Here is a 65,356-nt window from a genome sequence, read left to right as displayed (position 1 = left end):
GTTTGAGATTTTTTTTTTAAAAAAAAAAGTGTTGTTATGGTCCCCTATATGTGAGGAACCTCCCCTTAAAATTTCATGCAAAACGGTGAGTGTTTTGGGAGGAAGATGAATACCCTAGTATTTGGAGATTGTGTGTGGCTTTTTTCCTCGAAACCTGAAGAGTAATAAAGTTTAAAAAAAAAATGATCACTTGCTCACCATAGAACGAAGAATTTCTCGCTTAACTAAACACCCAGCAATTAATTTCAATTATTGGAACTGTTCATATTTTAGAGCATCATTCAAAGATCACCTTTATAAAAAATCAGTCAAATCGAAAAATTGTTTAGTTAGTATATTATTGTCAACACCATTTACCCTTTTATCTGACGAACTATATTTATTATTTTATTTGCACAGTTTGGATGACCAAACAAGTACGGATTTGGCTGATTTTTTATATGGACGACCCTTAAGAAGGGACCTATGAAATGGATGTCCCGATCATTGAATTCTCCACTCTGTAGTTGCTGGGTGGTTAGGTGAGCGTGGAATTCTCCGCTCACCTAATCACCCAGCAATAAATTTCAATGATCGAAACCTTCAATAATTTAGGGCATCATTCAAAGATCACCTTTGCAAAAAATCAGCTAAATCAGAAATTGTTTAGCCAGTGTATTACTATCAACATTATTTCAACCTTATTGACGAACTGTATTTGTCTGCAAAGTTTGGAGGACCAAATAATTATCGATTTGGCTGATTTTTTACAGGGACGACCCTTAAGGATGGACTTAAAAAATGGACGGTCCCGATCATTGAATTCCCCGCTCTGTGGTGAGCGGGTGGTTAGGTGAGCGGGAAATTCTCTGCTTTATGGTGAATGAGTGATCATTACTGTGTGTGTGTATATATATATATATATATATATATATATATTGATAAAGATTCAGGCTAACAAAGTAAGATAACATATGGCCAGTCTTAAGCAGAAAAGACCATACAGACACCATAAAACATTAGGTATGTTCGTTTCATTGGGATGACCTTGGAATGAAACATGCATTTTTGATAGAATGACCATTTTATTGTTTTGTTCACGTATAGGGCATGTTTACTAAATTGGAGTAAGAATGAGTATAAATCAAGATTTAACATTCTCATGAAAGTGTTTACTAACTACAAGAATTGAAATGAAAATAAAACTAATTCCAATATAATGTTTACTAGGGTCCTTCTCTCTTGTGGAAGGTTTTAATATGGAATGGATGCGGAATTTGATGGACAGCTGTTGGATCTTAATTAATGATATCTGACGATTGGTACAAATTTGAGCTTTAAAACCCATTTCACCTCCAAACCCGATAGAAGTTAGGAATGGGTCAGCTTTTCTCTTGCGGAAGGTTTGATGCAAAATTGAAATTGAAATTGAAGCTAGAAACCAAAATTGAAAGTGAAAATAAGACCATCAAAAAATTGCTAATGGTGTAGAGAAGGATCAAAAGAATCATAACTGAATCGAAAGAGGGAAGAATGGGTGAGGAAGCTGACCCGTTTCTAGCTTCTATTGGGTTTGGAGGTGAAACGGGTTTTAAAGTTGAAATCCATACTAACCGTTAGATTTCATTAATTAAGATTCAACGGCTGTCTATGAAATCTCGTATCCATTTCGTATTAAAACCTTCTGCAAGAGACAAGATCCCATGTTTACTAACTAGCCTCTCCGCACTGGCTCCCACGAGTGCGAAATGACTATTTTTATTGCGCAGACACTGATACTTTGGCAAACATAATCAGTTTAATAGATCACGAAAAGTAAATTTGGAAAAATTAATTAAGGAGAGAGAGGCTGTCACACCTCAAACCCCAGGTATGTGACAGAGGCACATTCCCTCAGTATTCCAAAAGATTAATACCAAACCACCGGCATTAATCCCCTAAGACGCTCGGGAAAGGTTGAACCTTTTGTGATTGAAATGGATTAGAGTACTCATTACACAACAAGATCTTTAAGAAAATAACAAGATCAAAATAAATAAGTAATCAAAACAAAGATTAACTAACCCGCTAGAGTGAAATAGTTAAATCAACACTCCAAAAGGGAATTACCAAAATAAGTAAAACCCACACAAGTTTACAAAATGAGTAAATCAAAATAAAATTGTTCCAAAATGGGTTCCCAATGGGAAAGCAAGAACCACTACAATATCAAAATACATGACAACAGAGACCTTGAGACATTCGACAAAAGAATCCAAGCTGCGCACCCCGTCAGTCAAGATCTCTTCCAAGAGGCAAATATGCATAAATAATAAAGTAGAAACAAAACAAACAGAAGTATGGGGTAAGCATCTCATACGATCATAGCTTCCTTCAGGAGACCTTGTTAGGTTTGAAACCCTTAAAAACATTTTCCAGTGAAAAATTGATTTCCAAAATCCTAAAACATTTATACAAGATCGATTTAACACCTCAGCTGCAACAGTATATGGTAAACATGCATAAAATCCCATAAATAATAACAACTCAAATGGTTGATACACATTTGGTACAACTATGGCCAGCTATAATCAAAGAAAATAGCATCCATAGAGAGAGTGCCCTGATAAACAGAAATAGAAACTGGCAATTGAGAAACCGTATCACTGTCACCTGATCAATCATAGGTCTGCGCTTCGCACAAGTACACGTAGACACGTGTTAGCCTGGCTAGACTCCATATAATATACAGCTCAATTCTTCTAGAAGATTTAGAGATTTGAACACAAGGCCACGTACTACGCTACCTAAACTCTCAGATAAAAAACAATAATCATAATAACATGTTATCACAGTTTAAAAAGTACACATACACACACAAAGTCTATAGTTAGGAATGTATGATAAATCCTCCTACCTGGAATTCAATGCTCTTCAAGTATTCTCTCCACAAGCTTTCCACGTTCACGTACGGTCCTATCTTTGCAAATCCATTGTAACTAGACAAATACAACAACCTTAACCACTTAAAAACTCGGCAAATAGGTAATCGGGTAATCCGATAGAAATAGAAACGACAAAAGAAAATAAAGTCTAAGTTAGGGATGATTAACAATAAGGGAAGATGATATGATCTTTCCTTCAGTCACACGTCGCTCGTTTCTAATCCTAAGTGGAATAAACTCTTCTCTTTAGAGTTTACTTAAGGGTTCACAAATTTTAACTTTTATTTTAAAATCAAACCAATTGACTAGTCGCTTTAGCTCAAAGAAAATCCTCGAATTAAATTAGATTAATCTAATTTAATCTCTACAATTGAAACTTGCTAATCTTAGCATACTAATTACTCTAAATAAACAAATAAGTCTCCAAAAATAAGTTTAGACATGCTTAATTAATAAATAAATGCTACTTAATTAATCTAAGCATGCTTCCTAAAATTAAAGCCTAAAAATAAAAAAATGAAGTAGAAATAATAATTTACTTACCCGATTGTAGACCTCTAAAGCTAGACTCCACTCCTAGAACTCCTCATTGCACTCACAAAACTTTAAATTATGGAAAGTTATTCACTTTTGGTATGTCTCTTCTTAGATAGACTACCAAATAACCAATGAGTGAGTAATTCTAACTTCATTTGGTGGTGCAAGTGATAATAAGGGACAAAATTCTCTATTTATAGGCACTACAAGGTTGGAAGAAGTTGTAAATCTCTAATGTGGGAGAAAATGCACTAGAAATGCTCAAAAGAGGACTGAAAATCGAACTGGGTTGTGGAAACCCATCAAAAAAATCCACTTACACTCATAAAAAGGATCTGCTGGCCAAACCATTAGCCAACACACGGGCCAGGCGCGACCCGGTTTGACTGATCGAGCTTTAGGCCTAATCAACAGTCAAGATCACGCATATTTAATGAGGCTCAATGTGCGAGATTAAATCGCGGGATCTCCTTACGTGTGGCGCGGCACACGGTGCCTTCCGTTCGCCTGTCTTTGTCAGTGCACAGTCAGACGTGCTAGCCAATTTGCGCGTGACACGTCGTGGATGCGTCAGCCTAGTCAGCTCTTTTTCTTTTGTTTTTCCTATTTTCTATTTTCTCTAAACTTCGTTAAATCACAAAAAATAGCTCGGGACTCCAAATAATTCCACGAAAAATCTTACGAACTCGTAATGATTAATTATAATTTCCTGTAACCTCAAAAAAATAAATTGATCTCCAGAAAATTTACGAAAATTCAACTCCAATGAATTTAATTCTCAAAAATTTATTTCAAATTGATAATCACCAAAATCACACTCAAGGGTACTAGAGCTCAATTCTAAACCTCTAATGGTACAAGTTAGTTACTCAAAAACATAGAAAACTTCATTTCCTTTAAACAATCTTAAGTTTCTAAGTACAAAAGAAATTCAAAAACACATGTCAAAACACGATAGGATTGAAAAGATCCAAGGTGTTACAGAGGTGGCAAACCAATTCTAATGGGCGAAAAAGTAAATTTGGAAAATAGATAACCGACCATTGAATTTAAGCCAAAATGATCTAAGTCATTCGGACTCAGAGATAATTCAAAAAACGTTTTGTTTTATTATATATATTGACAGAAATTTGAACAATGCCAATTTGATTATTAAAATTCCCATATAAATGGTTATCAAAAATACCAATCACTAATTTTCACATGGAAAAAATTATTTTACTAATAATAAAGCCTACCTCAATATTTTGCAACAAATTGTTTTTTATACTTTTAAATATAAACTTGGGCCCGACCCGGCCCGAAAGTCTCTTAGGTTGGGCTTGGGCCATCCCCTTGAAGCCCATGGGCCGCCCGAAGCTTGGCCCGTTTAGGCCCGCCCAAAGCCCAATTTGGGAATCATAACATATTTAATAGGTTTTTCGTTTGTTTACTCTAATAAATTATTAATATGCTTATTAAGTTATTATATAATACTATAATGTTAGTAAATAGTAAAGTGTAAACTTTGTAATACCATAAATAATAAAGTAATAAACTTTTAAAATTATATACAACATTACAACTATAATAAAACATAAATGTATATGTGTATATACAACTTTTATAATACAACTATAATTAAAGTTATTAAACTACGATCGTCAATTCATTATTCAACAATTTAAACCGTTCATTTTCTATTTTCATAGTTAAAGATCATCCTTACAAAAAATCGGCTAAATCGGAATTCATCTACCCATTCGATTATCATTAGAAAAACCACGATCGTTCATTAATTCAATCACCGTTACGTCACTTTTACATCTCCGATTAAGCTAATTTTTTGCAAGAATTCTCTTTGAGTAAAGAACTAAAACTTGAACGGTTCAGATCGTTGAAAACACGATTGATATGTGAGCTTCGACATATAAATACACTTGAAGAGTATAATTATAATAACGTTCTCGTTGAAACCTTGTTGTTTCCATAATTATGAAGACCACAACGTGATTTCAACAATCTGACCCGTTCATTTTCTATGTTCATAGTTAAAGATCATCCGTACAAAAAATCGGCTAAATTGAAATTCATCTACCCATTCGATCATCATTAGAAAAACCACGATCGTTCATTAATTTGACCACCGTTATGTCATTTTTACATCTCCGATTGAGCTAATTTTTTGCACGAATTATCTTTGAGTGAGGAACTAAAATTGAACGATTCGGATCGTTGACAACACAATTGCATCGTTTGTTTATAAAAATATGTAATAAAATATATAAGAAAACATATGTACATTTATGTTTTATTATAGTTGTAATGTTGTATATAATTTTAAAAGTTTATTATTTATGGTATTACACTATTACTAACATAATAGTATTTAGGGGTGGGCATATTAACCGCACCGTAAAAAAACCGCAAAAAATCGCGTTGACCAAAAAAAGTCAACACCGCCAAAAAAACCGAACCGCACCGCTTCTCTCCGGTTCCGGTTCCGGTTCTACACCTTCTTTAACCGCACCGAACCGAACCGCACCGCATATTTGCAAAAAAATATTTTTTAATATTTTTATACACATATTGTCATATACACCATTTTATATATTTTTTTATATATATTTATATCATTTTTATATACTTTTTATACACTTTTTGTACACATTTTTGTATATTTTTATATACTTTTTAATTAGGATGGGTTTGCATCATTAAATAATTGGGCTTAGGCTTAAAAAAACAAGTGTGAGGCCTCATTAGGCCCAGAACCGTGGTGAGAACCGCACCGCATTCAAGATGGTTTGGTTTGGTTTGGTTTTTTTATTTTTTTCACGGTTTTAAGCATCGAACCGCACCGTCTATTCATGTCTGGCGCGGTGCACGGTTCCGAGGGAAAAGTGAGTCGAACCGCACCGCGCCCACCCCTAATAGTATTATATAATAACTTAATAAGCATATTAATAATTTATTGAGGTAAACAAACGAAAGAGCTATTAAATATGTTATGATTCACAAACTTGACAAATAAACTAGTCAGCTCAGTTGGTTGAGAATTGAAGCTTGTTATGTGAGGTCTTATGTTCAAATCACAACATAGCCAAAATCTTATATTTTTTTTTTTTGAAGATATATATGTCTAAACAGGCTTTGGGCCTATTTTGGGCCTAGCCCTACCCGACCCTCCAAGCCCGCAAGCCAAAGCCCGATGGGCGGGCCTTGGGCTTGTGTATTAAAGCCCAAGCCCGGCCCGGCCCGGCCCGAAAGCCCTATTGGGCTTCTATAATTCAAGCCCGAGCCCGGCCCGAACCCAAAAAATTTGGGCCGGGCCGGGCCTTGCCGACCCCTACTTAATTCTATCTATATTATTATTTTGAAAAATAATTAAACTAATGCTAGTAAGAAGTCTCGTATAAGATGCTATTTTTGGTTTTACATGTTAAGGGAACTTTTGGATCCCATTTCTGATTCCTTGTGGGTCACAGTCACTGTTCTCATTGCCTTAGTAAACATATGAATAAGAATGAATCTCACTCTTCCTATTTTTGATTTATAAACATGAATAAGAATGAATTTCACTCCTCCCATTCTTGATTGGAAAAATTTTAGCTAAAGAATTTTAACTATACCTCATATCTCTATTCAGGATATGACTTTCACTGTGTGTCAATTGAGGACTAAAATTTTTATTTTGTGTTAAATAAGGACACTATTTTTTTCAGTTTCTTTCTTAACTTTGGTCTAACATTGGACCCATCAAACCTCCACCAAATTCAGAAAACATATACTGGATTTAAAGGTATGCATATCATCTTTACAACCATATAAAGATAACTCATATCGGACATCTACAACTCCAGATAATTAGCCCCAAAGTAGGGTACCCAAAACTATTCAATCGAACCTAAGAAAATATCTGAAAAATTAGACAGTTTCAGCTAACCTAGTTTGTGGCCGATTATCTAGAGTTGTAGAGATTCGATTTGGGTGATCTTTATATGATTGTAAAGAGGAGATGCATATCTTTGAACCTAGTGTAATTTTTCTGAATTTGGTGGAGGTTTGTTTAATTGATCCAACGTCGGGCCAAAATTGAGATAAAAACTGAAAAAAAAAAAAAATAGTCCTTAATTGACATAAAATAAAAATTTCAGTTCTCAGTTGACATAAAGTGAAATTCATGTTCTGAATAGAGACATAGGGTAGTTTGAGTCCTTTAGCTAAAATTTTCCATTCTTGATTAGCCAAAGTGTTGAGCCCTCAGTGATTTTCCGTTGGGTTTTTTTTTTTCGATTTGCTATATAGCTGTGATTGTTAAACAGTCACAGTTGTGATTGTATGAAATTCATAAAAATTAAAAGTTTATAAGGGTTAAATGTTTTTTATTTAGACTTGGGGGATGAAGTGTCTTACAAGCTAGAGACTAAATATTAAAGCTTAAGCCTCACAAACACTAAAAAATACAACAAATCAATAAAAAAGTTTTGTTGTACAGTCGCAATTGAGTTTTTGAAACAAAAACAAAAAAATTTCGAGCACTCGGTGAATAGTGCCAAACTCGGTAAAACAACTTTTTTAAAATTAGTACTTAAACTAAAATTTAATATTTAAACTGAGATGACATAAAAGCTTTAATAATTAAAGTTTAGCCCTAGTTGAATCTTTTTCTCTAAACAATCCTTATGGTTCGACTACATTTTGTGTCATCGATCTATTCTCTAAGATTCGTACAGTACTTGCGAGTAAATAAAATATAAACAACAGTATTTCAAGTTCTTTACAATTTATTGCTTTCCCAATATTAAAATAAAAAATTAATTGCTTTCCCATGTGCTGTTACCAAATTTAACTTCATAATAAATTTTCATGGTTTGTTTTTATTTTTATTTTAAACTCCATAGCACAGGTGTAAGGCAGTGATATGCTAGGAGAAATTATTGTAAAAGTAAAGTGCCTTAAATAAGCTAAGATTGTAAGACAACATTTAGGTAAAGTGTGCGATCGATAAAGACTTAGGTAAAGTGTGCGTAAATACAGCATTAGAAATAAATGTCCGTTTGGATGTAATAAAAAACTGTCATATTTTCTTTTATTAGGAGTCCACAATTAATGCTGCACCTCATGTTTGGTTGTCCACTACAAATCACAGCGTGCCACTTTATGATGGAGAGGCAACATTCATTATGCTCCTTCATTAAAAAAAAAAAAAAAGGATTTATGAATGAATTGTACATTTTTTTAATAGTAAACTATTTAAAACCCCCAAGTTTGAGCTAGGTTATTTATAAACCTCCACCCTTAATAAAACTATTTCATAACCCCCTGTTAGTCACTTAATCTCTCCCAAAACCCCCTAGTCAACTAATACCCAACCAGGTTTGACCCTCAATTTTTCTAATATTCTAATTATATCCCCAGACAATTAATACCCAGCCATATTTCTCTCTCTCTCTCTCTCACATTCGATCTTTATTTCTCCTCAGCGTTCTCTCTCTCCTCGCGCGGCTGTGCCGACGCGTTCTTCGTCGTCCGGTGACGGTTGCCGGTGAGACCAGTCTGAGAATAACCGCCATTCCTCCTTCTTCCTCCTCCTGCCCTCCACATGCCGTGAAACCAAACTTCTACGCCGGATTGGGTCTAAGCAGACCTGAGCCATCGTCGGCGATCCGCCGATTCCGGCAAGGACGAGCTGTCGAACTGCTAGAGATGGCTTCCTCTCGTCGTCCTGAGTGCGCTGGTGCCATCAGAACTCCAACCCAACCCGTATTGCCTCCGTTTCTAAGGAGAGAAGCCAGCGACAACCTCGCCGGAGATCTCTGTGTTCAGGCAACCATTTCCGTCGTGTCAGGTATCCATCTTTTTCTCCTCGTTGTGCTCTTCACTTATGTGTGTTTGGATTGGTCCAATTGTTGATGAATCAAAAAACCCCATTTTATTGCTTAGGATAAAATGAGCTATTTGCAGACGGTTTGGTTTGTTTGAATTTTTTTGTTTCCTTTGAATTGGTGAGCTATTTGCAGACGGTTTGGTTCAAAAGCCCTAATTTGAAAACCCTAATTTGAAATTGATTTGTGAATCTGTTTGTGAAATGTATAATTTGTGAATCTGTTTTAATTGAATTTGTTGTTAATCGGATAGAAATGTGGGTTTTTTAATTGATAAGTATATAAAAATTTACTTTATTTATTGATAAAACAGTTTCAGTTCGTGAAACATGAGTTTTAAATGAATTTTGAATAAAATTATGGTTCTGAAATATGATGAATCAAATTTGCAGGTAGAAACAGATCGAGGCAGTGGCAACTGTCGTGTATTTGTCGCGCATGAGGTGATCGGACGATGTTGTCTAGGGTTTCAGTTTCACTAAATTCAATTTCACTGAATTCAGTTTCAGTGCATTCAGTGAACTAAATTTGAATTTAAAGAATGCAATGAAACTGAATACACTGAAATTGAATTCAAACTGAAACTGAATTTAGTCTATAGTTGTTTGATAGGCTCATATCGATGGCTTGCTGTGTTGGCTACTCCTCTCATCTCGATGGCTTGTTGTATTGTTGTTTTTTTTTTGATAAGGTTGCTGTATTCTTTTTAGTGAAACAGAATTCAGTAAAGGTGTAACTGTTTTAGTGAAGTGTAATTGTTTTAGTGAAGGTGTAATTGTTTTTAAATTAAGGTGTAATTGCATTTTAGTCAATGTGTAATTGTTTCATTACTTAATTCAGTTTCAGTAAGTGAATTCATAACTGAATTCTTCAATTTAGTGTAACTGAATTTCTGAAATTCAGTTTCAGTGTAATTGAATTCTTGAAATTCAGTTTTAGTGTAATGAAATTCAATTTCAGTGTTTGATTTTAGTTTTAGCGAAATATTGAGTTTTAGCAAAAACTTCAATTCCAGAAAAAAAAAAAAAAATAACGGTTTCACCAAAATTCAGTTACAGTGATGTCAGCGTGCGTCAGCACGTATCAGCATGTGTCAGCGCGCGTCAGCGCACGTCAGAAGGGTAGGGGTTGGGCTTCCAGCTGTCTTGTGGACTTGCTTGGATGCGGTAATGGCTGGGTTCTAATGGCATACATGTAAATTAATGTAATTAATAAGCCTAAATTATTAGTAGGCTTATTATTGGGTGCTGCTGGTGTGTTTGATTAAAAGTGGGTGCGGCAACAAAGTTTTCTCTATAAATGGGTGCTACAAATTACGGACTATTTTTTTAATTATTTTTTTACTTGACAATTAATGGGTTTACGTATTAAATTTATTTATTGAATTTTGTTACATGATAGTATTTTACTTATTTCAATTCGGATCCACTTTAAATATTTTATTTTCTAACAAATAAGATACAACATATTAGTGTTTTAACTTTTTGGATTTTTATTTCTCAAGAGATCGGTACCCATTTATCGCTTAGTTTTTAGATTTCAACTCTCAAATATTGGTTATCACCCATAATTCGAGAATTAAAACTTAAAATATAATTCAAAATCTTAGAGTTAAACCTAAAATCTTAACTTTAAGGGTGACTCTATACTCTAAATTAATATTAAACCATGTCGAGAATGAGATCAAAAATAGGGAAAAAAAGATGCTGATCAAAGCAATCATGTTTTTGGCAGTGTAAATTCTATGGTGTCAATCGATCGATACTGAGTCCGAAAGTTATTAACTTTCGGACATCAGACCTGAGAATAATTAATATCAATAATATTAGAAAGCACCAACTAATATTTGAACTTTTTAAATCTCAACCAATGTGGAATTAATTTGTTGATAATTAGGCCACTTTGGAGTGCATTTATTTATATGAAAATACTATATACCTAAATTTCTTTTCTCAACTTATGTGGGCACATTGTATATACGCACACCAAATCTTTGCACTAAAAAGACAACCATATGGTAGAACCCAATGTGAGGATGTCATGTGAGTTAGAAATAAACTTGAAAATAATAAGAAACTGCGCAATGTTATGTGCTAGGTGGTGCATATCCACCCAAATCATAATATGTGTATAATTATCAATGCTGATACATTATACATTAAACTATGAATCCTAAACTTAGTACAATATATCAATAATAGTAAATTACAAAAAAGTCAATAAAATTTTTTAATATTACAAATAGGTCAATACAAAATTTTCTATTCCATATTAATCAATGATATATTTTGAGAAATTACATTTTATTCAATGACCCGGCTCATTTTAATCACTAAGTCCAATCCACTTGATGTCATGTATTTTGGTGTATTGAAAAATACCAATTTGCCCATCTTTTTTCATTACTTATTGGCGTAAAATTATGACATTGTCCTTAATTTAGTTTAAGGTATAGAAATGGAGTGCATAATATATAAATGAGGTTTAGGGTTTAGAAATGGGGTTAAGGTTTAGAATTAGAGTTCCGGATGCCCAAAACCCAAGAACTAAACCTTAAACTGTTTTGCTGCGTAGCAATCAAATACAAACCTAATACAATTCAAAGTATGAATAATAATGTATGTTTATTAATTTATTGTAATTTATATTTTTTCATTTTGATCAATAGTGACTAAAATGAAATTATGAAAAAGTGCATTGATTAAAATGTAATTGTGAAAAGTTTATTGACTTATTTGTAATTAGCCATTATTAATGTTATTATTTATTGTTGATTATTTAATTTTGATTAATTATTGTGAATTAAACTGAAGGGGACCACAAGATGAAGATGGCGTTTTGTGATTGGGTGCTAGTATCTGTAAAGGCAGGCAGAGGCATGAGAGTCAAAGCCTTTTATAATATGTCCCTGTGAAAGATCTTAGCTTTTTTCCCAATTAATTTGCATGGTAGATAGGCTTGGTAGCCAGACATGAGAATTGAGATGAGATCACAGCTTCTCACACCGAAAGGTAAATATGGTCACATGTTTAAAGCTCTCAAAAGAGGAAGAGGGGTTTGCAGACAACCATTTAACCTCATTACCTCATTTGGATGCAAGACTTTCGTGACGCAATCCCATTTACTTATATATGCATGGCTATCATATATTGTTCTTCTTATTCCTTTTGTTAATTACCATATATATATATATTTCTAAGTTTTCTCTAGTTTTAGTGGCTTCAAGTGGATGTCAAAAATATATATACACACACACTCACATAATTAAATCAAAATGAATAACCAACTTTTAATCTCTCTCTCTCTCTCTCGCTGTAGTTGCTTCAAGTCATTAAAAAAAATAAATACTTACACACACTCGATCCATAATTAGATCAAAATGAATGACCAAACTTTTACTCCTCGATCTGATCTCTGTGTTAACTACTGAAGTATAGTACAACTGTACAAGTGGTTACCATGGAGAAATTACTTGTAACCTTGAATAAAAACACTATTTATGCTAGCTACCTACATGTCAATATATTAATTTCCTCCCGTATAAGTAATTACCTTTATCCACATATGTACTTAGGCACGAAGAAGTCCCAACACCAAGGGGCCAACAATAAATGAATTATCTTCATTTTTTTTAATTTCCATTTTAATATGATTTTTTTTTTTTTTTGGTAAAAAAAACTCTTGTTATTGGAATTCACAAATTTAAAACTGAATTTAAACCCTACTGTTAATTAAAAGATGAATTTCATCGATCTCATAGCTAGCTAGTGAAAGAAAGTATTTGTATGACATACTTACGAATTCTTACGTACTATTTTTTTTTGTTTTTATGATGCTGGATTGATGAATCCAACCCAGGCCACATCCAATTAATTCAGTTGATATGGTATGTATCAATTCATTGGAATGATTAGTATTATTTTGACTCAAATATACTTTCGCACGTACACCAACAAAAGAGAAATAATGATGATGAGCTTGAAATCATTCATTCAGGACAAGGTTACAATCAGCAAAGAGAGATTCCAACTTCTTGAAAACCCCTAGACAAGATTAATTAAACCCTAAAGAGATCAAACACCCAATTTTAAGTTTTTTTTTGGGTTTTGTTCAAGCACATGCAGTTATGGGTTTTCTTTTGAGGCACAACAACAGCAAGCTCAAACCAAAGACATTGGAGACAATTCCATCATCTCCTCTACTTGTCCAGCAGTTTCATCCAACAGCCACTTCTCAAGAAATGATAATGGAGGAGTGCAGCTGCTTTCAAATGATCTAATTTGCTTATTCTTCTCTGCAGCAGGCTGCAGAAGATGATGAATTATTTCCTGATCATGATCATGATTTGCAACTCTAGTACTTAGACACACCTTGTCACAAGTAGAATCACAATTAGTACTGGACCTGTCCCAAGAACCAACATTATTGTTCAAGTTCTCAAATGACAAGATCGATTCGAATTCTTCGTGATGATGATGATGAGATAATAATTGATGATCACACCCTTCTGCCTGCTCATCGCCTTTCGCTCCACAGCAGCTTGGAAGGCAAGTCTTGGCTGCAGAATTTCCAGCACTGCAGCCATTTTCAAAGCTGCTATTCTCCAACTGGTGAGGTTTATCTTCATGATCATGATGAGAAGATGGATTGGGATTGTTAGTGTAATTAGGCTTTGATGGGGAGGATCTCATCCAACCTTCCAGGAGTCGCGAAATGTTCTCGGTGCTTGATGCATATGTACCACTGGAGGATTGGTTTGTCCTGAGATTTGTTGTACTTGAGGCATGGCTTGTGATGTCATTGAAAGTAGTACTGCTCCTGGATACAAATTGAGCAGTAGTACTTGTGGTTGAGTCTGATACCATGTGATGAGGATCTAGAGCTGATTGAATTTTCTTGAGCTTCTTCTTCAAGTGGGTGTTCCAATAGTTCTTTATATCATTATCTGTTCTCTGTGGGAGGTAGGAAGCTATGGCTGCCCATCTGTTCATCAAACCAATAATTTTGATTCATGGAAATCAATACATATATATAAGAATTAAATCCAAATTTAAGTACCTGATTAAGATTTCGATTTTTTAGTTAATAATTTAGTTAGACATATAATAAGAAAAAAATGTAATCAACAAGTTTGAAGATTAATTACTTGTTACCCAATAAAGCTTGCAAGTGAATTATCATCCCTTCTTCATGAGGTGTGAAGTTCCCTCTCTTGATTCCTGGTCTGAGGTAGTTAGTCCATCTCAGCCTGCAACTTTTGCTGCACCTCAACAACCCTTTTTGCAGCAAATCAAACAATTAAGAATTGGAAAAAAAAAAGTTCATCAAAACATCATCAGTTCATGATGACAAAGAACATGATAATTAATATTGCAATATTATTAGTCCCCATAAATGGATTTGATATATTCAAAATGCACTTCAAAATTCACACACACACACATATATATATATATATAAACAAGTTGGATCTAATTTACCAGTGTTTGTGGGCACTGATCTCCAATTGCCAGGACCATGTTCTTGGATGTAAGAAACAAGGATGATGTCCTCCTCAGGAGTCCATGGACCTTTCTTGATGCCAACCTTCTCACAGCAAGGAGGCCTTCCCATGTCTTGTCTTACTACTTTTTCAGTAGTAGACTTGGCTGGCTACCTTTTAGCTATTGGGGCCTTTCAAATAGTGTCATGACCATATGTGAGTGCTTATATATACATACATACATGGTCTCTCTTCAGAGTTGAGACTACTGAGAGGAAAGAGAGGGAGTCTTTCACACCTATTCAATCATCATCTACCTTGCTGACTCATCTGCCCTTTTTATTAACTTAACTTAAATATATATAGTCAATCTCTACAAAACAAATTCAGAAGAAAGGAAGTGGAATATAATATCAATAATATTATTATTCTAACTTTTAATTTTATTTGTAAATAAATAAAGTTTAGAGTAGATTCAAAAATAAATAGTGACATATATACTATCATATCGATCAATTGGGATTTTTACAAAATTGGATAACAGTTAGTGCACCTAATATCATCTTGTATGTTTCTCTACATCGATCCGTGTCATCACATGCATGTCACTCTATGTGCCACGTCAGTTGAGATCTCAAGAATTGGGAAGATAATTGGTGCCTCTAATATTATCTTGTATATATATATATATATATATTTCTTTTTCATCCGTGTTAATTATTGCTTGCCATGTATCACGTTAATTGGAATCTAAGAACTTTAGATAATAGTTAATATATACCTCTTTTTTATCATCGTGTATCTTTCTCATCCATCTTTGACATCACGTGCCACTGGGCCACATCACCAGAAATAGGAAGCTGAAACTCGTACCCTTTATATCTATTCTTGTGAACCTGCTCCAAGTGGTTAAGTAAGTCACTAGGTGGCTGATCTTTCTGTTTACATGAAAAGCACACTACATTATTGATTATTAAATATGTAAGGTATGAATTCCTTAAAGCCCCTGGTTTGGTTTGCAGAATTGGGGTTAGGAATGAGGAAGTAATAAGTGCAACTATGGGAAATCATTTTTTACTCTATGGGAAAGTGATCCCTCAAAAAAGGAAAATGGAACCCTCCAAGCATCTTGGGTTAATTACACATTTTTAAGACTAATTGCCCCTATCAACATTTAATAATACCAATTATTTCCCATAAAAAAATATAAATTACACATTTTAAAGGCTATGTATTATTGGAAAACTAAACAATTTTTATTCCTATTTTTGCATAAACCAAATCTTGGAATAGAAATAAAAATGTATTTTCTAGTTACTTTCCCGCATTAATTACCAAATATAGGAATGAGAATTTTACATTTCCTCCCTCCGAAAAATACATAGAAATTAATTTCTCACAAATTCAATTCCGCGAATGAAACGAGAGTTAAAATTATTACTTCACAATTCTCACCTAAAATGTTGTTAAGGGTTACATTATATGCCCACTACGAAGTTTTTAAAATCAGAATTTTATTCCTTGCACGGTTGCACCTCCATTATCCCATACGTACATAACCTCAATTAAACATCACTAGCTACTTTATCAGACCAAAAACAAGATCTAGCTACTTTAACATTTTTAGTTTTCTCTTGACACCCACAATAACTTTTTTAGTTTCCTCTTTACACCCACAATCTTCTCTCTACCCTCACAATCTTAACTCTCTATGTACACCCACCAATTCTAACTCTCTACTTCACCCCATCCTTACATAATTTTATTTTATTTTTCACATTTTAATATTTTATGATACTTTACGTGCTAGTTTGTTGCAAAAGTACATGTTTTTGTAGCTTGTCTTGTATATTGTAGGCCGGTTTCGTAGTTTGGGAATTGTGTTGTATGTGTAAGTATCCACACAGAGAAGGAAGGCAAGCGAAGTAGATGAGCTTGAGGATTCTAGAGTGTGTGCTAGCACAAGAATCCTCATAGTGACAGTTTTAGGTGATTTGCAATTCTAGTACTTAGACTTGCATTTTATAAAACATGAGAAATTCTCTTCTCCTATTCATCCTTCAGTGTAATATTATGATCAAGGCTTATTCGCGCCAATGCCCCCTGTAAGTAACTTCGATTTTCAATTTGCCCCCTGAAACTTCATTCCTCCCACTTTGCCCCCCGAACTTTACAATTTCAATATTCCGTCAACTTCGTTAGTCCAACCGTTAGAAATGTTGATATAACACCTACGTGTCCCATATCCGGAACTGACAACCCGCCATGTGGACAAAAAATTATTATAAAACTATAATATATTAAAAAAAAATTAAAATTTGAATTAAGTAAAGAAAACAATAAAAAAAAAAAAAAAACAACCCAGCATTCCTTCTCCTACCTTAACCCCGACCCAACCCACCCCACCCCACCTCACCCCACGCCATCATTCCCTCCTTCATCTAAACCCCAACCCGACCCAACCCACTAAAGGTGGGCATCAAACCGTCCGAGTTGATGAAACTGCCTCCACCAACCACCGAAAACCTGAACAAACCACCGCCTGTCGCCACCCGCCGACGTTCAACCCGCCCAACCTGATCAATAACGGGTCGGTTTTGGTCCAGAGCTTCCACCGACCGTCGGCAACTAACCTGCCCGCCACCCAACCAGTCACCATCTTCCTCAGCCCAGCCAACCACCCCTTCTATTTTCTTCTCTCCTCTTTTCCAGCTTCTTATTCTCTTCTCTGCAAATCACAGCAACCTTCACAGTCACCCTCACAACCACCATCTTCTCCACTATTCAGCCCAACTGCATCCTCTCTAGGCCCAAACCACCACCGACCCACATAACCCGCAATCCGACTACACCCCCAACCGACCAGACTGAAAAGAAATGGGTCGGTGGCGAGCCAGCACCACCGCAAACCGACCCACCCCGACTGATGCCCACCCCTACAACCCACCCCACCACCCTCCCCATCTTTCCTCACTGTCGGCAGCTCCTCCCCACCTTCCTCACCTTTCCTTCTCTTTATCTTCCTCTCATTCTCTCTCACTCTCCCTTTTCCCTCTTTCTCTCAGATCTGGGTTTTGAGACAAACCGAGCCGCCGGCCACCCACCAACGACTTTCGTAATCGGCAACTTACTCGAAGGTCAACAACTTTGGGTTTTGACGTGGTCGGGATCTGGGCAGAGATGACAGAGAAAGAGAGGGAGAGAGGGGAAGATAGAGAAAGCTAGAGAAAGAGAGAGAGAGAGAGAGAGAGAGAGAGAGAGAGAGAGAGGGAAATGAGAGGGAAAGAGAGACAGATAGAGGGAGGGGAGGTTGGTTGGTGGCTGGGTGATGTGGGGTGGGGTGCTGCACAGGAAAAAGGAGCCGTCGGGCCACCATCGGCGGCTGAGTGGGTGGGGTGGGGTTTTTCTATTTTTTTATTTCCTTTTTTTTTAGAAAGTATTTATTTATTTATTTTAATGTAAAAGACCTAATTATCCCTTCCACGTAAGCGTTTTTTGACAGACCCATAGACGGAGTTGACGGAATATTGAAATTGTAAAGTTCGGGGGGCAAAGTGGGAGGAATGAAGTTTCAGGGGGCAAATTGAAAATCGAAGTTACTTTCAAGGGGCATTGGCGTGAATAAGCCTATGATCAAAACCGTTTATTTTCTAGATCACTCTAAAGATCATTTTTGCTAAATATTAATCAAATTCAAAATTATTCAGTCATCTAATTATTATCAAATAAACATACAGTAAGATTTACTGTCCAAACCATCTATTATTTAATGTCTTAATAAGTAATGGGAATACTTTAGATTTGGGCTAGTCTGAGCTGGTTTAGGAGTGTATTTGGGCTGCTAGGCCCAGCGATGTGTTTGTTTCTATTGGGCCTCTGACCCCATCACCAAAAAATAGTTGCCTCTAATTTTTGGTTTTCGTCTTTTTTAACCAGTCGAACATTTTTGCAGATTTAACGATCTCCAAAATAAAAAAGAACCATTGAGGGGGTTGTTTGACATTATCACTGTGAGGTCCAATTTAATAGTATTTTCTTTTTCATTTCTTTAGTCAGCAATTCAACCTAGAACTTGATCGAATGACACCTGAAACAAGTCGATACTTGTTTGGAATTTGTTCACTACGCCTGTTTAGAACAGATAAAAACATCTGTTTTTAGCTGTATCTACTTTCACCTGTTTAGAACATGACATATAAGATCACACAGCAGAATGTACAAGAAAAGAGATAAGGCAGCTAGCATTTCTCCTTTAACAATTAAAACAATTACATATTTAAGCATATTTACCATAAAAGAATGGCAGTCATCCGTTTCCTTTTCCTTTCCCCTCTTTTGAGCTAGAATGGCAATTCCACTAACCCTTCTGGCCAAAGAAAAAATAAAATTATATACATCCCCAAAACGAACCCCTCATCAACATACAACGGATTGGCTCAAGTTAACAAAGTGTACCGACCATGAAATGGTACAAACAACAGGTGATGCAAAGGTAACACAAAATTAGTGCCTGATGCTTACCATATGTTTTCTCCCCAAAAAATTACTTATTCATCATTGCCACCTGCAAACCGGTTCAGTCACTTGCCCATCAGGGAAACTTTAAAGTCTTGACCATAGCACATACAAGTAGTAAAGGGGGATGGCACCAGTGATATGAGAAGCCTACTACGGCAATGTTTGATGCAAGAAACCTCCCTTTCTAAGATTTTCTTCCTTGACCATGAGCTATACAACATCACATGTTAGTTTTTGTTTTCCACCAGAAAATGCACAGAATGAAACATCTAATGTTCGAAAGTGTCCATTTCAGGTTCATAACTGTCTAGGGGGAGGTCAGATTTGCAAAATAGAAGTACTTAAAACACATTTCACGAAAACAATGAAACCAGCTAAGTAAGAGTTTCAGTAGTCAACAGTGATCCTATGAAGTAACACAATGACAGGACCGTTTTCAAATAATATTATCTGGTCTAATGAAATTACAATGACTGGATTTTTGGACATCAAATGAAAGTTTAAGCAACCGTCTTTGACTTGCATAAAATTTTGAAGCAAGTGTTACATGCAGACATCAAAATGACCACCCAGTGTAAGGCAAATCAAGTCCCTTACATGATCAGCATTGATGAGAACAAGGGGGTTCATAACAATCAAAACAATTTTCTTAATAACAAATCCCAAATCAACCACTCTGCAATCAATCATTTTATATACAGTTATATTATTTTGGTATTTCATGCCAAAATACCAAAACAATATACTCTATTTTGGTATTAAGACACAGCAGCCAATCTACCATGGGGATAAAGACACGCTACTCTATACTCTATTTTGTAGATAATTTGTTTTCTATTTTTATTTTTTGGTAGATGGAGGATAAGCATAATTTTGTAATTATGCTTAGCTCGACCGCAATACATGGAAAAAAAAAAAACCAGAAGAATTTTATGTTTCTAAAGAACCAAAGTGAACTTTAAAGGTGAAGACATAAAAGAAAGGAAAGCGATTGGAAACAAGCAAAAGGCAAAGTCTTAATCCTTACATCTTTTCAACTTCTTGCTCTTGATGTTACATTCAACATCCCTGTAATCCATTGGCTTATGGTCTCTCAAAGGGTGATATCTCATTGACTTCAACTCTTCTTCTGCCAAATCAAGCCTTCGTTTCTCATCTTTCTGACATGAGAAACTTGCATCAACATAAAAAATGGTAGTGTAGCTTGATTGTACGAACTCATATTTCTCTAAGGTTTTAAACATTTACTTTGGAACTATGGGGTGTGGGTGCATGAAGAAATACTTAGGTTATTAAGGTCTCATAAAAAGTAGAATTATATTTGGAGTTTAGTGTAATTTTTTTTTTTCCATGTGATATAGAGAATATGAAATTAGGAAGGCTATTTTGCAATTTCTTAAAAGAAAGAAGAGAAAAACCCTAGAGAATGTTATGTTTGGAGGAGACTATTGAAGCTAAACACATGTTTGAGAGATAGAAAGCTGGAGACACCATGAATGAGGTTCATGTAATTTCTACTGGAGTTCAACTGTTCAAGTGTGATTGATTATTTAAAGATAATTATCCTTTTGCTAAACTCTTGTTTCTCTTAAAGAGTATAAATCTAGCGTTAAAGAACTGGGGTTTCCCATTTTGAGGTAAGATTTTGGGCTGGTTAGTGGCTCATAATAGGATCAATACGTGTGATCTTCTTCAAAGAAGGAGACCCAATTGCTGTTTTTCTCTTAGTTGGTGCATCATGTGCAAGTTGAAGGGGGAGACTGTGGATCACTTGTTTGTATACTGCCCGTCAACCATTCAACTGTAGCACATTCTAATTAAAGAAGCTGCAGTGAGTTGGGGGATTTCAACTGGCTGCTATTCTTTTCTTAGCGAAAATCATGTTGCTTTTGGTAGAGGAAAGAAAGCCAAAGTTCTTTGGGGCTGCTGCAGGTTGGCTGTTCTTTGGGTAGTTTGGATGAAAAGGAATAGAAGAATTTTTTATAATTATTTAGGGGTGGGAGTGGTGGATCTTTGGGAAAGAGTGAGGTATTTGGCTTCTCTTTGGGCCTTGGTCTCTTCAGAGTTCAAGGACCTTTCCCTTCCGACTATTTTGCTAGATTGGAAAGCAATTCTTAGATAATTTCTAAGTTGCTGGTGTTTAGCTCAGCTTTTTTGTAGTTATTCTTTTCCTTTCTTTCAGTGCACCTCTTGTCTTCTTCATCTGTAGGGTAGGCATATTCCTTTTTTTTTTTTGTCATGAAGGGTAGACATATTCTATGTAACTCAATTTAGGAAAGACTTACAGCTGTTTGAACATTAACCTTGTAGGTTCAACCCAAAAAATTCCAAATTCTCCTTCGCATACGAAATAATTGGACCCAAGCAACTACATTTTAATTGGCTCAAATTCAACCTTAAATCCAGCCTTCCACTTCTAAATGAGCAAGTACTTCCCAGAAACAATCCATGGGCCTTCACTCATAACCAATTGCACGTCCTCAAGGTAGAACCCAGCGATGTAGTAGTCATTGTCAAAGACCAATTAGCTGAACCGCTCCCTTGGGGTACCATTCCTTGTTCAATCTAGGCATTAAAAACCCCGATGGGTATGATCATCCCAGCAGCTAACCATTGTGCAAAGGCCTACAAAGTTTCATCCTTGCTACCTCAAAGAACTTGATGCAAGGCCCTCCCTGTTCCTCAAATATCTCACACTCAATATCTTCATCATCCAGTGTACCATCCCCTTCCGTACCTCCTTCCCCATTTCCTTAGCATCCATATCCCCTACCCTTCATGAAATCTAGGTCCACTTTCCTCAAAACTAATCCCCTACCAAGATGGCAAGAAAGTCTCACACTCTCACCCTGGTTTTTGGCTTTTAGCAAACTTTCCTCCGAGCCAAAATCCATAAAGGTGGTAATGTTTACCTTCTTGTAAGATTAAAACTCTCGATCTCCACTTCCTGGGGACCTGGCCTTCATAATCAGAGGCTAAATTTGGACCGAATGGAGCTCAATAGCCGCCAGCAACCAGCTGCAGAAGTGTTGTGCGCCTTTAGTTGTTCTCAGACTATTATAGCCAAACAGCGGTTTTTTTTAGAGAGAGAGAGAGATGCCATATTTTTATCTACACTATTATAAATAAAAACCCTAAAATATCAAATATACCCTTATTACTTAAAAGAGAATTAATATTAGATTTATAGATTTAAAAGGAAGGAATAATATGGAAATTGTAAATAGCCCCACTTTGCATTATTTCCTACTTTTACTCCTTCCCTTCCTACACTAACTCTCAGCACACGCATTGCATGTGATAATCCTTTTGGTTTCATTTATGGTTTAGATTGGATATACAATCTTTGGTTATCTTTAATCCTTTGATCAAATAACATGCACAATCCCCAATATTTTTTGGGTCTGCGAGGGGAATTCGTACTAAACTGTTATTTATTTTTGCAGATGAAAAGTTTATAAGTGTATGAAACATCAAACAAAATAGTTTCATCAGAGCATTTGGCTTCTTTGTGATTCTAGTTTGCGTTATGAAACACTGTAATTATATGTGTATAATTTTATTAGTTGGATCTTATGCTTGAAATGAGTTTGCATGAGACAACTTTTTGGTATAGATTGATGATGGCAGTTACATCTTTATGAATGTGTTAATATGTGAAAGGTTTATGATTATGCTAAAAAATTTCCACAATCTAATTTGTTGTGTTGTGAGATTGTATTTGGAACCATCATTTATTAACATGGGTTTAAAGGTGAAGCCTATCATTCTTGTATAGCCGAGCTCTATGAGCATGCAAAGCAAGATTATGACACTTACAAAGGCCATCTCTAACCCTGAAATCTGCTGCTTGCAAAGCCTAAGCTCCATTTCAAGGGCATGGAGCCGAGACTCAACAGGTACAACACATTGCTCCACTATTTGTTTTTGTCTCCCCCAGATGATCTCTGGCTGCCACACATTCAATGCAACTGAAGCTTGCCTGAAACAAGCAATCGGGCAAAATAAGCACATTGAGAAGAACCCCAAAAGAAAAACACATGGACACAGAGAGAGAGAGAGAGAGAAATTAAGGGGGGGGGGGGGGGGGGGGGAATTTGAGAAAGAAAAAAATATAGAACTGCATGCAAATACTGTACTCACTATACGTTGGGAATGCCCCAATTTTTACCTGAGGGGTAAGGTCTGTGTCCCCTGTCTAGGTGTTTACTTCTTTTCTTTTCTTTGTTTCTTTTTTGTAAAAAGAGGCCTCTATAATATCTAAAAGAACCCTTTATTTCAAAGAAAAAGTCTAAACAATTTTGCATTTGATTGGACTAAAAACCCCTGAAACCAGAAATGGGAACTCCTCTCCTTCTCCATACTGAAACCCACTCAAAACCATGTTTAGACTTTATTACAATCAAATGCAAACTGTAAAACTTATTCTATTTTTACAAAATGACAAACAGAAGTTAGAAAATAGAAACTAAAGGCTAAAGCTAGAAGAAAGAAGAAAAATGGAAAAGCCTTAGAATGGCAAACCCTCTGTTGAGTGCAGAACGCAAACTTACTGGAAACCCAGAAAGTTTCATGAGAAGAATTCACACTCACAAAACATTAACTGCTGTTCAACCCAAAGGGCCTTGGGGGGTTTTGGATCAAACACCCTCCAGGGAAGGAGAAAAGCAAATGTTTGAAATTTTTTATGGTTTTCTGGTCTCCTGCCAAAGTCAGATTTTTCCTTGCAGCCTTTTTGATTCTCCTTTGGATACAGCACACCAGCCACGCTGCCTCCTTATGTGGAATCCCAAAGTTCCGAATGGCATGCATGTCTCTGATTTATCAGAGGATATAACACTCAAGCTGTTCATTTTTTTTTTTTTTTGTACAAAGGAGGCCTAAGGCATGAGGAGGAGGAGGAGGAGGAGGAGGAGGAGGAGGAGGAGGGCAAGAATCGAACTCTAACCTTGGGTGCTCTAATACTAAAGCTGCAAGCCCTTACCTCAAGTTGTTCTTCACTGAGGTCCTAATCGATTCCCAACCAAAGAACCCAATTGTTGTTTATGGAAAGTACAATTTCAGCGATTTGGTCGGTTCTGCTTGTTTGGATAAGCCACGAATATGTGAAAAATAAAGGAGGTTTATTTAAAAAAGTTGGGTGCTTTAATCTAATAATTTTAAAGATGTTACTGAGGAAAACTATTGAAAAACACTTACTGTATCTTCTGGGGGGTATTCTAATTAACAATCGTAAATTATACAAGCTACCAGTCCAGCGTTTGGTGCAAAAAAAAAACCCAGAAAAGAATAGCATCAATTTTCTGAGAAGCCAAACAGAATTTACAGTTTCAGTACACACTACACATACATGTATGTATCTCTATCAAAATGAAAAGGGTAAATTTATTACCTGACCTGGCGCAAGTTTGAGAAGTCAGCAATAGTTGCTCGCATTTTCTGGGTCTCTTGAGCCAATCGAGTCTCTATCTCTCGGAGCTTTCTAGAATGTTCTAGAACCTGACTCTCCTTCCTCAACACCGCTCTCCGATGCGCCGCTATTTTCCTATCCCTAACTCTCTCAAACCTAACAAACAAACAAACAAACAAACCAACAATTTTTACATTTTCAAATACCTGAATTTAAATCCAGCAAAAAAAAAAAAATTAATAAAAAAATAAATATTTACCTGAGCTTGTAGAGGGATTTAGAAGTAATTGGGGAAGAAGAAGGAGGGTAAGGAAAGAGAGGGAAATCGGAGGAGACAAGGTGGGACCATAGAGAGTCTTCATCGGAGAAGCGATGGAGGCGCCTGCAGGAGATTGAAACACAGCAGAGGTCTTTGTAGGTAAAACCGCGGTTTTGAACACCGATTTCTAGAATTCGCCTCCAGAGCTCGTTTGGGAGAGCTGCCATTGAGCTTCTCAGCTGTTGAACCAACCGCTGTCCATTTTGTTTGTTCACAGTCCCCACCGACTTGCTCTAAAAAATAAAGATTGCTGCTGTTTGCACACATTTTCTTCTCTTTGCACATCCTTTCTTAAAAATGAAAAAAAAAACTCAAAGAAAAAGACCTTATACCCCATCCATTTTTCTTTTTGCACACTCTTCCTAAACAGAAAAAAAAAAAAAAAACACATACACCCAAAAATCAAACACCCCATCCCCATCTCCCCCCTCCCCCCCCCCCCATACACACCCCCTCACCCACACACCTCCTCCCCACCTCTCCTCTCTCCGGCACACACCCATCCCCGAGCAGCCTACCACCACCGGCGACCACCCCACCCTCTCTTCTTTTTCTTCCCCTTACCCGGACCACCTCCCTTCCTCCAGCAAGCTCACCGTCGCGCGCCGGAGAAGAAAACTTTAAAAAAAAAAAAAAAATTGGATCGGGTTCGGTGGACCAGTGCCGAACCCAATGGTTTCGTTCGGTAGGTACCCACCGAACAATCCTATTCTATTCGGTGGGTACCTGTCGAACGAAACCACCGGGTTCGGCACTGGTCTGCCGAACCCGCTGCAATTTTTTTTTTTTTAACTTGTTTCGCTGTCTGCTTGGGTGAGAGGAGAGAGGGAAGGAGAGATAGAGAGAGAGAGAGAGAGAGAGAGAGAGAGAGAGAGGAGAAAGGGAGGAGCCGAGGAGGGGCTGCCGGGCTGGTTATGGTGGCTGTTTTGGGTGGTGCTGCGCGCGGTGGTGGTGCTGCGAGGAAGGTGGTGGTGCTGCGAGGAAGATGGTGGCGCGCAGTGGTGGTGGTGCGAGGAATGTGGTGCTGCTGGTGTGAGGAAGGTGGTGATCGGGCGGAGGGAAAAAAAACAGAGCAAGGGGGTGTGTACGGGGGGGAGATGGGGATGGGGGTGCGTGGGTGAGGGAAGGGCCAAATGGTCTTTTCTCTTGAATTTTTCTTTTCTTTTTTTTCAGAAAGGGTGTGCAAATAACAGCCCTCAAAATAAAAGGGTAAATTATACTTTTCACCCTCAGGATTGCAAAAATTCACAATGTGGTCCCCCTGGTTCTTATTTTGCAAATTAAAAACTAAAACGTTCCAAAATCCCTGCAACGTTAGGTGCTGACGTGGCAAACATGAAACCTGCTAATTTGTTGAAGTGCAATCAACCCCAATAGGTCTTTAGGGACGCTTTTGGTAATTCAAACAATTCATGTTTTTTTCCCTTCTAATTTGATGTAAGATGTATATTGGGCTACGGAAAACCACCAAATTTGGTTTCAGCATGGAGTTAATTACACTTACACCCCCTGAGGTTCATCGTCTTTTCACATACACCTCTTGGGATTTCTAAAATTACACATATACCTCTTGAGATTTCAAAACTGTTACTTATAACCCCCTATAGTGAGACGAAAAATGATGAGAAATTATGCAAAAAGACATGCTAAGGGGTTAAATGGCCTAATAAGATTACTCAAAGTGTAAGGTCTAACCTCAATACAAATATTTTCATTTTTGTTTATTTATTTTTTTCTCTTGTAGGAGGTTATATGCAATAGTTTTGAAACCTCAGGGGTTGTATGTATATTTTTTGAAACTACAAGAGGTGTGTGAAAAGATAATAAACCTCAGGGGGTGTAAGTGTAATTAACTCTTTTAACATGTGTGCTGGTATTTCTCAAATTTTATCTTCCTTTACAGATAAGAAATGAATATGTTCCCAACTCTCGGGGATCAAACATGCCGTACAGTATTTGAGAACTTAAAAACATTCAAACATTGTTAAATTGCCTTCACATCTTTTTGCTTCAGTCTTGGTAGGAGTTTGAAATATAAAACAAGAATTGAAGGCTTGGTAGAGAGTTTCTTTTCTCTTTTTGATAACTAACGGAAAAACATAACCCACCCACTCAGCAACTCATGGCTGTGTATTTCCATTTCCTATGTTTTAGTCATTCACTTAAAACACTATCTAAAATTTTCCTTCAGAAACCCAAACAATATTCCAGCAACAAACGCAGAGGCTGGTCATTTCCTAAGAGAAAACCATTAAAAAAATTCATCAGGTGATCAATTCTAAGTATCTGCCTGATCACATTAAATATTCATATACTAGTTCATACACAAGTCATTTAACTCTCATTTATTCATCTTCTTCGCACAAGAACAAAATCGAAGATGAATTACCAAAAAAGTTACATTTCCATCCTCATGAGAAGATTGGCCTGTGTCCAACTATAGTATACGACTTTTTATACTCCAGGCATTGGGAACTGGGTGGTAAGAGCTTCAACTCTTTTTTGCAGATATGACACTCGATCACTTAGAGAGAATTCAGGGGAAGCTACAAACTTCATAAAATCTTGGAGCTTTGATCCTGAGACCGAGCGTTTAGCATCAATTGTTATCTGCACACCCTCGTGAATGTAGTCTGCAGTTGCTATGAACTCTTTCTCAGTGAATCCTCTTGTCGTCATAGCAGGTGATCCAATGCGAATGCCACCTGGCATTAGGGCGCTTTTATCACCTATTGCATTAAACATTACTAGTGTAAGTTCAACAAAAAAGGATGAAAAACAAATAAATACCAGAACTACACAACAGAATAAGATAGGACCATCTAAGCTAGGGAAGTAGCCCTTAAACCAACAAGAAAGGCATGAAACCTCATGCCCTTCCTCATATATGAATCTAGGAATACAGTTAATATCATAAAGTTTGATTGGCAATCCATAATACCTACATTTGAATTCGAAGAAAACACTAGCACATTTCAAATGATTTACTTGTTCATAGTTTTTTAAATCCATTTCAAAAAACTGCGTCTAGTTATATTTCAAATACTTTATAGTTCTCTTTAGCTAATTTAGCCTTAGTTCAACTCCAAACCTTTCTTTTAAATCTATTCTTCCAAATGGACCTTAGACTCACCAGGTACTGAATTCTTGTTAAGGGTGATAGAAGCCATGTCAAGTATTTTCTCCACTCGAGCTCCATCAATACCCTGTTAACAAATACCAAATAACATTGGTAAAATAGATATGCTTATGAAATTATACAAAGGATTCCATCTTAATTTCAATGCTTATCTAATTCAAAAATAAATTCTAAATTTGATAACTTAGCATAAGAGAATAAATGTGATCTATGATGTCACAATCTTACATTTCCAACCACAAAACAAACAAGCCTGAGCTCAGGCCTTAAAGAAATAATAGAACACAGGAAGATTTCTTTGGGGGGAAAAAACAACCTTGTCAAAGCCAGAACAAATGGATGTAAACAATAAAATTAGTGGAGTCATAAGTAAGAAATCTCACTGCTGATTTAATTTTCATAACCTCGAAATGCTAACCTTTTTAAAAAAAGTATGTCCAAATAGAAACAATAGCTATATGTCCACATTTCAGGACAAGTTTTCACATACACAGCAACAAGAAATCCGTATCAAAAAATTAAAACACATAAATTAATAAATGAGCTAGAAACTCACTAGAGGCCGCAGATCCACAAGAACCAGGTGGTTATCACTTCCACCAGAAACCAGTTTGTATCCAAGCTCAATCAATCGGCTTGCAAGAGCCCTACAATTAGAGACCACCTACAAGGTGGAGTACACTAACTTAGGACATGCCTTGGACCATTAATACATGAGAACAACAGTATAATTGCAGTACCTTGTTCTGGTAAGCCTTAAATTCTGGGGACCGTGCATACTTCAAGCAAACTGCAATACCCGCAATAGTGTGGTTATGAGGACCACCCTGCATAAAGAACTCCAGCCATTTATTATTTGCATCTAAATGCAAAATATAAATGCTGAACTTATAGAAGCAAATAAACAATTAGATGAAGTTCACATCTGTTATCATGCAAGAAGTTCAACTAACCTGTAAACCTGGAAAAACAGCATTGTTGATGGCAGATTCTAAATCTACCCCAAGAACTGGATCCTTTTTGAAGAAGATCATACCACCTCGTGGACCCCTTAAAGACTGAAGAGAATGTCTAAAATTTGTCAGACCATCAAAACGTGGATTACAACAAAGAAAGTACATGTTCTATGTCTAAACTCTAAGACTATTTAAAAAGTATACTGAGTCTAGGAAAGTGGCAGTTGTACACATTTCCATCTAGTCCACTTATGTGAACTTTATGAATTTGAAAAAACTGTGAAATATAAATACACAAGTTTGAACAATACCTTGTGTGTTGTTGTGGTCACAATATCACAGTACTCATAAGGATTGGCGACCACAGAAGCGGCAACAAGTCCACTTATGTGAGCCATATCCATCATAAGAAAAGCACCAACATCATCTGCAATCTTCCAATACAAATTAGATGTACTTCGTCAGTTTCCAAAGAAGAACATAGTAATTATAAATGATAATGAATTTCATTTTTTAAAAAGGAGAATGAATTTCATATCATTTGCTGCAAATAAAAATTATTTTGCTAGGAATGAAGACATAAATACTAACCTTCCTCATGCGGGGATAGTCAAAATCTCGAGGATAAGCACTAGCCCCAGAAATAATGAGTTTTGGTCGAAATAGGTTGGCTGTTTTCTCAAGCATGTCATAATCAACCAGGCCTTTTTTTTTTTTTTTTTTTTTTTTTTTTTTTTTTTTTTTTTTTTGTGAAAAAAGAAAAAACCACCATCATTCCAAAAGAATAACCAATCTACCCTCAATAAATCTGAAAGAAAGAACCTTTCTTATCCAAAAACAAAATGCAGCACCTGTTGATTCATCAAGTCGGTAAGGCATGGACTCAAAATAAATGGATGTGCCTGATACCCGTCTTTTAGGAGTCATGAAACCATGAGACAAATGCCCCCCATGGGGCAAGTCCAAACCCTAAGTTATATGCACATATCAGTAAATTCATTCTTGCAAAACCACCAACAAAGTAAAACAAATCAAAGAGGACAATTTACCATGATTCGGTCGTGTGGATTAAGAACTGCAGTATAAACCTCAAAATTAGCAGGAGAACCAGATAGTGGTTGAACGTTAACACCCCACTTCTTTCCATCTAAGTGAAATGCATCCAGAGCCCTTTTTTGGCATAGTGTTTCAAGCTTATCAATGTACTCATTCCCACCATAGTACCTGAAATGTATAATCAAACTATAGGTTATATCAAGCATAATTATTCTAATAAAAGGTACCAATTGCACTCACATAAGCCAACTGCCAGGTAATCCTTCCGAATACTTGTTTGTACCTTTTACCAGGTAACCCTTCTGAATACTTGTTTGTGAGACATGAGCCAACTGCCTCCATCACAGCCCGATATGTAAAATTCTCGGAGGCAATAAGCTCAAGGCTCTTGAACTGTCGTTCCTTCTCCTTGTCAATAATAGCACGCACCTCAGGGTCAGCCTCACTCAAGCCATTGTCCACAAAACTGCTTCCATTACCTGTACATCAAATAAAACAATCCATGAACAAATCAAACATAAGTCCTGCTAGGCTGGTACTAGCAAATGATGCCTTAGATACTTCATCATAAGTGGGGAAAATCAAGGCTGAAAAAATGGTGCTTTTAAAGATTTTTTTTTGTCTGGTAAAAATGGTTTTTTCAAAGAATTGAGTAACAAGGTTCTGCAGTTATACTGACGGTAGTGATTACGAAATCATCAAAAATGAATACACAGAGCATCAAGTTCAGGCAAGACAATGAGATATCATTCTGGCATATGCAGAGAAAAGTGATACATTTTTTTCCTTTTTCAAAAAAATGAAATTGACATTAAAACTTCTAATGTAACACCATAACATTTGCAAAGTCAGAAGTGTTGCTACCAAAAAAAATCCCAGAACAAAAACTTCAAATGCATTTCAATACAAATTACGAAGGGAAGAGTAAATAAATAGAAGTAAATGATATCAGTTCAATGGTGGAGAGTAATTACACCCAATTTCAGGCACGGGCACAGAGACAGAAGAGGATGGCCTCCCAGAAACCAAGCTTCCTTCAATGTAAGAATAAGATCTACCGGGCTTCACATAATTGAGCTTTATTTGATGTGAAAATCCACTAACACTAAGCCCTTTGTTTGAAAAAGTTGTTCCTTTGGTCCAAATTGGCTGCTGAAGAGAACCAATCATTGCAGCTCCACCACAAGCCTGCATCTTGGCTTCCAAATACTACACCTCACAAACTTCCTGCAGATTCCACATAAAACTCTGAGAAGTGCACACAAATACATACATATGATTACATATGTAGATACATATATCACAAAAGCGTAGACCAATGTTTTTAAACATGGGGTGGGCTAAACCTTCATACTAATTTCACAGAATCTCATCTCTATCTGTGATAGTTTCAATCTCTATTACTCTTATCTATATAAAATAAGCAAAAACACCTCCAAAGTGAAACATTTAAAATTCAATAAATTTTTAACCTTAAGCTGACCTTCAAGTGAAACATTCAAGTTTCCACAACTCAGTTTAGCTTGCGTCTGGGTTGACTGATGACCTTAACCTAACCCTAAATCAATTATCCTTTGCAACCAGATACAAATACCGAGCAATCTTTAAAATAAAAAACCCGAAAATGAACAATGTCATCCAAGTCAATCATAAACTTTAAAAATAAAAAATTGCAAGCACAAAGAAAAGATGAATGCAATATTCTGTCACTTCTGGTATTATCAGTCCAGATGTATTACATAGAACTTCCAGATGAGAACTAAAAACATAATTCTCAGAAATAGGTTACATTATGAGCAAATTAATTAGCCCTTAGAGTTTAATCTGATGACCCTAATTGTATTTTAGGCTCTCTACTATCATCATTAGTTTCAACATCAACAAAGACCATCCTATGATTCCTATCACTTCATTACGATGACATATGCAATTACCTTATAAAAATAGGATACATAAATACATGCTTATTTGATTGAACCACAAGCATAATTCCAAAGATAGCTACATACATACATACCTGCATGCATATAGAAATCAATCATCCTTTGCAACCAGATACAAATACAGAGAAAGCCAGGGCTCAAAATCGTGAAGATATAACCAAAATCATACCTCTCAGATGAGTTGGGGCTTTAGATATTTAGCTGAGGCTGGACTATAGTCGACGATGGTGCAAATGGGTGCTGTTGACGGTGGCGTGGAGGTCGCAGAGGATGAGCTTCAAGGTGGTGCTGGAGAGACGAACAGAAAGACGAGAGAAACCTACTGACAAAGGGCAGAAGGAGAAGTTAAACCCTAAACCCTCCTAATTCAGGTTCAGATATTTAGCCAGAGAAAAACCTGGTAGAGGATACAGTTCCCTAATTCATAATTTCGGAGCCTTTACCGAAACAAAATTATAATCTATATAATAAAACAAAACGATTTTTAAATCTTAAAATTTATTTCCGGATCCAAAAGACTGGAATCATTTCAACTAAAATTCAATAGTCAATTATCTATTTTCTAAATTTACTTTTCTGTCCTCCCATGAGAATTGATTTGTCGTCTCTTTCTCCTTAATTAATTTTTTCTTAATTATCTCTCTTTAATTAATTTCTCCTTAATTTCACATATTCAATTTTTTTTTTTTTTTCCATTGAACAACTAGGTTTGTTTGTACTTGCGATTTGAGAATAGAAATAAAAGAAATCTATTAAACGGATTACATTTGCCAAAATATCGGTATTTGCACAATAGAAATAACCATTTCACACTCGTAGGGGCAAGTGTGGAGATGCTAGTAATTAATAAATCATGGGAAATGCAATCCACCAAGAAATTATTTTGTATAACTGATATATCGTCACGTGGTGTAACCAATCCAACGTGTCATAATACGGCTGGATGTTATTAATATTATACTCTACTAATATAAATATATTATCTAAGGCCTACCACTATGCACTGGCAATTGTGACCCAAAAGCCCAAAATGGGTCACATTTGCCTCACATCCACGCACTGCGGGCCGGAAAAGGTGAGCCAAAATGGGGTGTAACCCAAATTGAAACCCACTTCTGGGTCACAATTGTGAGCCAAAAATTTTGAGAGCCAAATGCTGGCTGGGCCACCCACGTGAAGGAAAGCAAGCTTCCCACTGCCTGCAGCCATACTGACACAATACCAAAACTGTCTGGGATAGTGATATACCAGCGCATGCTTGGAAATTGAGATGCACCAACGGTCCAAATGGCCTGACCGTTGGTGATGAGTAGCCAGCAAGAAACGGCCATTGGGCCTTTTAAAAAAAAAAAAAAAAAAAAAAAAAACCCAAACCAAATTGCAGGGCCTAGATTAAAGGACTATTGATTATCAATAGTCCAAATGGTAGCCAATTAGTTTTTTTTTTTAACAAATGATTTAAAAAAAAACACCCGAAATTTTTTAAAAAAATTTCAAAAAAATGTTTAAAATTGTCCAGACCCTCCAACAGCTATATTCTCAAATGGATGTATATATATCATACAAAACTCATAGTTTTTCATCACAAACTACAACTTTTTTTACCAAATTTGCACAAATTTTTTTTTTCTTCGTCATGGCTCCTTGAGGAAATGCTTGAGGGGTAGCTGAAGATGAAGCCCTAGTGATGGCATACCTAGAGAGGTCTCCCGACGGTTGTCTTGGTGCCCAAAATAGAGCCAACATGCTTTGGGAAAAAATTTATCAAATTTTCAAGCGTAACATGGGGGGTGAAACCATTCGTAAGGTTGGCGGCATTAAAGCATGATTCAAAGATATTGAGAGTGATTGCAACAAATTTTATGCTTGCTTATTGGAGGCCGAGCGAATGCGCGCAAGCGGTGCAAATGATGCCAATGTGGTAAGTTTTTATGCATTTATATATTTGTATGATTATTTTTTGATTTATCAAATTATCAAGCATATATATATATATTTGTATGATTATTATATGTTTTGTTTATAAATGAAGCATATTTATATAATGGTATTATTATTTTTTGTTTTGTTTATGTATCAAACATATTTATATATTTGTATGATTATTTTTTGTTTTGTTTATAAATGTAGCATATTTATATAATGATATTATTATTTTTTGTTTTGTTTATCTATCAAGCATATTTATTATTTGTATGATTTTTTTTTTTGTTTATAAATGTAGCATATTTATATAATGGTTTTATTATTTTTTGTTTTGTTTATTTATCAAGCATATTTATATATTTTTATTTTTATTTTATTATTGTAGTTTACGCAAGCACTTGAAGGTTTTCGAAACAAGACTGGATTCAAGTTTCCATGGGTGCACATTTGGGAACAAATAAAGGAAAGTGCAAAGTACGCTGCGGTTCATGCTCCTGTCCGGTTTAGTGATCCAGAGACCCCCGCCACCGACGATGCCGACACTCCCGCCGATGATGATCCTGAGGAGGCCGATCCAGTCATACCACTTGGCGAGGACGAAAACCCACCACCATTCCAACCAATAGGTTCATCGCGGCCAAGGCCACCAGGGAGAAACCATGCAAAACGAACCAAACTCATATGGTTGAGGCAGTAGATCATTATAATGAAAATTCAAAGGTTTTCATACAAACGAGACTTGACAGGGAGCGTGCAAGGAATGAAAGAGACGCCGTAAAAGAAGCAAGAGAAAAGGTGAGGATCGAGAGGCAGCTAGAATGGGAAGAACAAAATATTATGGGCCAAGACCTCTCCAAAATGAATAAGGGGCAACGGATGTATTGGGAGCAAAAGATGACTGAACTCATTGCAAAGAGGCAAATGCGTGCTAACCACAGTTCGGAGTACACTCCATCTAGATACTACCTGGATCTTTCCAACCTCAATCAGTCAAACCAGGGGTACCCGCCTAATAATTAGAATGAGACCTTGTATTATGTTTGCTCTTTAATTGTGTTTTTTTATTTTGAATGTTAATCTTGTTTTAAATTATGTTTGCTATTTAATTGTATCCTTTAATTTGAATGTCAATCTTGTTTTAAGTCATGTTTGCTATTTATTTAAGTCATGTTTGCATTTCCACCCAACATTGGATTCTAACTTATTATGGTACAACTCCAATGGATGCATGCATGCTCTACAGTAGATAAGACTAATGCATGCTATCATTACTGCAGAACAGGCATACTGTTGAAAACGACTACTCAATCAAAGTGCATCGAATGACTACACCATCATAAAGCAAATGAATGTGGACCATTCAATCCTGATCTCAAATGCATGTGGTTTTAATATAAATACCACATAATCAACATGTTACACTCAATCTTATTTCAGGATCATTTCTCATTCCATAAACACTAAGATAAATCCTTTGTACGTGTATTCATCTTTTTCCTCGTCTTCGGACTCTGATGCTGAATGGGATAGGGAAGAGGATGGAAGGGAGATGGTGGGTCAGTTGATCATGTCAATGGGTCATACTGTCGTCGCTGGACGTCCAAGGCATGGCGGTACTTCTTCAAGTCGCCGGTACACACACCGGAATCGAGAAGCCTCCCACGAACGTCTCATGGATAACTATTTCATCCCCTCGCCAATCGAGGACACCGTGACTTTCCGCAGGCGATACCGTATGCACCAACCGCTATTCAATAGGATTCTCGAAGCGGTTTGCCTACAGGATGAGTATTTCCGTCTAAAAGTTGACGTTCTCGGTAGAGTGGGTTGCACATCTCACTAAAAGGTGACTGCGGCACTGCGGGTGATGGCATATGGCATTCCGTATGATTTGGTCTCAGAGTCAATGACCATTAGCCAAACCACTATACGACAGTCATTCTTGAAGTTCGTGAGAACCATCACTGACGTCTTCTAACCGGAGTATCTCTGAAGGCCTACCCCGACCGATTTGAGAAAACTTTTGCGAAAGGGGAGCCGTAGAGGATTTCCAGGTATGATTGGTAGCTTGGATTGCATGCATTGGATATGGCAAAATTGCCCAATGGCCGAGCAAGCTGTTGACCGTGGGCATTATCGTGTCCCAACAGTTATCATTGAAGCCGTTGCCGGGTACGACACGTGGATATGGCATGCAAATTTTGGTATACCTAGGTCGAATAATGATATCAATGTGCTGGACTGTTAGCATCTCTTTGATGATATGATTTCCGGCCGGAACCACATGGTGAAATTCACTGTGAATGGGATAGACTACACCATTCCATACTATTTGCAGATGGGATCTATCCTCAATGGTCTACTCTTATTACTCCATTGCACAGTCCCGTTCTTCCCCACCACAAGTTCTTTGCCGCTCGATAGGAGGGATACAGGAAGGATGTGGAAAGGGCATTTGGAATTTTAAAAGCTCGGTGGCAGATTGTAAAATGACCTGCTCTTTATTGGCGTCCGATTGAGCTTGGGTATATCATGAAGGCATGCATAATATTGTACAATATGATCGTGGAGGATGAGCGCCCTGAGGATGACTGTAGGAATGACCCAATAGACTCAGAAGCAAGCACTAGAAGGGCAGAAGCTGAATATGAAGGTGTAGAACCATGTCCGACCGGTGCCGCTCCATCATCATTACCTGAGATGAATATTCGTCGGAATTTTCTTAGGGACCGAAATGTCAACGAATCCCTAAAAACCAATTTGATTGAGCACATCTGAATCCGAGAGGGGAACCCACCACTTGCCTCAACCCATTGAAATCGGAATCATGGTTCATCAATGTTGTTCTCATTATCGTATGTTAGGTTAATCTTCGTTGTTGATCCTGAAGTTTGTTATTTGTCTTTGTATTTGCCGTTTAAGTGTGTTTGTGTTTGTCGGTTGCAGTTTGTGAAATGAAATAAAGGCATTGATTTCTCTTAGCTGACATGACATGACACAACCATCACATGCTTGCAAAATAATTCACTAAACCAATGACAAGACTATACACTGACTCCACACTCCATCCCATGCACAACACTGTTGCTTCACATGTGAGATTCGAGTATCTGTGAATCCATCAGGGAATCCAATGGGCACGTTATCATGCTTGTTTCCCTATAAATACCAAGGTTTAACTATAAGGCCAACACATCAACATAACTATCGTTTAGAAATGGCTTCCTCTTCCAAGCAGGGCGTCGGTGAGAGCTCCAAGCAAGGCGCCAGTGAGAGCTCCAAACAACAGTGCGATCAAAGCTTGTGTAAGTGTCTCCCTAACTGTGCTGCACCATTGTGCGATTATTATTTAATGATGGAGCGTGCAAAAGAATCAGACTGGAGGTTCTGTAAGTGTTCGGATGATATTTTGGTCCCTTTGTGTGAATTTTGCATGAGATTGGAGCTCAAGGATCTAGCCAACCACCCAAATCTTCGCCACCAATGGTTGAACCACCTGCTAGAGCCCAAACCACCCGTGTCATGCACCTGCGGGAAAAACCCTCCGGTTCAACCATGTGATAAGTGTGAAACCGAACAGAAGATCTCAGATTGGTATAATTACGGGGGTGTCAATTCTTCGTCATCGGACTCCGAATAAGAAGTTCGCTTCATTTTCTGTCATGTCGAATGCAGTTGTTGTTGTTGTTTTTTTTCTTTAAATCATCGTATTGTTCTTGTTTTTTCTTTTAGTGATCGTGTTGTTCTTGTTTTTTCTTTAAATGATCGTGTTGTTTTTATTGTTTGTGGTTGTTGAAGTCCCGATGTTGTAAGGCTTATGTTGTCTAATTTATGAAATTTTCTTATTTTAAATATATTCAATATTGACCTTATTTTAAAGATCTCATTAAAATAAGACCAATAGATTAGTTTTTATTATAATTTAAAATTTAAATTATAAATTAAACATAAAATAATTAATATTAGCCATATTTTAAATATGTATAAAACACTGTGACCCAAAATGGGTCACAGCACCATTGCAGTGAGAATTGAGTCACAGCACTATTTGTGACCCAAAATGGGTTTTGGGTCACAAAAAATGGGTCTTACAATAGTGGAAAGCCTAATAATACCCTTACACGTTGGATTAGTTATACCACGCGGTGGTGTATCAGATACACTTTATAATTTTTTCAATCCATCTCCCCTAACCTACTTTCTTTAATGGGCTTCTTCCTTATTATTCTCATTCCGCAGTGTATTTTCATACTCGAAACCATTCATTTTTAGATCATTATTTGAAGATCATCTCTACAAAAAATCAACTAAATCGAATATCATTTGGTGATCTTCATAAAATCATTTAAAAAAGGGATTAATGTCATTTTGCTCCCCAGACTATTACACATGTATCAGTTTGCTCCCCAGACTTCTAATTTGGAAAATTAAGGACCCTGACTTTTTCAATTTTGCCAATTAAGGTTATTCCGTCAATTTATACATTTTTCATCTAAAATGTCGAGATGATCAAGCAAAATTTAGCAAGAAATAAAAGAGGAAAAATGATGCATGAGGAAAAAATGATAAGATCTAATTGGAATGGACCATTTTGCCCTCAAAGATTTGGATAAAAAATGTGTAAATTGACAAAAGAAACTCAATTGGCAAAATTGAAAAAGTCAGAGTCTTTAATTTTCCAAATTAGAAGTCTGGGGAGCAAACTGATACAAGTGTAATAGTCGGGGGAGAAAAATGGTATTAATCCCTTTAAAAAATGAACAGTTTCGATTATAAATTTACACTACAGAAGAAGGTGGATAGATTGGTGGATAAGGTATATTGGAAAAGGTGAATAACATTCTCATAAATAATATATATCAGAATTTTGGATATAGGGCAGCACGAGAGAGATCTTTTTTTTATATTATAGGAGAGGAGGAGGGAGGGTTTGAACCCAAGTGTGTAGGGGAGAGCTTTTGTCCTCGACTAACTAGGTCAACCCCAATTCACAGTACGAGAGAGATCTATAAAGAAGAAAGAGTAAGGGCTAACCCCTAAACTCTATGAATTAATAACTACATAAATATTGAAGCCTACAAAATTAGAGTTTTTAAAAGCCCATTGTGGAAAATACCATGATAGGTCGGTCCACCATTAAAAACCAATGATAGGCGCCCTTTAATGAAAAGAAAAAAAAAAAAAAAAGATAAGCACGACGCATTATTTGTTTATTTGTTTTTTTTTTGTTTTTTGTGTTTTATAATGTTGCCACTGTTGAACAATGGCTATTATATATAGTTAATATAATAGCCACTGTTGAATAATGGTTGTAATCAATGTGCAAAAATAATTATTAAAAGGACATAAACATGATATTTATAGTCTTTTTCTTACATAAACATGTCAAAAATTCATTAAAAAAAAACACATAAAACACAAAGAATCATCTTTTGAGTTATATCAACCCTTGACATGTTCTGTTGGAGTTGAACATCAACTTCATTCTGGTTTTGGTCACCTAGTTGCATCAGAAGACTTGCAGCTTAAGCATTAACCGAGTATTCCATATGGATTGAACCTTGCAGCCTTATTAGGATTAAGTGTTTATAAATTTATAAAAGGCTAAAGAGATTCCTAATCATTAAAGGACAATGAATTAGTATGCAAAGCTAATAAGGATATCCTAAAGAGTTCAGTTATAGGATTAAAAGTCTTGAGGTCAATCACTATATATATATACATATATATATATATAAGGATTAGATCCCTTTGCACACAGTGAACATACACAATAAAGTACTACTCCCCATATAGTAGAAGGTGTTAAGGGTGTTGTGAGTGCAAATAAGATCTAGGCCTATCTCTCCTTGGCAACATGGATGCTACTATGGTAAACTCAGGTAAGTGTTTCAATTCATATCAGCCAATAGAATCAACATGTGGTATCAGAGCATGGCTGTATGTTTAGAAACTTTAAGTTAAAATTGACAATCTGATTGTATGTGAGGAATTATATGTTAAAAGACCACTGTATGCATATTTTGAAATCAAATTTCTCTGTCTAATGCCATGAAAGTCATATTTTTCTGTGCTAACAGTTTTATGCAACAAGATTATTATGTTTGTTTTTGGTTTTGGGATTTTCGAACACTATGGTTCTTTGTGTTACAAGTAATAAATCCTAAAATCAACAAATCTTTGGAAATTAATTGATCCTATCTTATTATCATATATCTACATGCACATATATATATATATATACATGTTAGATAAGTTTTTGACCTTAAAGTTTACTGTCAAATTATCTGCAAAAGGCATGATCAAGTTTTGGAGGGTTCTTGGATTAATTAAGCAAGCAACTCACAGCCTAATTAATTCAAGAAATCTTCAAAAACAACAGTTTATTGATCAAATTGCATGATCAACACATGACAGGTGAAACCCTTATCTACTCATAAGTGATAATTGTTTCACTGTGGTCAGTGTGATGATGGCTGGCATAGAGGATGAATTTACATGCACTTTTAAAGAATTTTCTTCTGTCCATCGATGTGGGAAATTTTTATAAGGCAGTACATGTATTTTCATAGTCTAGTGCTATAACATTGTTTACTTTGCCCTTAGGTGAAAGTCAATTATGTTAGTAAGGTTTTCTTGGGGATTAAGTTTAACACTTAGTTTTAAAATTCTCAGTTGTGAATTCTTCTTTGAATTTCAATTCTATTCAAACCTTGACTGGTACCAACTTCAAGAAGTGGAAAGCTGATTTAGATATTGTTCTTGGACTGATGGATTTAGACTTTGCACTAAGAGAAGATGTGCCACCAAAGCCAATTGAGAATGAAGATGAGTGGATTGATCCATCAACAAGGGCAAAACATGAAAAATGGACTAAGGCTAATAGGATGTCAATTCTGATCATGAAGAGATCCATGTCTGATTCTGTCAAAGGAGGCATACCGGAATCAGATAATGTAAAACTTATCTTGCATCGATTGAAGCTAAGTTTAAAGAGTCTGAGAAGGCTGAAATCTCTAATCTTATGAACACTTTGTCATTAGCTAAATATGATAGAGAAAAGAGTGTTAGGGAGCATATCATGAGCATTATTGAAGCAGGAACCAAACTGACAGATTTAGAAGTACCTATGAGTGATGCTTATCTGGTTCACTTGTCCTTGAATTCACTGCCAAGTGAGTACACACAGTTGAGAAGTAATTACAATACTCAGAGAGAGAAATGGAGTTTAGATGAATTGATAGGTTTTTGTGTAAATGAAGAAAATGAGATTAAGAAGAATAAGGTTGAAAGAGCTGTGAATTTTGTGCAAGATTCTAAGGCATCAAGTTCTAAGAATGGCTACAGAAATAATGGTAAGGCTGCAGCAGTAAACCCTCCCAATTATCAAAACCCTTCCAATCCTCTAAATCGACCTAATAACCCTCAGGCTACCAAACCAAATGGACTGCAATGCTATTTTTGCAGAAAGTTTGGTCACCTTAAGAAAAAATGTACCAAGTATAAGAAGTGGCTAGATAAGAGAAAGGCTAAAGGTAACTTGAAACATGCTTTAGTATGCTTTGAACTAAGGTGGAAGTAGAGTACATTGGAGCTGGAATCTGGATATATTTTGGATTTAGTAGATGTAATTTATGTATCTTCCATGATAAGAAATTTAATTTCTGTTAGTATGCTAATAAGATCCAGCCTTAGGTTTGTTTTTGACAATTCTTGAATTTCTATCTTTAAGAATGATGATTTAATTGGAAATTATTTGATTTGTGATGATATGTTCAGTCTTTGTTTAAAGAAATCGAAAAATGCTACCTACAACACAACTAGCATTAATAGAATCTTGCCTAAAGAGACCTCATCTAAGCTTTGGCATAAAAGGTTAGGACACATTGAACATGAAAGGATACAGAAATTAGTAAGGTCTAAGGCCTTACCTAAAATGGACAATGAAGATAATGAAACCTATATCGAATGCATCAAAGGGAAAATGGTAAATAACAGGAAGAAAGGTGCAATAAGAAGTGAAAATTTACTTGAATTGATTCACACAGACATATGTGGACCATTCCCTAAGCCAACACATGATGGATTTAGATACTTCATTACATTCATAGATGATTTCTCAAGGTTTGGTTACATTTACCTATTAACTGAAAAATCAAGTGCACTAGATGCTTTTAAAATTTCCAAGGCTGAAGTTGAAAATTAGTTAGATTTAAAAATGAAAGTGGTAAGATCATACAGAGGGGGTGAGTATTATGGAAAATATACTGAGGAAGGAAGAAACCCTGAACTCTTTGCCAAATTTCTGCAACTAAATGGCATAGTTGCACAATATACCAACCCAGGCACACCCCAGCAGAATGGGGTATCTGAAAGGAGAAATCGAACCTTGATAGAGATGGTGAGATGCATGACCTACACTACTAGCTTGCCTAATTTTCTGTGGGGAGAAGCACTTAGAACAGCTAACTATATTCTCAATAGGGTTCCCTCAAAAGCAGTAGCATCGACTCCATATGAGTTGTGGTTTAAAAGAAAACCAAGCTTCAATCATTTTAAAATTTGGGGATGCAAGGCGGAAGCAAGATTCTACAATCCTGCTGAAAAGAAATTAGATTCCAAGACTGTGAGCTATTACTTTGTTGGCTATCCTAATAGAACTAAGAGCTATAGGTTTTATTGTCCAAATTATACTACTAGGTTTGTTGAAACAGGGAGAGCAAAGTTTTTAGAAGATCATGCAGACACAACTGAGACTAATGATTTTGTTTTTGAAGAAATAGAAGAGCCAACAGACCAACCTATGCACACTTTAGATGAAAAAGAGTTAGAAATTTCTACTGGTATAGTGTTTTATGATCCAAGCAATGATAAGGAACCTGTAGTTGACCAACCATTAGCACCAATTGATATTCCACAGCTTGCAGATAATCAAGTTCTTGATAATAGAAGAAAAAAGCAATCTGAAAATGCATTAATAAAGAGATCAACCAGAATTAAGAAACCTGCATTATCAAATGACTATGTAGTTAACTTGCAGGAATCTGAGCAACATGAGGAAGGCACTAACACTGACCCTTACACATTCAAAGCAGCAATGACAAGTGAGGAAAATGAACACTGGTTAGGGGCTATGAAATCTGAATTGAATTCAATGAAGCAGAATGGAGTATGAGACTTAGTTGATTTACCAAAAGGAGTTAAACCTATAGGATGCAAATGGGTCTTTAAAACCAAAAGAGACTCGAAGGGGCAGGTTGAAAAGTATAAGGCCAGACTTATTGCCAAAGGGTTCACTCAACAAGAAGGTGTGGATTTCAAAGAAACCTTCTCACCTGTTTCCACCAAAGATTCCTTTAGAATCATTATGGCCATGGTTGCACATTTTGACCTGTTTCTGCACCAAATGGATGTTAAAACTGCATTCTTGAATGGAGATCTCTATGAGAAGATTTATATGAAACAACCAGAGGGTTTCATTCAAGAAGGGAGAGAAAGTTTAGTTTGCAAACTCAATAAGTCAATCTATGGTTTGAAACAAGCATCAAGACAGTCGTACCTTAAATTTGATGAAGTGATTCAATCTTTTGGTTTCTTTGAGACATTTTGTGATTTTAGTATTATGTGTAGATGACATTCTACTAGCTATCACTAATTTAACTATGCTAAATCACACTAAGTCTTTCCTATCTAAAAATTTTGATATGAAGGACATGGGAGAGGCATCATATGTGTTAGGTATAGAGATCACTCGAGATAGGGAGAAAGGGATACTGGGTTTATCTCAAAAGGGTTACATAGAGAGGGTATTGAAGAGGTTTAATATGAGCAATTGTACTAGTACAGATTTACCTTTTGGAAAGGGTGATAAACTAAGCAAGAAACAAGCCCTAGTTATTGACCAAGATAAGAAATGCAGTCAAGACCCTATGCTTCACTTGTGGGAAGTTTAATGTATGCTCAAGTCTGCACAAGGCCAGATATAGCTTTTTCAATTTCTGTACTTGGCAGATTTCAATCGAATTCAGGTATTCCTCATTGGGTGGCAGCTAAGAAAGTCATGAGATATTTGCAAAGAACTAAGGATTACAAGTTGTGTTATAGAATGAGCAATGTGTTAGAGTTAATTTGATACACTAACTCTGACTTTGCAGGATGTCCAGACTCTAAAAAGTCAACTAGCAGTCATGTTTTCTTATTTGCAGGTGGAGCAGTCTTATGGAAAAGTGTTAAGCAGTCCACAGTGGCATCTTCTACCATGCATGCTGAGTTTGTGGCATGTTATGAGGCTACCATTCAGGCTATATGGTTAAGGAACTTCATTTCTAGCATGAGGGTTTTCGAGAACATAGAGAGACCTGTACAAATATGGTGTGATAATAGTGCTGCAGTGGATTTCACCAAGAACAATAAAAAATCGTCTGGTACTAAGCATTCGGATTTAAAATTTCTGTGGGTAAGGAAGAAGGTCAAGTCAGGTTACATTCAGATTGATCATATTGGTACTGACTTGATGATTGCAGATCCACTCAACAAAGGGTTGCCTAATTCAGTATTTCATAGGCACGTGGCAAGTATGAGGTTCTTTTCTGATTTTGATCTGCAGAGGTAGTGGGAGCATTGTTTTTCTGCTATTTTTCTTCTCATTTTGTTTAAATAGTCATTAAAGTTTGTTTTTGGATATTTTGGATAATTTTTTAAAGACTTGCAACTTGTTATTCAATCTGGTTTAAAGGTTAATAGAAACATATTGGTATTCAGTTTTGGTTAGCATGCCTCTGTTTTATCTGGTTTTTTTTACTGGATGACAGTTTGCTTAAAGGAATATAAGTTGCATTATGTATATGGATGTTTCATTAGAAACATAAGGCAGATTTGTAAAAAAATATGATAAAGAGAGGATCTAACAGAATAATTGTGTTTGTTATGCATTTTGATATGTATTTGAGTAACAATTTCGGAAACACATTGGTTATTTTGGTTTTACATTGTCTTGTTGGTGTCTCATGTGGATATGAGTGCTTGCATATGTAGTTACTAAAGCTTAGGATGGAATATTTAGTCCGAAAGTTTTTGAAGCTCTATGTAAGAACTCATTTTTGACAGAGGCTTGTCGGGAATTAGAATTCAATGGAATTATGTGCGAACTAAAGGGTTGTGTTTAGCTGCATAAGCATCTAGTTGACCAAGTGGGAGAATGTTGGAGTTGAACATCAACTTCATTCTGGTTTTGGTCACCTAGTTGCATAAGGAGACTTGCAGCCTAAGCATTAACCGAGTATTCCATATGGATTGAACCTTGCAGCCTTATTAGGATTACGTGTTTACAAGTTTATAAAAGGCTAAAGGGATTCCTAATCATTAAAGGACAATGAATTAGTATGCTAAGCTAATAAGGATATCCTAAAGAGTTTAGTTATGAGATTAAAACTCTTGAGGTCAGTCACTATATATATATATAAGAATTAGATCCCTTTGCACACAGTGAACATACACAATAAAGTACTACTCCCCATATAATAGAAGGCGTTAAGGATGCTGTGAGTGCAAAAAAGATCTAGGTCTATCTCTGCTTGGCAATATAGATGCTGCTGTTATTTTATTTTTCATTTTTTAATGCCATCATTGTCATTGCAAAGTTACTATTGAACAAGAACTCTCACTACAAATTACTGTCGAACAGTGGCTATCATTACTATACAGCGCCTTATGTGCACTTAGCACATCTTTTGTTAAATATTTTTTTTTTTTTCAAAAGTACGCAAATAATATGTGAAAATTACGAATAATACATGATAATGTAGGTTTAATATGTGAATAATACGCGTATAATTGAATAATATGTGTATTATTCATTTGGGTTGAAAAGTACGCATATTTTTCAAAAAGGCTTTTTTACACTTTATCCATATGAATTTTGCCCTAAAAAAGGACCCCATGTAATTGGCACATGGTTCTATGCAAACAAAGATTTGGATGAAAAATGTGTAAATTGACGGAATAACTTCAATCAACAAAATTGAAAAAGTCAAAGTTCTTAATTTTCGAAATTAAAAGTTTGGGAAACAAACTGATACAAATGTAATAGTCTAGGGAGCAAAATAACATTAATCTCATATAGAATCAAATATAAATGAATCTTTTAATTCGTAATACAAGATTAATATTGAAACAAATAGTTCAATTAGTATAGTAAATAATTAATCTATTTCAAGTTGGTCATAAATATAACTAACATCATGATGCGAGACTAGTATTTTCAATTCCCTTCCATTTTCCTTGGTCATTAACATGGTATGTCCTTGGATCTTGAATTTGCTACCGCTAACTTGTTATATTATACATTAGTCACAAGCTTTCATTTAAGAGGAAATTACAGATTTGGTCCACTTATTTTATATATAGTTCAATTTTGGTCCACGATCTTTTTTAAGTTCTGTTTTGGTCTACTGATTGTTTCACTTGTTCAATAAAGATCCAGATTTGTTTTCTTAAATTTGTCCCGTCTTTTACCCTATCAAATCTCAGCCAAATTCAGCAAATATATATTTGTTTTAAAGCTATGCATCTCCTCTTTACAATCATATAAAGATCATTTAAATCGGAGTTCTAAAACTCAAGATATTTGTCTCCAAAGTAGAGTACCCAAAACTACCAATTTTTCGTAGAAAATTTTCCGATTTTTCAATTATATTTAAGAAATGATAAAGAAATGATAATACTTCAAATTGGTTCCTATGACTAATAAATGATTAACTATAACTTATACTTCAATTATAATTGAAGAAAACACACCAAAATGATTTAAAATCATAATTTAAAAAGGATCGTGGACCACAATTGAACTAAGTATAAAATAAGTGGACCAAAATTGAACTTAAAAAAAATCGTGAACCAAAATTGAATTAGGTATAAAATAAGTAGACCAAATTTATAATTTCCTCTTCATTTAATTCATTCATTCTAAAGTAGTTGCTATAAGAGCACATCAGTCCAGTTTTGCCATCTTCTAACACATTATATCACTTGGAAGTTGGATCACTACATCATCAAGGAATTGAGATTTCAATAAAAATTCACTTTTATAAATAAAAGAATTTAGTCCTTCTAACATTTTTTATCTAGAAAAAAACCTTATAACTTTTTTTTTTCCAAATAAAGTCCTTATTTTTCTAAAGGCTTTTTTACCCAAATACCACATGGACTATATGGAGTGTGCTCTTGTACCACCCAAACTTTTTTCTTGTTAATTTACCATCTGAAGTTATCAATATGTGCCAATGTGGCACTTATCTATTTCTGTCAATTTTCTGTTAACTTAAAGGGTACTACTGTCAATTCATGTTATAGAATATCTTAAAAAATAAAAATAAAATCCAAATAAAACTCTAAACTAAAAAAATAAAATAAACAAATCCAGCCAATCCACCCTCACCCCCGATGTGAGACCCCGTAAATTTTTTAAATTTTATTTGAAATTTATTATGAGATTTTGATAATTTATTTAAAGAAGTTGTGATTTTCAAAAATATTTTGACCCTTAGATAATTAATACTCACTTAAACGAGTCTGTATGATTTTTCGGTGATTTTTTCTGAAACCCAAGCTATTTTTAACGAATTTTACAAAAGAATATTTAATTATACTTAAGAGCAAACTAGAAAGTTTGAGAAAAAAGTTGATGATTTAACAAAAATATAGATGACAAGTGCTACATTGGCATATATTGATAATTTTAGGTGGTAAATTAGCAAGAAAAAAAAGTTTGGGTAGTACGAGAACACACTCCCTGTATTCCATGTGGTATTTGAGTAAAGAAAACCTTTTCTAAATAAAGTCCTTTGATCATTGCCTTGTCAAAGAAATATGTCATTATTTTTTTATTTTTAAGAGTATAAGGTACAGGTTTACCTCATACTTTCCTAGGATATAAAATGAGGTTTGTGAAGGCTGCATAAAGCCGAACAAACTAAGACTTGAGAAAAAGTAAAAATTCACTGCTGAACACTCGAAAATGGATCAATATTATGTAATATGAAATGGTTACAATATTATTAGACTTTAATTAAAATTTTATCAATAAATTGTTAAATTAAATGAACTAAATGAAAGTTTTCCTACACTATAAGATATGTATAGTCTATTTTTCAAATGACAAATCTTCATAATCCATAATCCGTTCTTGAGTACAAGGTCTTAGGGTAAACTTCTAATTAATCAAGTTCAATCATTATGGTTTTAATAAACTATATATGTTGCATGAAATTACTTTGCAAAGTGAGTAATTATGATTTGATAAAAATGAAAATGTTCTCTTGCCATACATATTGATAATAAACTAAATGTTATTTCGCCAAACGTTTGTGAATTGGAATTCTTTATTAAGTTAAAAGTAAAAACACACTGAAAACTGAAAAGTCACTGGAAAAATTCTACTACCAACTGAAGATGATCGAAAGACTAATCTCGCCAGTATAATCCTATGCAAAAGGATTCCCTCCAATAGATGCAACAGGTCCCTGCGTTGGGACACTCCTGCAAAAATAAGCAACTCCACATAAATTCAGGAAAAGTTACAAGCATAAAAAATAACAGAATGCAACAGCAAATATGTCAAGCATCAATCTCTTATACCAACATAATCAAGCTTATCCAGTACCACCAATATACTAACACAAGTCTCAAGAGTGAGTGTCGCAGTTCTCTATTTCGATGATGGCATTAAAAAATGAAAAATAGAACTGAGACCGACAAATAAGGCAACCGCTATTTTGATGTAGCTTACAGAAACGTCTTCACACTTTTCAATGGACCCAACATTCTTTGTCATCAAACGCCCATGGGTAAAGTATTACAACTCTAACAAGTATACCAACCTCTTAGTCATCAAAAGTTATCTTCAAAAACATACATAACAACAAGTTTTCTTATCAGTAAAATAATTATACAAATTATTAAATTAATTTGGGTTAATTACAATTTATCACCCCAAACTATTGGGATCCACACTTTGCCCCCCTAACTAATTTTGTTAACAGTTAACCCCCTATACAATGTTCCGTCATACAAAAGACCCCCAACTCGTAAAAAAAAAAATGGTCTTCTTTGTTAGCTTTGCACACGTGGCACGTATGGAAAAATGAAGGCCCATTTGATTTTTTTTTTTTTTTTTTTTTTTTTTTTTACGGTAGGGGGTTATATGTTTTGACGGAACATAATTTGGGGGTGAAGTGTCAAAAAGTTTAGTTTGAGTAAAGTGAAAATCCCCTAATAGTTTGGGGGGTAAATTGTAATTAACCCATTTAGGTTAGTAAAAAGTATTGAGTAAAAAAATTAATTAAAGTCTTGTGTCCACATGCTGGAAAAGATAGATGACATAGATAATTTGGGTTAAGTATTTTACAGAATTTAGCTTCCTAAATCAATTGGGAGTGAAATTTTAACAATTTTAACTGTAAAAGAAAATTATTTAAGAAACCATAACTCAAGAGAAAGATAAATTTATACTATTATATCTTAGATTTTAGGTCTAGAATCTACTTATGCAATAAGTAATTGCAAAACAGTTACTTATTTTGAACTAATGTGGTATAATAAACTAATACATGATCTTTCAAGTTTATTTATGTTGGTTCCATTTTAGAGACAACTTTATTGTTGCATTCTTCTTTCTTGATCTTCTAAAAATTAAGAACAATCTATTAAAACTATCAATACCCTTATCATTTTAATCATAATCTCATCATCTAAGAAATTGAGGTTAAAACTATTATTTGATTAAATGGTATTAGCAATAGCCAACTTTTACCAAATTCAAATTGTAGGATCTGAAGCCATGTCCACTATCATCTTACATATTAGGATGCTGATAGCATAATCACCGGAAACTGATATAATAGCCATGATGAGAAAAAAACAGAATCCAGAATATGAGTAGAAAAACAACTTACGGAATTTGAGAACTTTGTTCTTGCCCTGCCATGTATTGCAAGCCACCTACACAATCAAATCAAAATCACATTGAATAAAAAGGATAAGATTGTTATGACTAGACATGTTTTAATGGTTCTGCAATTTCTTCGTAGCATCTAATATGATGCTTCAAGCACCATTGGATTAACAAACATACAGCTCTGGTACAAGTGGCAGGAAAAAGAAAAAAACAATACCAAAAGAAAATAATGTAGCTTCAGCTGGGACTAAAAAACTTACCTTCTGCTGCAGCTGGAATATAAGGCATCACAGTCACTGGATTTTGGGGAAACCATGGCTGAGGTACACCACCCATGAATGAGGATTGCAACTGGGCATTTGGGAGAGAAGTTTGTAAGGAGCTCATGTCCAAAAACTGAAATAGATAACACAGACAATGAGAAACGATAAACCTAAAAAGTGTACATGTTTATGTTTAAAACTCAAAGTTTCTGTCAGTATTCCTGAAATTATGGAAGAAGAGAGGGAAAAAGAAAAGAAAACTCTTGGTGTTCTTGATCATTGAGAAAATGAACAAAGGAGTTTTAGCTTCATGGCACCGTTAGGTTTGAGAAACTTCATGTTAAATTGTAGACCAATTATATGCCAAGGATGATTGAACTATAATAGTATATATATATATGTGTGTGTGTAAATTGGAAGATACAGTCCAAATACTTCTTTAATTTAACTGAAACATATTACAGTCCAAGCATGACAGGGTATACATTGATTAAAACCAATATGTTACAGTCTATAAATCACATCACTTGCAGACTTGCTCAGGAGATTAAAACCACAACAGTGAAAGAACAAGCAATTGAACAAATGTTTCATCTGAAACACTTTTAAGCAATAGACCAGTCTAAAATATGATTGAACACGGACCACCAATTAAACAAATGTCTCATCAGATAACATTTTATGCATGAAATGTCTGTTAAGTATGCCAATTTTAAGAAGAGGAAAGTGGATCAAGTCCATGAGATTTTTAGAAGTAGCAAGAGGCATAGACTCATCTGCTCTCTTGAAGGCATCTAGTAATTAGAGTGGTATTGCGCCTTGTATGTACTTCTTTATTATCTTAGTGGATTGATTTGCTCTGGACTATGTCTTGGTTTTCCCCTTATGGGTTTTCCACCTAAAAACTCTTGTGCACACTTATTTTGTTTATTTGTTTGGTTAAAACTTAAGTTTCGAATCAGTTGCATAGTTAATCTACTAGGTAAAACTAAAATTGGTTCTCTCCCCCCTCCCTACCCCTAGGCTACGTTAGTGATATATTAGGGAATTTAAGGTTCCATTGACATTTGACTTTTAATTGTCTATTCCCACAAATATCTCTAAGAGCACTCAGCTTTCGCAGCAAGTACAGTTCAGTTCCAATATCAACTAAGGCTCAGTCTCTGGTTATTCTTGACAGGTATGGTAGACAAATAATATCATCACTCCACCCTTGCCCTTAATCACTTTCAAATTTAGAATCCTCATGTAAACACACAAACACCAAGGTTACATAAAGCTGGTAGAGATAGGGAGCATTTTTTTCATAGCAAATGAGCAACAACAAAAAAAAAAAAAACTAAGCCAAACCCATGGTGCAATAACTAACAAAAACTTACCATATTGTTCTGCTCCAGATCTGTATCATAAGGAAGATCAAAAGGGTTATTTGATTTGTGGTCAGTGGCATGTGATTTTATTTCTTCCTGTAATTTAGGGAGAAAAAGTCCAATATACAAACAAAAGATATTAGTTTACTACCAAGCAGATTCCACTGGCCAAAGCACAGCAAAAATGCTAAAGCAACTGAAGAGTACAAACCATATGGGGAAGCACTTGTGGAGTAGATGATGGCCCCAAGACAACATGTGGTGACAGCCCAGGATCATGGGGTTCACCTTGCAAGGCAGCTCTTTGAATCCCATCTTTACTAGAGTCCTGCAAAGCAAAGTCCATACTGATGAGAAGAAGAATAGAAACAATTGAAAGAAATTTAAGGTTGATGCAGCAACCTCAGAAATTTTGAATCCCAGATACTGGTCTCCAGCTGCCAAAAGCTTGCCTGTCGCTAATTGTTCACTACTCTTCTTAGTGTCCTCCAAAGGGAGGTGTCCGATAGAATCTTCAAAGGCATTCCATGACTACTCAGAAACAACATATCAACCTGATTACAATCCCTTACTTTTATTGCATGCCACCAACTTAAGTAAATATAATTATATTTTTTAAATAAATAAAACAAGAAGAAGGGAGTGCTATCCATGTACACAGAATGTCATCATGATCTTTTAGAAGAGTTTATCCACCAATAGCGAAGAAAAAAAACTTTTGAAAGAAATCAGATATGCATTGCCCCAAAGTTCAGCCTCAGAAATTTATGAAACCAACCATGCACTAAAAAAGTATACAGTTCCCCATTATTCCAAAAACCCCAATAAGTGTTTGATGAGGGTGTAGTTCTGATCATGATGAGGCTTACCTGAGTGCTTGTTGTGGTATTCGAAGATGTGAAATTATGCAAACTATCACTCCATGGACTAGAAATATTTGAAGAAGTTCCATGAATACTAGAAGATTGAAATGTCGCCCACTGCATGCTTGTATTTGATGATGAGAATAGATCAAACTGTCCAATAGAGCATCCACCATTGGAAGCTATATTTGCAGGGATAATATTTTCACGGCCTGGAATAGAAGTTGAGGGTTGAGGCATATCAAATGTTGCCCACCCTTCATTTCTAGGAACAGATTCAAGTACTTGTTTATCCATGGTTGGAGTTGACTTCTGCTGAGGAAAATCAGCAAATAACTCCAAGGAAGAAGGTGAAAAAGCTTTAGGAGGTTGTTGCATATTCATAGACGAAGCAGAGGACAATACAGACGGTTGAAATAAATCTAGGGATGGAGACGTAGATGCTGCATCTAACCGAAACAAATCAATGGAGGAAGCTGCAGAAGAGACTTCTTCTGGTTTAACTGGGGCCTTGAAAAGATCCAAGCTATCAAAACTTCCAAAACGAGAAGGTCGCGTTAAAGAAATTGATTTATCCTGGAGGGTTCCAGCAGCTTGGTCAGGTTCAGAGACAGCATCTGGTAAACCGCCTGAATTAAATGACTTGAGAGACATGGGAAAGCTATCCACTGAGCCAAAACTTCCTGAGGATACAGTTCTCTGAAGAACAACCAACTAATGTTAGGTGATTGAAAAAGCAGGGGGAGCATTATATGATCAACAAACAGAATAAACAATGATAAACAAAAAGGATTGGGCACATATATGCGCACACAACACACATCATGTGTATATATACACACACACATATGGATTCTCAATTGTGAGGCATCATGAATCACCAATGGCTGTTGATCAAGTTGGTGCACAGTAAAGTCAGAGTCAATGTGTTCAATGACGCTGAGGGACTTGCACAAGTGAAACATCGAGTGTGTATAATTTGTAAGTGTATGTATGTATGTATATGTATAAATGCACACATCTACACTTATATGCACACATGCATACATAAGAATTCATTGAACACCAAAAAGACTGACGGGCCTTTTTCCATCTTACATTGAGTTATATAAAATATAGCTTGAAGTTAAGTAGTTATGTATGATGTGTTTGAGTAGTTATGTACATGGTATATAAGTTTTGTATGTAGTTGTGCCATATATGCAAGTATGGTAACAGCAAAACATAGTTAAAGTTCCTTTTGATGTTGTTGGCTTTGATGTTTCGTCATGTAGAAAAAATTCTCCAGTGCATATGCTAAGTGTGGCCAACAGCCATCTTGTATTGAGCAGATGAGAAATTTTAAAGGGGCCCAACAAAAGTTATGCTGCATCCTATGAGAAATTTTAAAGAGGCACACATTGAAATTTTAAAAGAATCATTGAATTACGCAAATCTTTGTCAATGATAAAAGAAAGTCTACAAAACATACAACCTGCGGACATGGTATCCCCTCTGCATGTCTTTTGACATTTGCATCCAAGAATGTATTTTTCTCTTGGTGGCTTACTTCACTTAAATTATCCCGTGGAGATGGAAAAGATGGGCTGCTGGATCCAATGTCCTTCTGAAAATTAGGAGACTGTACTCCAGATCTGGATGCATCACCTCCACTTGACACAGAGTAATCCGAAACTCTTGAACCAGAGCCCTCATTTGCAAACCTGTCTTCATACATTTGTTCACTTAAACGACCCGCACTGTAAACAAAACTTGACATATTTCCTTCATAGCGACCTCGATCAGAACCAGGCTTCCTGGTAAGCACACCAGTCTGTTTCCCGTACCGTCGATCTTCATACTGATAATCATAAGGTGGACTTTGAGAATAAGAATGATAAGAACTGGCACGTCTTGTCTCGTCTTCATGGATTCTATGGTTCTGTAAGGAATAGCAGAAGTTAGACTTCTAATCCTGGCAGAACGAAACAAGTTGAAGTGTAGCATAAGGACATTGGTGTATACAGTTACGGCCTAATTGTTGTGTTTCTTATGTTGTGTATTGTTCTGTAATTTCTTCAATGGAACAAAATAAGAACAGAAGAGCAGGGCTGGCCACCAAATATTTCTTAATGCTCCAAAAAAAAAAAAAAAACAGAACAATTAAGAAGACTATTTTCAATTTTTGACCTATTTTCCTTTAGTTCCACAAGAAATATAAATTACTGAATATTTCTGTGACAGAAGCAAACATACTGTAAAGTTCAGTAAAATCTTATCATCTCATGAACAATATAATACATGTCTATGTTGCTTTATCATTATCTTGCCTGCATATCTCTTGGAGGCTTTTCAGAGGTCCTTGCTCCAGCATATTTTCTATCCACATATACAATTCTTATGAACTCGCGGATTTTATCAACCTTGCTGCAAGAAGAAAACATGAATAAAATCTCTGCCCTTGAAATACACATGGTGAAGATTGTAGCAATATATCATTTATCTATCACCTGCTGTCTGGCAATCGCTGCCTTTGAAGGTCCCAATCTTTTAAATATATTTCCCTTGCACGCTGAAAAGAGTGAACGGCACATCAGAATGAAAATAAGCAAACCCTTTCTTCCAAAGAGAAAGAGAATTCAGCAAGTACCTGATTACCGCCATTTTGAAGTGACTCAACTTCTTGTGAAGTAAACTTTGACATGGAAACAGACTTCACACGATGAGTAAATTCACGACTGTATCACACAATAATATGGATGCTTTTATTAGGGGGAAAGAAAGGAAAGGTGGATCAAGCACATGTATATCATGTCAATCTCAACAGAATTAGCTGAAGTGATAGAAATTCTCCACCCAGCAGAAAGATACCACACCATTTAAATTACCCACTGCTAGGAGAGTCAAATGCATGGTGGTGACTGATTAAAGAACGAGTTTAAAATAATTTAAATTGACAATAGCTATTCAAGTACAACCAGCAGTATTCTTCTCTAGTATAAATAGAGTTGTGAAGACACACAGTGGCTACTTGAAGGAAAATTCAATTGTCAATGTAGAATTAAAAATCTCAAACTCTAAGAACTAATCATCTCAGCATACAGAAATCTAATGCCAATTCAAAATCTAGACACACTCATTTGAAGAGCAAAAATCAGAATGAAGCGTGTAGCAATGTAAAATTCCAGCTCTCATGATAAAGAAAATGGATGGCTCGTGTGCATTTAAAATGTATTAACAACAAAAAAGGAAAAAAATTAAAGAAAAGAATAAAAAAAGCACACACACATCCTGATGCCAAATACAAGCCCGCCTCTATAATTTGCAACATTGCATGCAAAACACAAATCTACTCAGCAGTTCTAGCGTTTCACCCTTGATTAATATTTTACAATCATTTTTATAACAATGAATACCGCGTTAAAAGGAAATTTGCTGTTAAATTATCTAGAAGGATTTTATAAGTAATTTATCTTCAAGAGAAGTTTATATCAGACATTGAGAGTTTAAGAGTCAATCTATTTTAGATTCCCTCTGTAATGCATTGTCCAAATACAACATGATTGATTGAAATAATTAAAATACCCTGTTTAATTTTAGGATACCAGATGGCTTAAAACCTGATCATGTTTTCTATGTGAGTAAACAAAAGAATTGAATTTAAGAACCCTAGTCTGCTCTTAAATATTTCCAAGGCTTCCAAAACATTTCACCTGGTGTGACACTCCAAATTATTTGAGGTTGTTCTCAATATTTTATCTATTATTTTGGATGGGTGAAAGTTTTAAAATTATAACAAAAATTTGATGTGGGTAGTAGTACACAACTTAGTACTAATTCCAACTTAACGATGGGAAGCCCATCGTTAGTACTAATTCCAAGACGATGGGAAGCCCAACTTAGTACTAATTCCAACTTAACGATGGGCTTCCCATCGTTAGTACTAATTCCAGGACGATGGGAAGCCCAACTTAGTACTAATTCCAAAAAATTTGGCACTTGCTTAGTTGGGTTAGCCACTTCATTAGATAGCATTTAGACAGCCCAAAAGCATAGTAATCTGGAAATTCATCTCATTCAATGTCTTAAAATGGCCCAAGACAAAGCTCAATAATCCAACCCAATACCCAAGACCAAACTGGTTATAATGGAGGCAAATGGAAAACTTGGGCTCTTGCATGAACACCAAGTGTCTCTGATGCTTAAGGTAAGTGGTAAGCCCCAAACATAGAAACAAACCACTAAGGAAAAAATGATTGGATTGGTATTATTTTATGTTTGAAACATTCAGAAAATTTAGAACACAATCTCCACATTCAGAAAAATCAGAAAATAATTGGAGAGGGAGAGAGAAAGAGAACTGCAGTTCACTATCAAAAGTTAATATGCTAAATGTTTTAAGGACAAAATAAATCTTGTCCCAGTTGGATATTTGACAATTAATGGTTTTTGAGATGTTGATTCAAAGTTATGGATTTTGTGATGAGTATTAGGCTATTCCTTAAGTATGGTTGTATAAATAACATCAGATTTAGTTTAAGAATGTCACATGATGCATGAAATATGATGCTAAAAAGTTTCCTTATGTGATCTTGCAGATGATAGTATATATGAACAGGTTATGAAGTTGGTATAAGATGTTTTGAAATTTAAGTATTGACAAATTATTTGGACTTGTTCATATCCATTTATTAAGATTATCTTCCTTCTTTAACACTTTAAGTCACATTCCCAAAGTTGTGACACTTTTTAAGTCGCATTTCCAAAGTTGTGACACTTGTTCTTCATAAAATTCTAAACTTCATTTTAACTGTAGAAGCTGATAACAAAGCAAATAAATCAAGGTGCAACAACAAGCATGGTGACCAATACATGTTGCAACAAGCATGGTGACCATCTCTCCAACAAATCCCATTTTGCAATAGTTTCCCGTCATATGGGTCAAAAATTGAAATTTTTGTATTCAATTAAACTTTCAAGCGTACAAAACACATAAACATTCCATATCAACCTCCAGCTTCAATACCCATTTTAATGGCTTTGTTGCATAGATGGAAACGAGCACAAATTTAAGTAATACTTAGAGCATCAATATAGTAGTGCCAGACTTGAGATTAAATTGATCAAACTAAAACCTAAGTCAAATATAGCAGATTAGGAAAGTTTCCCATTTCCAAGCAAAAAATAAGCCTGCTTCGCAATCTCGAAGTCAGAAAACTAGCAGAACCAAATTTATATTGAAGAAAAAATGAATTAGAAATAAGAAAAACTCACTGTATGCCACTGCAAGTCATGCAAACGAATGTCCAAAAATTCGTACAGACATACTGAGGACCCTGTACAAGCAAAATTGCATTTGAATAAAACTCTCGAGCCGAAAAGAGAGAGACAGAGAGAGACAGAGAGAGAGAAAGAGAGAAGTGTACCAGGCTATTACAGTTGATGCATTTTCGATTAGGAGGAAGCTTCATGAGGCCTCGGATGATCTTCTCGTTTCGCTCTTCCTCTTTTCTGCTTCCCATTTTTGAAAGCCCAGAAGCAAAATGGAATCCCTCCCTCCCTGTTAGGGTTTCTTTGTTTTCTTTTGTTGGGGTTTTTGAATTTGGAGACAGAGGGGGACGGACTCTGGAATCTGAATCAGCTCGATTCCACACCCAACCCACTTTCTGCCTTTCGTTATAAAATTGCTTTTTACCATTTAAGTGCAATCCGACAGTTTAATAATTATCAAAAAAATAAAAAATAAAAACAAATATTACAACATACAAACAAATGGCACAAAAAAACTATGGTTTCGTTTGGTTTCTACTGAATTCGCTGGGGTTTTTTATTTTTTTATATAACAATTGAGACCATAAATAAAATATTTAGAAAAACAAATATGAGACAGTGAGAGGAGCAAAATGAAATTAGAAATGGGGAAATATGCACCAATCATCTTCTTTCATCTATCATTTAAAAAAAATATAGAAAAACTAACTAATGACAATGATTGTTAAGAGATTCAACATTGTAGACGTTGTTGAGACTTGAGAGTTGATTTATTTTTAGAAAGTATGGTCATTTGTCTTGCAAAATTTTTGTCTAAAATCTAAACCATTGTCTGGGCCTCGGCTCTGTACTCACATAAGCCCATACGCTGGGTGAATCTAAAATGACTCCACTTTTGGGCCATGTCATGATATTTTTATTCCTAGGGGCCATTTTCTTATGCCTAATTTGGCCCAAAATGATTCACCATCTCATTTTCAAACAAGCAATTTTTTCTTTCTTTCTTTTTTTCAACTAAAATGCAATTGTCTATGACCAGTTGGTCTAGTAGATGACACTTTATCTCCCTTTATTAAAGTTACTTTTGAGTTCAAAACTCATAGACGCGAGTTAATTAATAAAGAAAAACTAAAATAAAACTCGCACACCAATGGTAATGTCTATTATCTAACATTGAAACTTCTTCTGCAATAAGAAATTGCAACATTCAAATAGATTGCATTGGGCCATACACCAGAGCCTTGGATGAGGCCCAATTGGTTAGCTTGCCCATGATGCCCCTTTTGTCCATGAGGGACATACACCTATTGAAGCATTTGGGTTGGATTACTTTCATTGCTTGAAGCATGTGAATTCGATTACTTTCATTGCTTGAAGCATGTGAGTTTGAAAATTTTCATTACTTGAAGCATACGTGACTAAGTATGTCCATGATTTCGATGAAACCTACATTATTTATTGCGAGGTCAACTAGAAGGAGCAATGGACATAGTATTAGGCCTATGAATGAGTTGCGTGTCCACAATCTCCATTAGAATTTGTTCTCGCGCTCGAAGTGTGTACAAAACAAATCGACTCACCAATCCTCAAGGTCAATTATTCCTCATCGCGGGATGTCCTCATTTTTCACTTCTTTGCACATACTTTTCTCTTTTGTTTCTCATTTCTGCAGTTCTTGAAGTCGATCCCTTTTCATTCAATAGAGAAATTTTCGCATTCGCCTAATGAACATAATGAAGATCATCAACATTCACATACATCTAGCTCTCTCCAATAGTTCCTTCATACTCGTGGGTTGATCCATTCCCAATGAGTAACTAAACTGTGTAGGTTGAAGCCCATTTATCAATGCCCGGATTAAGAAATCCTCTTGTATTCCTTCGACTTCCAACGCCTCTACATTGAACCTTTGCAAATATTTGTGGAGTGGTTCATTCTCGCCTTGTCAGTTGTCCTCAGTTTTGTAATACAATAATACTATACCCTATAACTATTTAGTATATAGGATATAGGGTTATAGGGATGAATGCCTATAGCTATAAAATTTTTAGTATACATAGATTGTGAGAAAGATTATTCTCTTAGCCCAAAATTTAAATTAAAAATGTGAAGCCCAGAGTAACAAACGAAATTTGGGCTAAACCATAAGAGTAATTTAATTAAGTTTGGTTTGTAAATCTATTATGGTAAAAAAACCCAAAACGACGTGGTTAAGTTCATCCTCGTGACTAAATTCAATTGATAACGTGAGCGTGAAGTGCAAGTAACATCATGCAAACGTCGGGATGGAAGACGTGTGGAAGGAGAGACTTGCGCATTACGTCGTAAACTTTACCCACAATAAATCTTCGACTATACATACGTAATAGTCATTGGAGAAGGTACGCAATCGAACCAGTTGAGCATTCATTCATATCAGACAAAAACTGACTTGAGTGTCGAGTTTCTTTTGCAAGTATCCAACCCGCCATTCCAAAAACAGACACAAACTAAAATCACACAGCGAGCGTGATCTAAAGTTCAATTCCGAAGTCAACATCAACAACCTGTAGACCAAGTTTGTTTGTTTGTTTGTTTTTTTTAAGATTTTGGGTCCAACATAGATCATAAAATAGTATTATATAAGCTACAAAGCATATTAATGTAGCTACATTATATATAAATATATAAACTAAATTTTGGTACATTTTTTGAAATTTTCAATATATTGTTCGATAATTGGTAATTTTCGGTAAAAATTGATTCGGTTTTTTTTGTGTGATGATTTTCGGTTATCGGTCGGTTTACCAACTTTTTTTAGTTTTTATCACTACCAAACCGAATTTTTTTCAATTTTGGAATTTCGATTTTTGGCTTGTTAAAATTGGTTTACCAAACCAAACAAATTCGGTCGGTTCGGTAATTTCCAAACCAATGGGCAACCGTAGTTTTGATGGTGAAGAGCTCTCAAGCAACCCCTGCTGTTCGCTCTAATTATTTATTCCTTCTGATGGTCGAAGGCTATCTTTCCTCTTTGATGGCCTCCATCAAAGACAAAAGAACCCTGAACCCAAGCTGGACTTAGGTACAAATCTCAAATCGATCTGTGACATCCCAAGCTGTAATCTTCCTTATTTGCTCTAATTTCACTTATGTTATCTCTATTGGTTTATTAGATCTTTGTGAGAAATTATGGGGCTTGTGATATGAATAGGTTTATTTAGAATATGTGAGATATGATTGGGTTTGCTTGATATGAAATGGGTTTCTGCACCTGCTATTGGGAAGTGGACTTGGCAGTTTAACATGAAGACTGCATTGGTGTGAGCGAGAGCAGATTTGGTACCAGGCTTTGATCAAAGCCATTGATCTTGGAGGAGAGAGAGAGAGAGAGAGAGAGAGAGAGAGAGAGAGAGAGAGAGAGAGAGAGAGAGTAGGGAGAGAAAACTAAGATCAAAGGCTTTGATCAAAGCCTAGTACCCAAAACTGGGTACCAAATCTGCTCACGGTGTGAGCAGGCAAAAGTAAACTGAACAATTAGGTCAGTCAACATGGTGCTGGTGTGTCATTATATTCTTTTGAGTATTTACTAAACACACCAACTCTTTATGCGATCAAAAAAAAAAAAAAAAACACACCAACTCTTTTCCCAACACTTTCTAACTTTCTCCAATAAGGACTCTTGAGTCCCACAGTATCAAGAAGCCCACAATATCATGAGTCTCACATTATGAGGGAGAGTTGGGAAAAAAGTTGAGCAACGTTACATGGCATAGTTCCAAACAAACTGATATTCAAGATTGTCGATGGAAACTGAATGAGAGAAGCAGCAGGCAATTTCTATTCTTATACTTAAAAAAGTAGCAATACAGGCAGGAGAACAAGGCTCCTTGGAATATAAGACAACACTATATGTCCATTGTTTGAGACTGAAAAAAAAAAATCCAATGGAGATTGAAATCACCAATGTTCGTAAATGTTACAAAGGTGTGACACTAGGCTTCTGTTGTCTGAAACAACTTATCAACTTCTGCAATAACAGTTCGAGCTTCTTCAATTTCAGGGCCTTCCTTCTGGTTCAACTCTTCTTCTAACTCAGCCTGAAAATAAATATTGTGCTTAAGAATTTGGGGATAACTGAGTTGATTGTTCAAGGTAAGACTAATCAGAGCCTATACATACCAAAGTTCCTTTTAAGTCACCTAGTGAACCCTCCAGGCGCTTCCGGCAATCGGGAATCATCATCCTTGATTCAGCCAGCACATTTTCCTGTAAAGAAATCAAGAACACGGGAATTTAATTTGGAATGGATACTGGGTAGACATCTATACATTAAATTTTTTGATATATATAAAAATTGAGTCTTCTTCAGTTGACTTGCCAATGAAGTATTTAAATACAGTAAATAGGCAAACTTCTTAAACCATCAAAGTCAGGATTGAGGCAATGAATTTTTTGTTCACATTATGCAATCTAACAAGCATAACTACTCTGACCTATTAGAACAACTAATGAATCGAAACAATTAATTTATGCATTTTAATCTGCATCACTCACAGATTCACAATCCCAACATGCCATTTGGTAACCATATCTATATTAAGAGTGTCTATTGTCACCTTCTGTGCATTTCAAACCTTTATTCTTGTGGATAAAAACTGTTAAAACACCATAAATCGTAATGTATTTCACACAGCAAGAAAACAAGCTTATCTGCACATCTATGTGTACATGTACAGTGTACTGGTCAAGTAATTACATCTTACTGATCACCCACTAATGTATCAAAACCATCTTCAATACCATTGCCACCAAAAGAATTGCAATTTGATCTCCAGGTACACTATTAATAAGAACCCAAAGAAATGGAGAAGCCATTGTGGGTCTTCTGATTAGGCCCATCTAATAGAAGTGTGCAAGAATCAAAATGAGAGTGACATTTTGTGGAGGGTTCAAATGAGATCCCACGGGTAAGGATCTTGGTTTTCAAGTGTGGAATGGTTTTAAAAATCAGGATTGTGAAGAAACTGTTTTAGCAATGGAAAAACCCCAAATCTTTGTTAAAAATAAGTGGCATACTAAAAGTTAGATCAGACTATAAGTAGAGAATTAAACAAATATGCCTTGAGTTGTAGGAGTAATGGTCACTAAAAATTTCATATAAATCATCCGCTCGCATGAATTTGGACCAAAAGTTTTACTAATGATATACTCATAGAACAGCAATTAGTGAAAAAAAGAAGAGAAAAGACTAGAGACTTATTTTTCTGCTATTGTGGCAAACGCTTGAAAGTGATTTTCCACTAACATCCATGGAGGCATGGTGTATTTTACCCCTTTACAAACATTATAAGGTTCCAAATGATAAGGAAATGAGTAGAATATGCAGAAAATCATGAAAAGGAAAAAAAATCAAAGTAAATTGAAAAAGCTCAAGAAAGCTGTATTCTTAACAAATGTCAAGTACTATATTTTTACTGAAGGAAATGAACCATATCTATATCATGTAACTGCCAAGAACAGATGATAACTGACTCACATATAACATCAAATATGGCAGGATGCCACAAATCAAGACAGCCATGCAAATTAAAGAGAAGTTTAGAGCTCATATGTTCAGATAGCCCAGACAATCATGTATTCCAAATTCTGCCAAACTTAACTGACCTAATAAAACTTTGAATTTCCACGAACTTTCATATTTGTTCTTTTGAACAAATCAAACATCTGCAACAATAATAATTTCGTGCACAGAACAACAGCAGAAGAAAACAAATTTAAAGACAAGGACAGCTTTAATAATGCTATCTGGTGTATGATTTGCAAGTCTTGACCATACACGGCCATACCTGTTGCTTCAGGTCATAAGGGTCAGCTCCTTTCTCCTTCATGTCTGCTGTTTTTGCCGCTTCTCTCTCAACCTCTTTCTCATAAGAATGAAGCTCCTTCACGATGCGTTTGCAGGTACCAGTCTTGATTTTCAGATTTCTTATCGTTGCCATAGTAGCCTATCAGAAGAAGCACTTTCTTCAGTTCTTGCTCATAAAAAAAAAAACACTTTCTTGAACAAAATAAAAACTATAAAACTCATGATGGGAAAAGATTGCAATAGGGATTCTTTTCAATCAATACCAAAAACCGAACCAGCAGCACAGCAAGCTCACTCGTGAATCAAAAAGAGAGCTAAAAAGGTGCAGCAATGACAAAATTGAACCCTAAAAACACCGACATTGAAAATGCACCAAAAAAATGGAAATAAAACCCTAAACTTTCAGCAGAAAATTTGTGAAATTAAATCGTAAAGAAGAAATACCTTTTGGTCCGAGAACAAATCGGCGAAACAAGCCTCCGAGATTGGGTGGGACAGCCGAACTGGGACTGTGGGAGTGAGTAAGGGAGAGACTGTGTAAAGAAGAGACTAGAACGAGTGTATAACGAAGTAAACCAAGTGGGAGGGATCAGACCGGAGAAGGAGGAGGAGGAGGGATGGATGGGATGGGCTGGGCTGGGCTCACGGCTGGGTGGGCCTGGACGGTTTGCATTATATATCCACTAACTATAGAGTATTTCATATTGATTCACAAAAAAAAAAAAAAAATTCAAATTCATCTATTAAGTATTAACTAATGGAAATCTCCGTCTAAAAAATCATTAAATTCCACGTGGACAATAATGATATGAATTTTTTTAATAACGTGGATACAATTATAATACAAAAGTTGCGAAATGCAGAGCCAAATCTGTGAAATAGCTGCATCTGTGGACATTTTGTCCTAGGTCAAAAGTTAGTGAGAAATTTTTTTGTGTAACCGATACACTGTCACGTGGTGTAATCAATTCAATGTATCATAATATGGTTGGATGTTATTAATATTATACTTTACTAATATAAATATACCGTCTAATAATACAATTACACGTTGAATTGGTTACACTATGTGGCGGTATATTAGATACACCAAATAATTTTTCTAAATTAGTAAGTAAATTTCTTTATTGTCAAAAATATTAATGATTTGGTAATATAATCTAATTGACTATATATAAATGGTATGTTTCTCAATGTATATATATATATATATATGAGTGCTCTAAAGCTAACCAGTTAGCAAGTTAATACGAAACTAACCATACTTTTGGGCCCACCACATCACTAATCTCATAATCCGAACCATCAATTATTTAGGTCATACTTCGAAGATTATCATTGCAAAAAATCAACTAAATCGAAAATCATGTAGTCATCTAATTGAGATCAAATAAATAGACGATCAGTATTTTTGATAAAAGTATAGAAATAGTTGTTATTATAATCAAATGGCTAAATGACTTTCGATTTTGAAGATTTTTTACAGGAATGATCTTTGAAGTTGGGCTTAAAAAATAAATGGTTCGGATTTTGAAATTACATTGTGCAGTGGGCCCAATAGGGTAGTTAGTTTTGTATTATCTTATTAACTAGTTAGTTTTAGAGCATTCTTGTGTGTGTATATATATATATATATATATATCATTTTTGGACAATACTTAGGTCACCCTGAGTGAACTTCTATGTTTACCAAATGAAAATTGACCAATTATAACTTTACATTTTTCATTGTTTAAAAAAGATACTAATCAATT

The 65,356-nt window shown here is 35.6% G+C and overlaps 5 protein-coding genes and 1 pseudogene across 14 annotated transcripts; 1 reads left to right on the top strand and 5 right to left on the bottom strand.

The window, feature by feature from the left end:
* Window positions 1-13,264: 13,264 nt before the first annotated feature.
* MYB60 (myb domain protein 60) lies at window positions 13,265-15,073 on the bottom strand. The gene is made up of 3 exons (XM_086245985.1): window positions 14,788-15,073; window positions 14,454-14,583; window positions 13,265-14,290 (listed from the first exon to the last, which is right to left on the bottom strand). The coding sequence occupies exons 1-3, from the start codon at window positions 14,918-14,920 to the stop codon at window positions 13,468-13,470; spliced, it is 1,086 nt and encodes a 361-aa protein (XP_086102111.1). The 5' UTR covers window positions 14,921-15,073; the 3' UTR covers window positions 13,265-13,467.
* Window positions 15,074-19,007: 3,934 nt separating this feature from the next.
* LOC147282806 (F-box family protein) lies at window positions 19,008-25,279 on the bottom strand. Of its 9 annotated transcripts, none has more exons than XR_015122773.1 (6): window positions 24,977-25,278; window positions 24,700-24,873; window positions 23,127-23,289; window positions 20,335-20,467; window positions 19,311-19,517; window positions 19,008-19,155 (listed from the first exon to the last, which is right to left on the bottom strand). XR_015122773.1 is itself a non-coding variant. In XM_086245987.1 (6 exons), exons 1-5 carry the CDS (start codon window positions 25,201-25,203, stop codon window positions 19,337-19,339), a joined length of 714 nt encoding a protein of 237 aa, XP_086102113.1. In that variant the 5' UTR covers window positions 25,204-25,279; the 3' UTR covers window positions 19,008-19,155; window positions 19,311-19,336. The 9 variants fall into 9 exon arrangements, 7 of the variants coding, with proteins under 7 accessions (XP_086102113.1, XP_086102114.1, XP_086102112.1 ...); XR_015122774.1 differs by having other exon boundaries at window positions 19,008-19,152; XM_086245987.1 differs by having other exon boundaries at window positions 19,311-19,353; window positions 24,977-25,279.
* A 2,008-nt stretch (window positions 25,280-27,287) lies between these two features.
* Window positions 27,288-32,530, bottom strand: LOC147282805 (serine hydroxymethyltransferase 3, chloroplastic-like). Its single transcript, XM_086248482.1, has 12 exons — window positions 32,300-32,530; window positions 31,162-31,414; window positions 30,471-30,666; window positions 30,181-30,355; window positions 29,983-30,100; window positions 29,723-29,835; window positions 29,443-29,565; window positions 29,129-29,233; window positions 28,916-29,002; window positions 28,732-28,839; window positions 28,170-28,242; window positions 27,288-27,765 (listed from the first exon to the last, which is right to left on the bottom strand). Exons 2-12 carry the CDS (start codon window positions 31,379-31,381, stop codon window positions 27,491-27,493), a joined length of 1,593 nt encoding a protein of 530 aa, XP_086104608.1. The 5' UTR covers window positions 31,382-31,414; window positions 32,300-32,530; the 3' UTR covers window positions 27,288-27,490.
* An 8,296-nt stretch (window positions 32,531-40,826) lies between these two features.
* Window positions 40,827-41,638, top strand: LOC147282804 (uncharacterized; annotated as a pseudogene).
* A 6,709-nt stretch (window positions 41,639-48,347) lies between these two features.
* ZIGA4 (ARF GAP-like zinc finger-containing protein ZIGA4) lies at window positions 48,348-58,180 on the bottom strand. Of its 2 annotated transcripts, XM_086246898.1 has the most exons (13): window positions 57,910-58,180; window positions 57,758-57,819; window positions 55,134-55,221; window positions 54,994-55,055; window positions 54,814-54,910; window positions 53,979-54,425; window positions 52,511-53,203; window positions 52,044-52,172; window positions 51,853-51,969; window positions 51,651-51,737; window positions 50,269-50,404; window positions 50,007-50,052; window positions 48,348-48,591 (listed from the first exon to the last, which is right to left on the bottom strand). In XM_086246898.1, exons 1-13 carry the CDS (start codon window positions 58,003-58,005, stop codon window positions 48,537-48,539), a joined length of 2,115 nt encoding a protein of 704 aa, XP_086103024.1. In that variant the 5' UTR covers window positions 58,006-58,180; the 3' UTR covers window positions 48,348-48,536. The 2 variants fall into 2 exon arrangements, with proteins under 2 accessions (XP_086103024.1, XP_086103023.1); XM_086246897.1 differs by lacking the exons at window positions 57,758-57,819; window positions 57,910-58,180 and having other exon boundaries at window positions 54,814-54,906; window positions 55,134-55,178.
* A 3,367-nt stretch (window positions 58,181-61,547) lies between these two features.
* On the bottom strand, window positions 61,548-64,286 carry KIS (tubulin folding cofactor A (KIESEL)). The gene is made up of 4 exons (XM_086247754.1): window positions 64,047-64,286; window positions 63,583-63,741; window positions 61,916-62,002; window positions 61,548-61,833 (listed from the first exon to the last, which is right to left on the bottom strand). The coding sequence occupies exons 2-4, from the start codon at window positions 63,733-63,735 to the stop codon at window positions 61,729-61,731; spliced, it is 345 nt and encodes a 114-aa protein (XP_086103880.1). The 5' UTR covers window positions 63,736-63,741; window positions 64,047-64,286; the 3' UTR covers window positions 61,548-61,728.
* Between the last annotated feature and the right edge of the window lie 1,070 nt (window positions 64,287-65,356).

Source organism: Dryas octopetala, chromosome 6 (assembly GCF_963921425.1).
Source record: "Dryas octopetala chromosome 6, drDryOcto1.1, whole genome shotgun sequence".
Taxonomy (NCBI): Eukaryota; Viridiplantae; Streptophyta; class Magnoliopsida; order Rosales; family Rosaceae; genus Dryas; species Dryas octopetala.
The sequence above is the reverse complement of the archived record's forward strand: the minus strand, read 5'-3'. Positions and strand labels throughout refer to the sequence as shown.

Coding starts and splice junctions, on each gene's coding strand:
- KIS (XM_086247754.1), bottom strand. CDS start 63,735: ATGGCAACGATAAGAAATCTGAAAATCAAGACTGGTACCTGCAAACGC. Junction 62,003..63,582: donor CTTATGACCTGAAGCAACAG/GTATGGCCGTGT, acceptor ATTTCTTTACAG/GAAAATGTGCTGGCTGAATC. Junction 61,834..61,915: donor GTGACTTAAAAGGAACTTTG/GTATGTATAGGC, acceptor ATTTATTTTCAG/GCTGAGTTAGAAGAAGAGTT.
- ZIGA4 (XM_086246898.1), bottom strand. CDS start 58,005: ATGGGAAGCAGAAAAGAGGAAGAGCGAAACGAGAAGATCATCCGAGGC. Junction 55,056..55,133: donor TTCAAAATGGCGGTAATCAG/GTACTTGCTGAA, acceptor CACTCTTTTCAG/CGTGCAAGGGAAATATATTT. Junction 48,592..50,006: donor GAACAAAGTTCTCAAATTCC/GTAAGTTGTTTT, acceptor TTATTTTTGCAG/GAGTGTCCCAACGCAGGGAC.
- LOC147282806 (XM_086245986.1), bottom strand. CDS start 25,203: ATGGCAGCTCTCCCAAACGAGCTCTGGAGGCGAATTCTAGAAATCGGT. Junction 23,290..24,699: donor TCAAACTTGCGCCAGGTCAG/GTAATAAATTTA, acceptor TGCTTGTTTCAG/GCAAGCTTCAGTTGCATTGA. Junction 20,468..23,126: donor CAGGGTTAGAGATGGCCTTT/GTAAGTGTCATA, acceptor TTCTCATGTCAG/AAAGATGAGAAACGAAGGCT.
- LOC147282805 (XM_086248482.1), bottom strand. CDS start 31,381: ATGCAGGCTTGTGGTGGAGCTGCAATGATTGGTTCTCTTCAGCAGCCA. Junction 30,101..30,180: donor ATCCACACGACCGAATCATG/GTAAATTGTCCT, acceptor CATATAACTTAG/GGTTTGGACTTGCCCCATGG. Junction 29,234..29,442: donor TGACCACAACAACACACAAG/GTATTGTTCAAA, acceptor CATTCTCTTCAG/TCTTTAAGGGGTCCACGAGG.
- MYB60 (XM_086245985.1), bottom strand. CDS start 14,920: ATGGGAAGGCCTCCTTGCTGTGAGAAGGTTGGCATCAAGAAAGGTCCA. Junction 14,584..14,787: donor ATCAGTGCCCACAAACACTG/GTAAATTAGATC, acceptor TGCTGCAAAAAG/GGTTGTTGAGGTGCAGCAAA. Junction 14,291..14,453: donor CAAGCTTTATTGGGTAACAA/GTAATTAATCTT, acceptor TTTGATGAACAG/ATGGGCAGCCATAGCTTCCT.